General features: G+C 46.1%; 1 protein-coding gene across 1 annotated transcript; it reads right to left on the minus strand.

Annotated features, from left to right (window-relative positions):
* Nucleotides 1-36,501: 36,501 nt before the first annotated feature.
* LOC137570343 (interleukin-17A-like) lies at nt 36,502-52,818 on the minus strand. Its single transcript, XM_068278992.1, has 4 exons — nt 52,701-52,818; nt 44,650-44,732; nt 38,292-38,467; nt 36,502-36,862 (listed from the first exon to the last, which is right to left on the minus strand). The coding sequence occupies exons 2-4, from the start codon at nt 44,674-44,676 to the stop codon at nt 36,631-36,633; spliced, it is 435 nt and encodes a 144-aa protein (XP_068135093.1). The 5' UTR covers nt 44,677-44,732; nt 52,701-52,818; the 3' UTR covers nt 36,502-36,630.
* Between the last annotated feature and the right edge of the window lie 8,393 nt (nt 52,819-61,211).

The following is a 61,211-nucleotide window of genomic DNA, read 5'->3' on the forward strand; positions in this document are numbered from 1 at the left end:
AATAATCGTAATACAGCAATCTTTCACCAGAAAATAATCGCTATGTGGGGAGCAGTCACCAGAAAATAATCGCTATGTGGAGAGCAGTCACCAGAAAATAATTGCTATGTGGGGAGCAGTCACCAGAAAATAATCGCTATGTGGGAGCAGTCACCAGATAATAATCTCTATGTCATGTGGGGAGCAGTCACCAGAAAATAAACCTGTAAAATAAGAAAAAAATCACTCACCTGGCCGGCCCCTGACGATCCTCCTGCAGCGGCAGCCAGTGTGAATCTCCCGCGCTGACAGGCAGAGAGCAGGGCTACGGCAAGATGGCGCCCGAAACCCTGGACTGGAGACACAAATAGTCTCCAGTGCAGGGCTTCGGCAGCCATCTTGCCGTAGCCCTGCTCAGCCTCCGGGAGGCAGTCCCCACAGCTTCACCCGGACTTTCATAAAAACCGGCCGGACACCCCGGACAGGTCGGAAAAAGAGGACCTGTCCGGGGAAAAGAGGACACCTACGCCTGGTCACCCTAGCCAGGGGGAACCAAGGATGCTGCGCAGAGCCGCAGACAAGCAGTGCCAGGGAGCTCAGCAGGAGGACAATTAGGATCCGGCGGCGAGTCACGCTTGCGGGGGGCGGAGTTAGAGGTGGCGCCGCCGCCGGGCACAAGAGAATTAGAGGACCCGGGCCGTGCGGCTGCTGCTATGAAGAGGGGGCTGGCCAGGCTAGAGGAGGAGGAAAACGGTGGGACCAGAGCTGGCCAGCGTCATGCCTATTGGCTGGGGGAGAGCATAGAGGCGGCATCAGCGGCGGAGCTCGTGGTTCATTATGTAAACAAACCACGGGCTCCAAGTTGTCACACACGGTGTGTAGTAGCGGCGAATCTTCCCCCCGCGGCGGCGCTTCCCCCCATCTTGCCGCTCCAAGCCGTTGCCTGGATTGCCTTACGCTAGGAGCGCCCCTGCCAGTAATATTCCTGGTTTCAGCATCAGCAACACTCCCTATATCTATATAATGCTATATATCAGCCTTTCTCAACCTTTTTACCTTGGAGGAACCTTGTAAATAACTATTGGATCTCAAGGAACCCCTGCAAACAATTTTTTGGTCTCGAGGAACCCCGACATTTATTTTTCAGGAGGCATAGTCTTTAAATAGGTTAGGCTGCTAATTTCACTATATCCTATTACACTGCCACTCATTATACTGTCTCCTGACCCCCCAATTTAGTGCTTCTTGTTACATTACCACCTATTATAGTGTGCTCTATTATACTTCCCGATGGGGTAAAATGCCAAGGAATCCCTGCAGAGTCCTCAAGGAACCCTGGTTGAGAAAGCCTGCTATATATTGATATGTAACCCCGCCGTCCCAGTGATGCTTAGCCTAGGCTGCTTAGCTACGGGGAATTCTCACCTCCCCAGAGCATTCTGGGAAACCAGGTATATTTTCTTTAGAACCCTCAGTAACCGAACATTCCGCAGAACTCCACCTGAAGTAGTTGTATTCATTACATTCTTTTCACTAGAGTTCTTCTTTAAGTTTATGGTTTTAAAAGCAATGTGAGCAGAAATGATGGAGAATGAAGTTACATCACTTCCAGCCTCTCCAGCCACCTCCTTCCCTCAGTGAGGGGCGGGTAGTCATGTGAAGAGGAGCTGACGAAGCATTTTCATTGGTTGCGGTTTCTACCAACCTTCAAGGCAACCACAACTTTATTTAATGTGGCCGAGCAGAGACGAGGCACTGAAGCCGTGCATTTGCATGGTTCTAGAATGGAAAATAAGATCTTAATTCTTCCTGCTGTAAATGTTACACCACATGCAGCATACAGTCAGTTTCCTAGAACTATCTCTGCAGTATGGAACTTTCTAAGAAAACTTTTTCTAAGCTCTCAAAGCAGCCTTTGCCCTACATCCATCCATTAACTGTCCTTAAAAGACTCTGTCATGAAAATCTGAACATTTTAAATATATTTAAACATATACAATTAATAAGTATGTTATTTTCAGAGTAAAATGAGCCATAAATTACTTTTCTCCTATGTTGCTGTCACAGTAGGTAGTAGAAATCGGACAGATCCGACAGGTTTTGGACTAGCCCATCTCCTCATGGAGGGTTCACAAGGATTTTTTTATTTTCAAAATGCACTTAATGGCAGTTGCTCCGTCCAACTGCCAAAATAGTGTGCAGTGAGCAGGGAGGCTGGCCAGCATCTTTGTATAAATCTTTTTCAGGGAGTGTCTTTATTAAGAATAAAGGCCATGCTGAGTGTCACAGGAGCCCACAGTGGCTGACCGCACTTAGCCTTCTAAACGGTGCCAGCGCACAGATCGTGCGAACTCTGGTCGCAGTCAATGCGCAGGAACCGTTAAGAATTAGCCGCAGACAACTCAGAAGGGAGCCTGTGAGACACGGGTAATTACAACGTCACCTACTGGTTCAGAGTAAACTGCCACCACCGCCGTTACTATGGGACCGTGGGGCCCACTAACTGACTGACTAATCCTGCGAATAAAACGGTTAAACACACGATATTCTGTCTAGCCAACAACAAACAAACAGTAGCGTATCTTCAGAGACCCGGGATCATTTCTGTGTGTGCTGATAAGCAGGGTAGCGAAACAGTGAATGACTTGGGGAAAGTCATTTATTCACGCAATATAAATAATTAATATATACAGACAATTTATTAAAAATCACAATTATTAAGACAGTAATAGCCAGTATGAAAAATAAAAGAAGGGAGAAAAATACTTAGTTCCTGGAAAGATGTCCTTATTGTGGGAAGAATCATAAAGTTCTTGGTTTCAAAGTCCAGAGTTCAGACCAGGTGGATGCCAGCATATCCTCAAGCTGGCATCTGATGAGTGCAAGATGGTTCAGTGTGGAGGACCCTGAGTTTGGGTCCTCAGCCATTCTTATGCCCCTGCTTCAGTAGGAGGGAGTGAGGGCGGGGAGCTATACACCTCCTTCAAAGATGAGATGAGCCCTCCTCTTGTACTGGGGCTAGAAATCATATCTACCCATATATGGGCTCTATCTCACAGAACCGTACAGGTCAGGGCAGATTTACTAATATTTTCAGATCTGCCTCGATGTACCCAGCAGTCTGATACCAAACATGAGGGGTGGGACCCCTGTGGTACCATTAGGGCACTGTTGGACTGCCTAACGGGCAGTCTTTACCTCAGAAGGTTCTGAAATGTTCTCAGAACCAACGCCAGGCAGGGCCCTACCTGCTCTGTTAGTTTGGAGGGTCTGCCAGCCTGGCAACACAGAAAATATGATACATATAGCAATTTATGGAATATGAGAGACCCCTGGGATTTATACCAGGTCATTCCCAGGCAAAGGTTCTTTGAAGTTGGCAGCAGCAAGCCACATGTCGGCTCCCTGCTGGGAAAAGGAGTCGGAGTGTCTGAGTTTCCTCACTCTAAATTGGTTCTGTCATGGTGTTTGTCACCTTATACCTGATGGATGGGCCATCAGCACAGCTTGAAGCCAGGGACTCTCTGGGCCCAGGCTCATTAGCATATCAAAAGAGCCATCCTGCAGTTAAGGTGATGCTATTCCTCTGCTAAGAAAGGACTGCAGACCTCCTACACAATAAATCCAGATTCTATCGATTTGAAGCGCAATCGACGCAGAGAATCGAGTGCGATCGCTTTTCTTCACGGGCGGTTACAGGACGCGCCTGCGGCCCCGCAACCGTCCGTGACAGCCCTCCCTGGGGAGAAGGCAGATAGACATTCATCAGCAAGATGTGTGTCGTTGCCGCTAACCTGCGAGATCTGATCTAGTTCCCCGTTGGCGCTCTGGGGTCGGCTGCCCGCTGCGGGTCGGCCAACCTGGCTGACGGGTCTCGGGTTGCCGGTGCGGCGGGAAAACCTATTGGAGCCTGTGGCTCGGTTCCCCTGGACCGGTCGCAGTCTGCTACCCTCAGGGTTGACCCGACATGGACCGTTCTGGACAGGGTGTTTGCGCCACTGCAGTCGGACGTGGTGTCTGCCGGGACTGCTGACAACGGGCAGTGGGTTGGTTAGGTCAACAGCCAGCCCACGCAGGGTTCCCCTGCCAAGTGGCTGTGGACCCAAGGGAACCCCGCGGGAATCCCTGGACCTTCCCAGCTCCTGACAGACGGCACATGCCCTGCAGTAGTTCGCTACATCCCTGTTCATCCGGGGCCAATAATACTGTTTCCGAATACCGGCAAGTGTCTTGCGGACACCCGAGTGCCCTGTCAGAGGATTACCATGTGCGGATTTCAGCACATGTCCCCTGAACGCACTCGGGACCACAAGCCATTTGGTATTCGCGTGTGATCTACCGGTAGGGGGCTGTACAGACTCACTGTACAGTCTCCCACCTTCCCAGTACACCTTGAAAGCGGCCCCGTCTGCGAGGGGCTCAGCGGCTTGCTGCCGGAGCACCTCCAGGTTTGGGTCACTTTGTAGTGCGGCTGAGAATACGGCGCTGTCAGTTTCAGCCAACTGGCTCATGTCACACGAGGCCAGCGGCTGAAAGGTCTCATCCCTGCGGTCAGAGGAGGGGGAGGAGGCCGGAACCCCCTCCACCTGTTCTGAGCTCGGGTTCCGAGCAGTGCAGCTGCGCGGTATGGCTAGCACAGGTACACTGTCAGAATGGCACATATTGGCATTACCTACATCATTGTCACAAGCCTTTATAACAGTAACAGGAACATTTTCATCACAGACAGTTTGTACAGTAAACTCAGGTACAGTTACAGCATCATCACAACAGACAGTCTGTACATCAAACTCAGGTGCCTTTGAAGCAGGCACTATTGAACCGGGTACCCTTGAACTGGGCACATTTAACCCACCTCCCCCTGGTGCTCCCCCAAGTGTATAAAGTACCTGGTGGTGGGTGGAGAGTCCGTCTCCTTCCGTGAGCGACAAGGCGGTCGTGGCAGGTTCATAGTAGGACACAAGCTTGCCCAAATCAGTCCCTAGCAACACAGGGACTGGGAGATCCTTCATAACCCCAACAACCCTTTCGTGGACCCCTCCCACTCCCCAATCCAGCTTCACTCTGGCGTGGGCTATGTGGAAAAGGGTGCCCTCTACTCCAGTAAGGGCAAGGGATCGGCTGGAGCTGATGCTCTCCTTTGGCACAAGATGTGAGTGAACTAACGTGATGTCAGCTCCGGTGTCTCGAAATCCGGTGACAACTTTGCCGTTCACTCTAACAAGTTGCTGCTGGTCGGTTCGGTCGCGGATGTCCTTTCCGTGGGCAAACAGGACAAAATAGGATGATCCAGGCTGTGGTTCGCTGGCGGGCTGCCTCTGCTGTGGGTGAGGTGCAGGTGATGCAGATGATCCAGGTGCTGGTGGTGTCTGTCTCCGCTCCGGACAGTCGAATTTCATGTGTCCGGGCTGGCGGCAGTAGTGACAGGTGACCTCTCCAGGCGCTGCAGGCCTGGGTGCAGCAGCTGCGCTGGGTGGCCTCTGTGGCGGACGGCTCACAGGGGCAGGAGGGTCTGCCGAGGTATTGGGCTGACCTCCTCTCCAGCTGGATGGGACAGTTCTGCGGGGATCAGCCACCCGGGTAGTTGCAAAAGTCTCAGCAAGGTCTGCAGCGACAGTGGCTGAAGCCGGCCTGCGTTCTAACACAAACTGTCGTACATCAGCAGGGCAAATGTTCAGAAATTGTTCCAGGACTATCAAGTCCTCCAAGACATCATAAGACCCTTTGGTGAGGCCTAGTGTCCACTGGCGGAGTGTGGTGAGCAAGCTGCTGGCCACATCTCGGTACGAATCAGAAGGCTTTTTCTGCCAGGCCCTGAACTTTTTCCGATAGGCTTCTGGCGTCAGCTGGTACTTAGTAATGATAGCGTCTTTTATAGCAGCATAATCATTATCCTTCTCCGCAGGCAATTCTGCGAAGGCATCAAGCGCTTTGTAGCGCAGCAAAGGTGTCAGATGTCTGGCCCACTGGTCTTGGGACAGACGATACTGACAGCATGCTTTTTCAAAAGATCGCAAAAACAAGTCAATGTCTGTGTCTTCTCAATATTAGCAAATTTAAATTTTGCACTTACGGGTGGTGCAGCTCCTTCAGCAGGGAGGCTGGGCGGTGAACTCCGGCTGGCCTGTTGAACCTTTGCCAAGTTTAGCTCATGCTGTCGTTGGCGCTCCCGTTCTCGCTCAGCGGCATCCCTCTCTGCGTGGCGTTCTGCAGATTGGCGCTCCCGTTCCTCTCGTGCTTCCATGTACTGCATGTACTTGTCCAGGTCAGTGTCCATCAGCTTTTGTAATGCCTGCTGCATTAGCGGATCAGTACAAACAGACAGTCCAGTACTGGCCGGTTCCGGGCGAGTACTTTCAGAACCTCTAAGATTGGGGACCACACTGACAGTCTCTGGCGTAATTGTTGCAACAGGGCCCGCAGGATGCTCAACCTCTGTACGCCTAAGATCTTCAGCCTCTGGTTCCCCTTGATTGTCAGATGGGCTGGTATCCACCTCAGCGGACACTCCCGGCTCCCGCAGTTGCTGGGCATCCCATCTGGACAAGTCTGCTATCAGGTCCCGTTTTGTCTTGCGGAGGATGCCAATGCCCCTCTCTTCGCAAAGATTTTCCAGGTCTGCTAGGCACATGTTCTGGTAGTTCCCGGACATTTCCATGCCAAATAAAATAAAACTTTGGGGAAGGGGTACTGGCTACACAGTCTCTCTGTATATATAAAAAATATATTGCCTTCCAGCTACACCAACGAATTAGTTCGTTTCTCGATAGCGCTAGCGCTATCGCAGATACTTTCAGCACAACACAGGTCCCAACCGCTGCCTAACACTGTCACAGGAGCCCTCAGTGGCTGACCGCACTTAGCCTTCTAAACGGTGCCAGCGCACAGATCGTGCGAACTCTGGTCGCAGTCAATGCGCAGGAACCGTTAAGAATTAGCCGCAGACAACTCAGAAGGGAGCCTGTGAGACACGGGTAATTACAACGTCACCTACTGGTTCAGAGTAAACTGCCACCACCGCGGTTACTATGGGACCGTGGGGCCCACTAACTGACTGACTAATCCTGCGAATAAAACGGTTAAACACACGATATTCTGTCTAGCCAACAACAAACAAACAGTAGCGTATCTTCAGAGACCCGGGATCATTTCTGTGTGTGCTGATAAGCAGGGTAGCGAAACAGTGAATGACTTGGGGAAAGTCGTTTATTCACGCAATATAAATAATTAATATATACAGACAATTTATTAAAAATCACAATTATTAAGACAGTAATAGCCAGTATGAAAAATAAAAGAAGGGAGAAAAATACTTAGTTCCTGGAAAGATGTCCTTATTGTGGGAAGAATCATAAAGTTCTTGGTTTCAAAGTCCAGAGTTCAGACCAGGTGGATGCCAGCATATCCTCAAGCTGGCATCTGATGAGTGCAAGATGGTTCAGTGTGGAGGACCCTGAGTTTGGGTCCTCAGCCATTCTTATGCCCCTGCTTCAGTAGGAGGGAGTGAGGGCGGGGAGCTATACACCTCCTTCAAAGATGAGATGAGCCCTCCTCTTGTACTGGGGCTAGAAATCATATCTACCCATATATGGGCTCTATCTCACAGAACCGTACAGGTCAGGGCAGATTTACTAATATTTTCAGATCTGCCTCGATGTACCCAGCAGTCTGATACCAAACATGAGGGGTGGGACCCCTGTGGTACCATTAGGGCACTGTTGGACTGCCTAACGGGCAGTCTTTACCTCAGAAGGTTCTGAAATGTTCTCAGAACCAACGCCAGGCAGGGCCCTACCTGCTCTGTTAGTTTGGAGGGTCTGCCAGCCTGGCAACACAGAAAATATGATACATATAGCAATTTATGGAATATGAGAGACCCCTGGGATTTATACCAGGTCATTCCCAGGCAAAGGTTCTTTGAAGTTGGCAGCAGCAAGCCACATGTCGGCTCCCTGCTGGGAAAAGGAGTCGGAGTGTCTGAGTTTCCTCACTCTAAATTGGTTCTGTCATGGTGTTTGTCACCTTATACCTGATGGATGGGCCATCAGCACAGCTTGAAGCCAGGGACTCTCTGGGCCCAGGCTCATTAGCATATCAAAAGAGCCATCCTGCAGTTAAGGTGATGCTATTCCTCTGCTAAGAAAGGACTGCAGACCTCCTACACAATAAATCCAGATTCTATCGATTTGAAGCGCAATCGACGCAGAGAATCGAGTGCGATCGCTTTTCTTCACGGGCGGTTACAGGACGCGCCTGCGGCCCCGCAACCGTCCGTGACACTGAGAATCCCCTATGGAGAGATGGGCTAGCCCAAAACCTGTTGGTAATGTCAGATTTCTACTACCTACTGTAAGTGACAGCAACATAGGAGAAAAGTAATTTATGGCTCATTTTACTCTGGAAGAAACGTACTTCTTATTTGTATGTGTTTTAAATTTTAAGATTTTCGCAACAGTTCCTCTTTAAAGTGTACTCGAGGCGGAATGTCTATGAATATTTGGACACGGAGGCATGTTAGTGATATAATCACATACCTCTGTGTCCTTTCCCTACCGTTGCTGGGTCCCCCTGGCCACTGCATCCCCCCTCCCCCCAAATTTTTTTTTACAGACATAGCAAATGTTAATATTTGCACTGCAGAAGGGGCCTCCTTTGCCTGACAGGGACTCCGGCAGAACGCCCTCTCACGCTCCAAGAACGCCCCTTCACCGCCTCTTCCTTGCCCTCCGTTCCTGCACTGTAAGAAAAAAAAAAGTGCACAAGAGGAGCTACTGAGCATGCTCAAAGCTCAGGCCCTCTCGTGCATTGTAGTCGGCATGTGTCGGGACCCGCGAAGTACTTCCGGGGCGATCTTGGATTTTTTTTTTCATTTTCACCTGGCAGACAAACGGAGCAGCAGAGAAGAGCGTGAAGTGGCGCGTTGGGATCTGAAAGATGAGCTGCATCAGATTGTATGTTTTGTTTTAGTTTTTTTCTTTTTTTTACAGCGACGCCTCAGGTTCGCTTTAAAGGGAACCTGGAGTATGTACAAAAAAAAAAAAAAAAAGAGTTTCACTTACCTGGGGCCTCTGCCAACCCCATGCCGCTGTCCTGTGTCCGCGCCATCTATGAACGATCCTCCAGTCCCCTGCCGTGGCTCACTTTCATTTTCGCCGACTTACAAGTCGACGTCCACTTCGCCTACAAGGCCCTGGCTGTGCACGTCTTCATACAATCTCCTGTCGCTGGGAGCGTCATGCACAGACGCAGTACGAGAAAATCTCTACTGTGCCTGTGCAGGACGGGAGCACAAGCGAGAATGCACGTGGCCAGGACCCTGCAGGTGCTGTGGACGGCGACGGAAGAAACCTAAAGTGAGCTGCGGCGTTTAACCAGAGAATCATTTGGTAACGGCACGGGCAAAGGACAGCTGCAGGGGGCTAGCAGAAGCCCCAGGTAAGTGAAACTCTTTCTTTTTTTACATACTTGAGGTTTCCTTTAATGGGAAACTCTGCTTTTGCCATTACGGGTGCATATTATGTCGGCGCCGCTCAGTTCGGCGCGGGGAGAGCCGACTGACAGCTCTTCCTGCTGCTGCTAAACTCCGAGGCGGCGTTAAATACTATTCCCCCTCCGAGTTGTAGTAACCTGAAGGGAGATGTAATTTGGGGTCTGGCAGCCGCCAGAGCCCTGAATTACCGCTATGCGGGGCGCGCATCATTGTCGCAACTCAGAGGGAGATGTAATTTGGGGTCTGGCAGCCACCAGAGCCCTGAATTACCGCTATGCGGGGCGCGCATCATTGTCGCAACTCAGAGGGAGATGTAATTTGGGGTCTGGCAGCCGCCAGAGCCCTGAATTACCGCTATGCGGGGCGCGCATCATAGCATTGCTGCTATGACGGCGCCCAGTTTCGGCGCTCGGCTCTCAGAGTCCCTGTTTGGAGTACAATTGGTGTGAGACTGTCCAGCAAATTTTATGCATACCAGAGAAGAGTGAAAGGTGTGTGCTTTTAACCACTCTTCACCTGACTTATATACTGGCTGCCTCAAGTCTATTGACTAATTGAAACTGACTCTCATATAATTAAAATGGCAAAGCGCTTGCATGCTGCATTCACCTACCAGAATATGCAGGATCTAAGGCTACCTCCTTGCTATTCCTGCAGGAGTTGGCCCACGCAAATACTTTGCATCTCAACAGGGGCACCGCATGTAGGCCTCCTTGTTCCCCCCAAAAATGAGGGGCAGCGCAAACACCCTTATAAAGCAACCAGTGCCCGGGAGTGCCGTAACTGCCCCTCGGGGGGGGGGCAAGAACACATGGACGGTACACCCCCCAGACGCAGCCTACACCTAGGGAGGACCATCCATGCTGCCAGGGGCGTAACTAGGCCCCACCGGGCCCCCCTGCAGAAATTCTGAGCGCCCCCCCCCCGGCCCGCTCTGGGCCGTTTTGGGGGGCTGGAGGGGTCGCAGCATGAGGGGAAAGCCATGGCCACATTCGGCGGGGAGGGGGGACGTTCCCCCGCTCCCTCACCTCGGGGCTCTCCCTTCTGCACTCCCCTCCAGCTTAAAATGTAACATTCAAAGAAAGCCTAAATGGTGGCGGAAAAAAATAAGATGTAGATCAATTCAGTGTGATAAGTAGTGATAAAGTTATAGGCGAATGAATGGGAGGTGAAAGTTGCTCGGATGCATAAGGTGAACAACACTGTTGGCTGAAGTGTTTAATGGTTGTGTGTTAGGCTTTTATGATGGGTAAGCATCAGCAAATTTACACTGTTATACAATATGTATAGTGATTACTTAACATTGTACCAAAGTGTTATATCTTCAGTGTTGTCCCATGAAAAGATATAAAACATTTTTACAAAAATGTGAGAGATGTACTCACTTTTGTGACATAGTTTACATACTGTATGTATGAAACAACCAATGCAAATTTAGAAAACAAAAAGGGCTACCTGTAGGTCCAGGGTAGTGTTGGGCGAACAGTGTTCGCCACTGTTCGGGTTCTGCAGAACATCACCCTGTTCGGGTGATGTTCGAGTTCGGCCGAACACCTGACGGTGCTCGGCCAAACCGTTCGGCCATATGGCCGAACTAAGAGCGCATGGCCGAACGTTCCCCGAACGTTCGGCTAGCGCTGTGATTGGCCGAACGGGTCACGTGGTTCGGACCCGAACGCGCTCTGATTGGCCGAACTGTCACGTGGTTCGGGTAAATAAATACCGAACCACGTCATATCTCCGCCATTTGTCTGTGGGTTTAGCTTTGGGTAGGCAGACAGGGTAGTTCGCGCTCCAGCCACGCTAGCCAGGGTCCCCCCTGTCATTGTGTCACTGCTGGGAACAGTAGTACACCGCTTGCTCAGCCACACTATATAGCATTCTGTTTACTGCCACTCTGTGTACCTCGCTCAGCCACACTATATAGCATTCTGTTTACTGCCACTCTGTGTCTGCTGGGAATAGTAGTACACCGCTTGCTCAGCCACACTATATAGCATTCTGTTTACTGCCACTCTGTGTACCTCGCTCAGCCACACTATATAGCATTCTGTTTACTGCCACTCTGTGTCTGCTGGGAATAGTGGTACACCGCTCGCTCAGCCACACTATATAGCATTCTGTTCACTGTTCTGTGTCTGCTTGGAATAGTGGTACACCGCTCGCTCAGCCACACTATATAGCATTCTGTTTACTGTTCTGTGTCTGCTGGGAATAGTGGTACACCGCTCGCTCAGCCACACTATATAGCATTCTGTTTACTGTTCTGTGTCTGCTGGGAATAGTGGTACACCGCTCGCTCATCCACACTATATAGCATTCTGTTCACTGTTCTGTGTCTGCTGGGAATAGTGGTACACCGCTCGCTCAGCCACACTATATAGCATTCTGTTCACTGTTCTGTGTCTGCTGGGAATAGTGGTACACCGCTCGCTCAGCCACACTATATAGCATTCTGTTTACTGTTCTGTGTCTGCTGGGAATAGTGGTACACCGCTCGCTCATCCACACTATATAGCATTCTGTTCACTGTTCTGTGTCTGCTGGGAATAGTGGTACACCGCTCGCTCAGCCACACTATATAGCATTCTGTTCACTGTTCTGTGTCTGCTGGGAATAGTGGTACACCGCTCGCTCAGCCACACTATATAGCATTCTGTTCACTGTTCTGTGTCTGCTGGGAATAGTGGTACACCGCTCGCTCAGCCACACTATATAGCATTCTGTTTACTGTTCTGTGTCTGCTGGGAATAGTGGTACACCGCTCGCTCAGCCACACTATATAGCATTCTGTTTACTGTTCTGTGTCTGCTGGGAATAGTGGTACACCGCTCGCTCAGCCACACTATATAGCATTCTGTTTACTGTTCTGTGTCTGCTGGGAACAGTAGTACACCGCTCGCTCAGCCAGAGTATATAGCATTGTGTTTACTGCCACTCTGTGTACACCGCTCAGCCAGACTATATACCATTGTTTACTGACACTCTGTGTACACCGCTCAGCCAGACTATATACCATTGTTTACTGACACTCTGTGTACACCGCTCAGCCAGACTATATACCATTGTTTACTGCCACTCTGATTCTGCTGGGAACAGTAGTACACCGCTCGCTCAGCCAGACTATATACCATTGTTTACTGACACTCTGTGTACACCGCTCAGCCAGACTATATACCATTGTTTACTGACACTCTGATTCTGCTGGGAACAGTAGTACACCGCTCGCTCAGCCAGACTATATACCATTGTTTACTGACACTATATAGCAGACTATATAGCATTGTGTGTACACCGCTCAGCCAGACTATATACCATTGTTTACTGACACTCTGTGTACACCGCTCAGCCAGACTATATACCATTGTTTACTGCCACTCTGATTCTGCTGGGAACAGTAGTACACCGCTCGCTCAGCCAGACTATATACCATTGTTTACTGACACTCTGTGTACACCGCTCAGCCAGACTATATACCATTGTTTACTGCCACTCTGATTCTGCTGGGAACAGTAGTACACCGCTCGCTCAGCCAGACTATATAGCATTGTGTTTACTGCCACTCTGTGTACACCGCTCAGCCACACTATATAGCATTGCGTACTCTGCCAGTCAGTGTGTATATTGCTGGGATCAGTAATACTCCACTCACCGTCAACCACTATATGAGCTCAACATGAGTTCCCCAGAGACCTCCGCTGTGAGCAGCACTCCCAACAACAGCAACAGCCAACGCCCCACGCAAGCTATAACATCCACCCCAGCAGCCAGTGGTCAGCAGCAGCCCTCCCCGGAGGAGAACGTTGTGTCCATCAGTCCGTCGCCAGAGCGATTAATGAGGGCTGCCATTGAGGAGATGATGGGGCCTGATGTGGAGGAGGAGGTCTGGCTCAGGCCAGCATCCCAAGTTAATGTTGAGGACGATGAGGGGTCTGTGTCTGGGGATGTTGGGGTGGCAGAGGTGGTGGGTGGGTCAGACTCAGGAGAAGAGTTGTATGATGAGGATGATGATCGGGACCATCTGTATGTGCCTCAGAGTCCGACCCCGGAAAACATGTTGTATCGTGTGTTTAGGTACTAAAATCTGCGTTCCCTCCCAGTAGTGTTGGGCGAACAGTGTTTGCCACTGTTCGGGTTCTGCAGAACATCACCCTGTTCGGGGTGACTATATAGCAGACTATATAGCATTGTGTTTAATGCCACTCTGTGTACACGGCTCAGCCACACTATATAGCATTGTGTTTACTTCCACTCTGTGTCTGCTGGGAACAGTAGTACACCGCTCACCCGCCACTGTATAGCATTGTGCTCTGTGTCACTGCTGACAATAGTGGTACACCGCTCACCCACCACTGTATAGCATTTCTGTACTGCCACTGTACTGCTGCCAGTCAGCGTGTACTTTAAGGATAAGTGAAATGAGGAAGAAATCCGGTGAAAGAGGGAGGGGCAAGGGAAGAGGTGTTTCCCCTGACGGTTCACGTACAGGCCACAGGGGAGCACCCAAGAAAACCCACTCAATACTGCCCATGTTGTCCAGGACAACAACCCTCACAGATCCAAAAGAACAGGACCAGATAATTACTTGGATGACCTCTCAAGCGTCCAGCAGTGGGTTAAGCAGCACCAGCACATCACGCACGAGGTCCGAGTCCTCAGCCAGTTAAAGTCTGGGCTTTCTTTGAAGACTGCACTGAGGATGTTACCATGGCGATTTGCAAGGTGTGCAAGACCCGCCTGAGCAGGGGGAAAAGTATTAACAACCTCTCCACCACCAGCATGAGCCGCCACATTCTATCCAAACATCCCACTCTGTGGGCAAACGCGGCAGGACAGGGTACCACCAGCAACACTGCCTCCCTTGGGTTCACCAGACTCACCACCAGACCCGCCTCAGCAGCAGCAGTAGCCCAGCCATTGCGTGGTTCACAACATTCACAAACATCAGACGATGCTGACACTGTCACTTTCCGGACTAGTGCTCTTGAGGTCTCCCAGTGTTCATCAAACACAACAACCAACAGCCCTTCGGTGTGCAGCGCTACGGTTGAGTTGTCTGTCTCTGAGATGTTTGAGCACAAGAGGAAATTGCCAGCAAATGACCCCCGGGCCGTGGCAGTAACAGCCAGCCAGCATAGCCAAGCTTCTGGCCTGCGAAATGCTGCCATATCGAGTGGTGGAGACAAACAGCTTCAAGGGAATGATGTCAGTGGCCATCCCACGTTACGTGGTTCCCAGCCGCTACCACTTTGCGCGCTCTGCAGTGCCTGAGTTGCATGAGCACGTGGTCAGCTAAATAACCCGAAGCTTGAAGAATGCCGTTGCCTGCAAGGTTCACCTCACCACTGACACCTGGACGAGTGCGTTCGGCCAGGGTCGATACATCTCCCTTACCGCGCACTGGGTGAACCTTGTGGAGCCTGGCAGCGATTCCTCACCTGCTACGGCGCGGGTGTTGCCCACGCCGCAAACAGCTGGATAACAACAGCAGCACCTACCTCTCTGACTCCTTCTCCTCCAACGCATCTCAAAGCTGTACCTCATCCGGAAATGCTAACCCAGCACCAGCAGCAGTAGGATCGTGGAAGCAGTGCAGCACAGCTGTTGGCATGCGTCAGCAAGCGTTGCTGAAGCTGATCTGCCTTGGGGATAAGCAGCACACAGGGGAGGAAATTTGGAGGGGAATAAAGGAACAGACGGATTTGTGGCTGGCACCGCTGGACCTGAAACCGGGCATGAAGCTAGACACCTGGCACGAACTGGCAATGTACGCAATAGAGGTGCTGGCTTGCCCGGCAGCCAGCGTTATGTCGGAACGCTGTTTCAGTGCTGCCGGAGGCATCATCACAGATCGGCGTATCCGCCTCTCCACAGAAAATGCAGACCGTCTGACTCAAATTAAAATGAATCAATCCTGGATTGGAAACGACTACGCAACACTCCTGGACCCCAACCAAGTAACATGACCGATGAACATCTGGGATGGTTTAGCGTTTCCGGTCCCTGTTTATTGAACCTCTCATCTGTATTACATTTATGACTGCATGGCGGCAAAAAGCATTGCTGCTATATCCGCACGCTTTTTGTCCTCATGCAAGGCCTGGGTTGTTGTGTCTCACAAAGCGTGGCCTTCTCCTCCTGCGCCTCCTCCTGTTCCATCACGTGTGCTGCTGCTGCTGCTGCTGCTGCTGGGTTACCGTTGCCGGTCCCTGTTTATGGAACCTCTTATCTTTATTACATTTATGACTACATGGCGGTACAAAGCATGCTATCCGCACGCTTTTTGTCCTCATGCAAGGCCTGGGTTGTTGTGTCTCACAAAGCGTGGCCTTCTCCTCCTGCGCCTCCTCCTGTTCCATCGCGTGTGCTGCTGCTGCTGCTGCTGCTGCTGCTGCTGCTGGGTTACCGTTGCCGGTCCCTGTTTATGGAACCTCTTATCTTTATTACATTTATGACTACATGGCGGTACAAAGCATGCTATCCGCACGCTTTTTGTCCTCATGCAAGGCCTGGGTTGTTGTGTCTCACAAAGCGTGGCCTTCTCCTCCTGCGCCTCCTCCTGTTCCATCACGTGTGCTGCTGCTGGGTTAGCGTTGCCGCGTGGTCCCTGTTTATTGAACCACTTATCTTTATTACATTTATGACTGCATGGTGGTACAAAGCATGCTATCCGCACGCTTCTTGTCCTCATGCAAGGCCTGGGTTGTTGTGTCTCAAAGCGTGGCCTTCTCCTCCTGCGCCACCCTCCTCCTGTTCCATCACGTGTGCTGCTGCTGGGTTAGCATTACCGGTCCCTTTTCCTGGAACCTCTTATATGTATTACATTTATGACTGCATGCCGACAAAAAGCATGTTACCTGTGCAAAGAAAACAGACATTTCCCGCATTTAAAAGACAGTTTTCCCTTTGAAACTTTAAAATCGATTTTCTCAAAAACTATAAGCTCTTTTTGCTAATTTTTTTTTTCCTCTTGTACCCACTCCCAAGGTGCACATACCCTGTAAATTTGGGGTATGTAGCATGTAAGGAGGCTTTACAAACCACAAAAGTTCGGGTCCCCATTGACTTCCATTATGTTCGGAGTTCGGGTCGAACACCCGAACATCGCGGCCATGTTCGGCCTGTTCGGCCCGAACCCGAACATCTAGATGTTCGCCCAACACTAGTCCAGGGAGAGAGGGAGCGGTTTGCCAAGGCTTCCTGCATGGTGAGAGAAGTCTGGCCCATACTCTTCATGTTTAGCCTGATCCTTACACTTGGCAGGAAGGTTGGTTCCCAGGATACGGGGCAGGTCTTCTTGGAGGCAGGGAGCAACATGGAGCCGGGCACTGCCAACTGCAGCTAACACAGAAACACAAACACCAGCTTTCTGTACAATACTACTCACATTTATTTATTTATTGTATTTATAAAGCTCCAACATATTACGCAGCGCTGAACATTAATTTAGGTTACAGACAATATTTAGGGGTGACATACAGCAATATGACAATACAGGAATACAAGAAAACCAGATCACACAGCACAGTATGAGTACAAGGTAATGCTTAGTCAGTCACTGGATGGAGCATGGAGATTAGGCAAGTCGAGTTCACTCAGATGCATAGCATGGGTTCACAGTAATGGAGGTGCAAGATCAGGTAGGACACAAAAGGAGGAGGACCCACCTCGAAGGCTTACAATCTAGAAGGTGAGGTAGGGACATGAAAGGTAGGGGACCAGAGTCCAGCTGCGGGTTTAGAGCACTTGTGAGGGATAGTAGGCCAGGCTGAAAAGGTGAGTTTTGAGGGCCTTCTTTAAGATGTTGAAGGAGGGGGCTGCCCTAATGGGTGAAGGTAGGGAGTTCCATAGTGTTGGAGCAGCTCTTGAGAAGTCCTGGAGGCGTGCATGGGACTGGGTGATGCGGGGGGCGGTTAGGCGAAGTTCATTGGAAGAGCGGAGTGAGCGGCTAGGTGTGTACCTCCGAGTAAGATAGGAAATGTAGGTTAGAAAGGTTTTGTGGACAGATTTGTAGGTCAGACACAGTATCTTGAATCTTATTCTGGACTGGATATGAAGCCAGTGGAGGGATTCACAGAGGGGAGCCGCCATGGTGGAGCGATGGGAGCAGTGGATAATTCTGGCTGCCGCATTCATTACGGACTGCAGCGGGGCTAATCGGGTCATTGGGAGACCAGACAGAAGGGCATTGCAGTAGTCAAGGTGGGAAATTATGAGGGCATGGATGAGGAATTAACATACGCTCAAAATTGATAAAATAACAAACTCCATGCTTCATGTACACACTCAGTAGAAGTGAGCTCCAATTTCGCAGATCGTTATCTTGCATCAAAGTTTGCAGTTATGTTGCGAAATTGTAATGCAACACTTTTGACCGATTCTTCATTAATTTCACACATAATTAGCCATAATTATGTTCCATGAAAATGCGATATTTGATTGCCGTACACTTGTATTTATACAGAGTTCCGAGTTCAGTATACACTTTTAAAAAAAATGGAAAGTGTGGGGTCCCAAGCCTCTTTAACCCCTTGTCCCCCATGCAGGCTGGTATAGCTAGAATACAGAGCCCAGACTGTGTGGGGCTCTGCACCCTGATCTACACCAGCCCACATGGTTCATGATGTGGGGGGGCTCTGGACGCGGGGGGACGGCAAAGCCTCCCCAGTCCCCTGCTCCCAAAAAGCCCTTACCATGTCCATCCCAACCTCTGGTGCCCTGCATAAAATAAGTATACAGAAATTGAAACGTGGTATCTATTATAGTGTACTGCAGCAAAATGTAATTTTACTGAAATAAAAAAACAAAACAAAACATTTTCTGTGGATGTTTTAAAATCAACTTTCTCAAAAACTACAAGGTCTTTTTGGAAATCATTTTTTTTTAAATTTTCTTCCACTGCTCCCCCAACCACTATGGTTTCTGCGATCATTTTTTTCCCTGCAATTTACACATAAAATCTTTATAACTGCCGTATTTGTAATTTTTTGTAACATGCAAAATTTATGAATGGATTATGTGAAATTAATTCAGTTTCTAAATCATAATTCTGTTGTAATGTTAATTAACAATTTGCATATTACGAACATCACCAACAGTCAATCACTGCTGCTATCAGAGGGCTGTACTGGGTAATCTAATTTTAACGGGACCCTGAGCTCCTTTTAAAAATGGAATTTGCACTTACCTGCGGCTTCCTCCAGCCCACCGTAGCCCGTGAGGTTCCTGACCCCCGGCGTCCTCCTAGCTCCTCTTCTGATCCCGCTGGTGGCTCCATTAATTGGCCACTTCGGCCTGAAGTCACCCGTGTGAGTCCCCATGTGCTACGTGTCAACATGCCAGCCGGCTACGCGCCGCCACATTTGGTCTTAGAGAATCACGCATACGCAGGACTCTCATGCTGGCTGGCGTGATGATGCGTAGCTGGCTGGCGTGATGACGCGTAGTGTGCGTGCAGGGACTCGTCGATTACCGTTGCCACCAATGGGAGGAAGAGAAACCGAGAGGACGCCGGGGGACCTGGCGGCCTACAGGGGGCTGGATGAAGCTCCAGGTTAGTGCAAATTCTGTTTTAACAGGAGCTCAGGGTCCTTTTAAAATTATCCATATATATTAATACATTTTTAAAAGTTAATAAGATTCAATTAGTGGAGCAGAAACCAAAATGGAGTCGATTCTGGGTCCCTTCTCATCTTCTGGTCACGCTCCTGGCAATGCACAGGCACTTTGTTTTACTGTAGCATGCAATGACCTTATGCTGGGCATAGACGGTTCGAGAATGCACCGGTATCGAGCCAGCGGCTCAATGCCGGTGCATCACCGCTCGTCCGCGCGTGCACGTGGATAGATTCCCGCTCGTCCGCGCGTGCACGTGGATAGATTCCCGCTCGTCCCCGCGGGCATTCTTTATCTTCCGCTTGATTCCCCGCTATTGTCCACCCACGGGGATCGAGCGGGGAATTTATCCGGCGGGTCATCGGACCTGTCTGATATTATCAATCGAGCCATCAGCGGCTCGATTGATAAGGACACAAACAAACCGTCTATGCCCAGCATTAGCCTCTCTGGTGGTTTGATTATATCCTGATTTTAGGATCTAAAAGCAGTACAATGTTTTCATGTGCTTTTAGACAGTAAGACCCTAAAAGCAGGAAAACAAAATACCACAGTAAGTTTTGCAGCACTGCTGCGCTTTACTCACCTCTCCGGGATCAAGCACTGCAGTTCTTCCTCCTGTCCTCCGGGTGGCGCTCTACCCCCATGGTGAGATTACAAACGTCTGCTATGCTCACGCTCTGCAAATACCTACCGGCGGCAACCCCCGATGCAGGCTCTGGATTACCGCCAAATTCATCTTTTTTCCACCCCAAGCCTGGCTCGGGGTTACCGCCAAGGAGATAGTCGCTCATACCTAGTCCAGATGCACTAGTACGTGGCACGAGCGTGGCCACAAGATGCCTATTCCACAAGCTCTTTTTGGTTTAGAGGGACCAAGCACCATAATGGTGGGCTACAGGAGGATCTGGTATGCCTCTGGACTATCCAGGGTCTTCCTATTACTGGAGGTAAGTAGCCAATCTTTTGTTTTATTTGTTTTCATTTCAGGTACACACATTGAGAAAGCCATATTGTGCTAAATAACTTTCTGTTACTTCCAATCAGGTTAAATCTGATTGGTAGCCTCCTTGTTGTGAATAAGCCGGTGTAACTCACCACAATAATGCTTAGTAGGTGCATCTCTGTTATTTTCTTGGACTTCTCTATTACTAGGTGTCTCCTTTCGCAAGTTTTCAGCTGTTGAAGGCAGAAGTAAGATTATTTATACAGTCTGTAGACCCTTCCTGGAATTTCCCAAAAACATTTCTCCTTTCTCTATCAATCCCACCATAGTAGTCTCAAGTAAAAAATAATATAACAATGACTAAATTAATTTTTGAAGTACTGTAAGCCATATCAAACTTCAACATGACGTGAATTGGGTCACAGATTTGCATTGGGCCAATGCCAAAAGTCATAATTAGGTCGTAACATTACCTTTTACTTATATGAACCTTGTTGTGGGGGATCTGCGGCGACATTGGGCTCATTTCTGTGGCCATCAAAGGAAAATTCTGTTACACCGGTTCCCGTAATATACAGTACAATGTGATGGTTCAGCAGTTTGCATAACTAAAAGGAAAAAAAAACTTCTCATACATCCTCAACTTTAAAGAGACTCTGAAGCGAGAATAAATCTCGCTTCAGAGCTCATAGTTAGCAGGGGCATGTGTGCCCCTGCTAAACCGCCACTATCGCGCCGCTAAACGGGAGTCCCTTCACCCCCAAACCCACCCCCGCAACACTTGGTCGTGGAATTGGTCGTTCCTGGAGGCAGGGCTAACGGCTGCAGCCCTGCCTCCAGTCGCGTCTATCAGCGGCGCATCGCCGCCTCTCCCCGCCCCTCTCAGTGAAGGAAGACTGAGAGGGGCGGGGGAGAGGCGGAGATACGCGCTGACAGACGCGCGTGGGGCAGGGCTGCGGCAGTTAGCCCTGCACCCAACTAGGAAGAGGGGATGCGCTGCACGGAGGGGGATTTGGGGGTGAAGGGACCCCCGTTTAGCGGCGCGATAGCGGCGGTTTAGCAGGGGCACACATGCCCCTGCTATCTATGAGGTCTGAAGCGAGATTTATTCTCGCTTCAGACTCTCTTTAAAGAGACTCCGTAACAAAAATTGCATTCTGTTTTTTATCATCCTACAAGTTCCAAAAGCTATTCTAATGTGTTCTGGCTTACTGCAGCACTTTGTACTATCAAAGTCTCTGTAATAAATCAACTTATCTCTCTCTTGTCAGACTTGTCAGCCTGTGTCTGGAAGGCTGCCAAGTTCTTCAGTGTTGTGGTTCTGCTATGAACTCCCCCTTCCAGGCCCCTCTATGCACACTGCCTGTGTATTATTTAGATTAGTGCAGCTTCTCTCTTCTCTCTTATCTTTTACAAGCTGGATAAATCGTCCTCTGAGCTGGCTGGGCTTTCACATAGTGAGGAATTACAGACAAGGGCAAAGCTGTTTACAGGAAGAAAAGAGCAGCCTAAAACGTCAGTGGAAGATAGCTGCAGGGGGGAAAGAAACACACAAATGATCTCTTGAGATTCAAAAGGAAGGCTGTATACAGCCTGCTTGTGTATGGATGTATTTTCTATGTGTGGACATACTGTACCTGCCGCAGCCCCCCTCCCCCAGTCTTCGCCGCTGTGTGCTCCTCACTCCTTCCCACTTTTCGCCCCCCCCCCCCCACGCCCCCCCCCCCCCCCCCCCCGTCCCAGGTTGGACCCACAAAAATATGGTCACTCTACTTTAAAGAACAAATTTAACACACACGCACACACACACACACACACACACACACACCACACACACACACACACGCACACACACACACCACACATACACATACACACACACGCATACACACACACACACACACCCACACACACACACATACACACACACACACACTTACATTAGCAATAAAAAGTATGTGAACCCTTTGCAATTATATGCATTTCTGCACAAATTGGTCATAAAATGTGATCTGATCTTCATCTAAGTCACAACAATAGACAATCACAGTCTGCTTAAACTAATACCACACAAATCATTAAATCTTTCCATATTTTTATTGAAAACACCATGTAAACATTCACAGTGCAGTGGAAAAGGTATGTGAACCCCTAGACTAATGACATCTCCAAGAGGTAATTGGAGTGACATTTTAGCCAACTGGAGTACAATCAATGAGATGAGATTGGACGTGTTGGTTACAGCTGCCCTGCCCTATAAAAAACACCCACCAGTTTTGGGTTTGCTTTTCCCAAGAAGCATTACCTGATGTGAATGATGCCTCACACAAAAGAGCTCTCAGAAGACCTACGATTAAGAATTGTTGACTTGCATAAAGCTGGAAAAGGTTATACAAGCATCTTCAAAAGCCTTGCTGTTTATCAGTCCATTGTTAGACAAATTGTCTATAAATGGAGAAAGTTCCGCACTGATGCTACTCTCCCTAGGAGTGGTCATCCTGTAAAGATGACTGCAAGAGCACAGCACAGAATGCTCAATGAGGTGAAGAAGAATCCTAGAGTGTCAGCTAAAGGTTTACAAAAGTCTCTGGCATATGCTAACATCCCTGTTAGCGAATCTATGATACGTAAAACACTAAACAAAAATGGAGTTCATGGGAGGATACCACAGAGGAAGCCACTGCTGTCCAAAAAAAACATTGCTGCACGTTTAAAGTTTGCAAAAGAGCACCTGTATGTTCCACAGCAGTACTGGCAAAATATTCAGTGGACAGATGAAAACAAAGTTGAGTTGTTTGAAAGAAACACACAACACTATGGGCTCGATAACTGCTATGATAGCAGTTATCACGCTTTTGTGAATCGACCCCCATGTGTGCAGAAAATGAGGCACAGCACACCAACATCAAAACCTCATCCCAAATGTGAAGTACGGTGGTGGGGGTATCATGGTTTGGGGCTGGTTTGCTGCATCAGGGCCTGGGCGGATTGCTATCATTGAAGAAAAAATTAATTCCCAAGTGTATCAAGACATTTTTCAAGAGAACTTAAGGCCATCTGTCCTCCAGCTGAAGCTCAGCAGAAGATGGGTGTTGCAACAGGACAACGAACCAAAGCATAGAAGTAAATCAACAACAGAATGGCTTAAACATAAGAAAATACGCCTTCTGGAATGGCCCAGTCAGAGTCCTGACCTCAATCCGATTGAGATGCTGTGGCATGACCTCAAGAAAGCGATTTACACCAGACATCCCAAGAATATTGCGGAACTGAAATAGCTCTATAAAGAGGAATGGTCAAAAATTATGCCTGACCGTTGTGCACATCTGATCTGCAACTACAGGAAACATTCGGTTGAATTTTTGCTGCCAAAGGAGCTTCAACCATTTATTAAATCCAAGGTTCACATACAATTTCCACCTGCACTGTGAATGTTTACATGGTGTGTTCAAGAAAAACATTATTTGTGTGGTACTAGTTTAAGCAGACTGTGATTGTCTATTGTCGTGACTTAGATGAAGATCAGATCACATTTTATGACCAATTTGCACAGAAATCCATATAATTCTAAAGGGGCTATATACTTTTTATTGCTACCCTCTCATATATTGTTTCCCGTATAGGAAGAGTTAAGAAACTTCAGTTGTTATGTATGCAAAAGAGCTTCTCTGAGCTTCATGACTAAATTGGTCACTGATTTCTGAAGCACTATACATCAAAGAAACAGTGACAGACAGCTTCACATAAGGTTCAGTGAGAAGAGAAGTTCAAAGGGTCGTTAGCTCTGCAAACCACACTCTATATTTTAAACTATAAGACAGCAAAACGGCAATCTAATTGAGAAAAGGTAAAGATTTCTTGTGGGAAAGGGGGTATCAGATACAGATTAGAATGAAGTGCAATGCTCCTTGGTTTAGGTTACTCTTTAAAGTGAGACAGAAGCAAAAAAAAAAATATGATCTAATGAATTGGTTGTGTAGTACGGATAATTAATAGAACATTAGTAACAAAGAAAATAGTGTCATATTTTTATTTTCAGGTATTTAGCTTTTTTATAACATTGCATTTATAACATTGGATCATCCTATATAATAAAGCCTAACTGTTCCTGCGTCAACCTGTCCCTGCGTCCATGCGTTTGCGCTACTGTGCCTGTGCAGCACGGACAGCGTTGGGACAGGAGGACAGTGCCAGGGAGCCGGACGGGCATGTGCCGTAATTACAAATCAAGTTAATTTTACGGTAAGGAATCCTGAGGATCAACACCATGTTAGGCATTTAGCTATTGAACCGACCCCCAGACACAGCCGCTGACCCGGGGACATCTGCAGGCCACCCATCTTATAACCATCACACATAGAAAAACAATTGACTTCAGGTATTCACCAAGGCTGGATTTATATTTTTTGTGCCCCTAGGCCAACTTTCTTGTTGCCACCCTTCCTTGTGCCCCAGCGCCCCTCCCATTCCATGGGCAGCCTCTTCATGCCTATGAAACATCCATGCACAGCATCCCCTATCTTTCGTGTACAGCTCCCTTGTGCAACACCTCGCCTCTTCTATGTGTTGGCTCGCCATTTGCAACCTTTCTTTTTAACGTGCAGCCTCTTTCTCCATGTGCAAAAACCCCTCTTCAATATCCAGCCGTCCCCTTGGGCTGCAGCCGCCCAAGGCCTGGGCCTTTGTGGGCTTCCCAGAAATCCAGCCCTGGCATTCACACCAGGGCAAATCCTCACCCATGGCAGTTAAGACCTTACCCCACCAGGTGTAATGACAAAATATGTACCAACCACATACCCCAAACTGCCAACCACATAACACGTAGGGAGGAAAGGCAGAAGCTTCTTCCTAAGTCTAGAACAGTTGGTAAAACAGAGGCACCAGATGAGGATAAAATAGATAAAAACATTTTTAAAAGGAGATAGTGGTGGACTTACCTCCCACAAATGGACTCAAAAGTTGATTGAAACTGAAAAATAGGTTTAGTTAAGAAAACTCTGATATATTGCAACGCGTTTCACGGGCAATATCCCGCTTCATCAGGCAGTACTGGGAGCTTAACAAAAGTCCAGCCAGATATGAGCCCCTCCTTCCTACGTCTAGCTCATGCAAAAACCTCCCTGTAGGCCCAAACTCCTCCCCTTCTTATAGGGACCTAGATTGTATTTATATGGGTGATTAATATACAGGCTTTAGTTCCACTTGAGATAAAAGGAATATCCTGTGACTTGAAATAGTTCAGGAATACACATAAACTGTTTTTACCAATCTTCTCTCAAGTTTTTGTTGAAATTCCCCTAATCAAGTTACCATAACATATGAATCTCTGCAGTGGCATAACAATAGGGGATGCAGAGGTAGTGACCGCACCTGGGCCCCTGGACCTGAGGGTCCCTCCCTCAACCACACTATTAGCTCTCTAAAGGTCCTGTGCTGGTAATTATCACCTCTATATGTGCTTTGAATGCAGTAATCATTAACAAGCTGATCTTCTCCTCCTGCTTAAAACTCTCTGTGACGGCCCATTCACACTTAAGCGTTTTGCCGGCGATTTCGGCAAAACGCGCAAACGCTAGCTCTTTTGAAAGCGCTAGTCTAATTAAACCTTATGGGCCCATTCTTATTTAGGCGATTTGCGCTAATCGCCGCAAATTGCCCAAAAATGCGAAACGCAAACACGTAGCCTGCAACATTTTCAGGCGATTTCCCGGCGATCACGTTTCAGTGCTATAGAAGCACTAAACGCGATTGCGGAGAAATTGCTGCACTGTTCAGTGATTTTTCCGCGTGAAATCGCGGAAAAATCACTCCAGCAAAACGCCGGCAAAAATCGTCGGCGTTTTGCGTTTCTAGGTGTGAATGGGCCCTCACTGCTGTTTTGGGCAGATTTTGGTGCTCCATATCAATTGCTTTAGACAGGCCCAATGTAAAACTTGCACTGAAGCCTCTAGCTACTTATCTATGCCATTGGATCTCTCGCTCTTTGTCTTATTTACTCTGTTTTCCGGTATTCTGTCATCATAGCTGGGGTAATGTCTTCTTTAATTGTGTTCTCTATTTCCTCTCATCCTGATACTGCTCTGCTCCTTTTTTAGCTGTTCCATTTATGCTCTCCTCTGTAGTAGTTACATGTTTACTTACTTTCTGCCTTCTTCACTCACAGGTGTCCCTCTGATCCTTACTGTCCCTTGCTGTGTCGGTTATATTTATTTTTACCCACAATCCTGCTTCTCAGCTGTCCTGTCACTCGGTTTCATCCAGTCTCTGTGCTGCGCCTCCTCTCTCTTCTTTTTATGTTCCCTCCTGTCTGTTGCGTTCGCTTTACACAGTTTTCGTTGATAATTAGTGATGACCGTGATCTGCTCATTACAATTACGCAAAATTTCACTTGAATTTTTGCAATTACATAATTATGATTTGGGCATTCAACTGATTTAGTGTAATCCATCCATAATTTTCACAATTTTGGTGTCATTTCATACCAACTTATAGTGGTTAATACATGCAATCGTCACAGTGGCCAAATGGGTATGCATATTAAGGAGAAGGGTGGGAACAAGACAAGAATAAAGAAGTTTTCAAAATGATCTTGTAGTTTTCTGAGAAAATCGATGCAAAGGTAAAATGGTTTTTAAAAACAGTTAAAAGAAAACATTTTTCCTTTGCATTTCTAAAATTGATTTAAAAAAACAAACAAAAACAAACTACAATGTGTTTTTGAAAAATGTTTTTTTTTGTCTTGTTTCCACACTTCTTAAATTGAACCCCCAGACTAAAAATCTACTGAGCAGCACTGAAAAGGCTTGGTGTTTCTTTAACAGTTTCACAGCATCAGAGCTTTGTTTCTCTTATCCAAACCTCATTTTTGGCTGCACAGAAGCTAAGCTCCGCCCCATCACAAAAACCTGCCTGGACATTTTTCCCCTGATACTGTGCAAAGCATGATGTTGTTGTTCTCGTTGCCTAGCAACTGGGAGGGTTGATCAGGACACAGGACAGTTGGAACTGCGTCTCATGCTCCCTGTCACCTCCTTTCAACCAAAAAGATGGCTGCCCTCATGTAAGCACAAACATTTGCCTGTTCTTTTAAAACAGGGTGAGTAAGAGATTATATTACCTATCTATTTTAATTAACATAATTAATGTAACTTAATGACAGTACGTTTGTTTAGGCTGGAGTTCCTCTTCAATATACATAGCCATTTTGGTGATGATAGTGTGTATGGGGCACTAAAGTCGGCATGAAATTAAACTAAATGTACACGGAATTGCCACGTTACAGTTCCTTATTAAGTTTACAAAAGAATTAATTACAACATTAATTATGATTTTACCCAAAATTTCACTTTGCGAATTACGATTATGCAAAACTTATGCTCATCATTATCGATAATACGATTCTCCACTTTTCAATCCTGTCTGTTCCTTTCCTGTCAGCTTCTTACTCTTTCTCTCCCTTCATGACTGTGCCATTACCTCACAACTTCCTCCCCCTCAACTGAAACTCCGCACACCACTCTCCTCCAATCACACAAGGAAACTGGACTGCCCAGAGGAAACCCACACAGGCCCGACGAGAACATACAAACTCCACGCAGATAGCACCCTGGCTGGGATTAGAACTGGGGACCTGATGCTGCAAGGCAAGATTCCTGTGTTCGAGAGAATTCGCTGCCAGGAGATTTGGGAGCAGGATACAGCCGGTATGGCTTATCCTGCTGCTGCACAAGTCCTGGTGGCGTTAATTACTATTCCCCCTCCAGGTCCACGTGGATGGTGGGGAATAATGTAATTCTGCTTCCAGCTATTACAGTGTTTTAAAAGTAACTTCAGCTCCGTCTTCTGACGGCGCCGATGTTACTCACTGTGCACTGCTATAGCTGTAATTCCTATTACGGCCTATGGTGGCGCCGGCTGCGCCCAAATCTCCTGTGCTGTTATTACAGCGCTTGAGATTGCTAACCACTATGCCACCACATTAGATTATGACTATGTCAGGGATTAGATTGTGAGCTCCTCTGAGGACAGTCAGTGACATGACTATGTACTCTGTAATGTGCTGCAGCAGATGTCAGTCCTATATAAATACATAATAATAATATGGTAGGACATTAGGCTATGACTATGGTAGGATTAGATTGTGAGCTCCTCTGAGGACAGTCAGTGACATGACTATGTACTCTGTAAAGTGCTGCAGCAGATGTCAGTGCTGTATAAACACATAACAATTACATAGTTAGATAGCTAGTTTGGTTGAAAATAGACATTTGTCCATCAAGCTCAACCAGGAAATAATTACTGTATATTCCTGCGTATAAGACTACTTTTTAACCCTTGAAAATCTTCTGAAAAGTTGGGGGTCGTCTTATACGCCGGGTGTCATTGATGCCGGGTGATACGCCCTATCCTGTTACCGCCTCTCAGATCTCCCTGCTGAGGGAGCGCAATCTATTCTTCTATACCGCTCTGATAAACAGGTAGACAAGGAGAGCTGACCAGTCTACTTAAAGTGAACCTCCGGACTAAAAATCGACTCAGCAGCACTGAAAAGGCTTGGTGTTTCTTTAACAGTTTCACAACATCAGAACTTTGTTTCTCTTATACAAGCCTCATTTTTAGCTGCACAGAAGAAAACTGCCCGGGCTTTTTTCCCCTGATGCTGTGCAAAGCATGATGGGATTTCTGATGTTGTTGTTCTCATTCTGCTGTTTTGGTGCAATTTTTTTTTGTTTACATTTTGAATTTGACATTTGAAGCCTAGTGTGTGCAGCTGGGAGGGGTAATCAGGACACAGCACAGTTGGAACTGTGTCTCCTGCTCCTTCACCTCCTTTCAACCAAAAAGATGGCTACCCCCATGACGAAGATGGCAGCCCCTGTGAATCACAAACATTTGCCTGTTCTTTTAAAACTGGGTGGGTAAGAGATTATATTACCTATCTATTCTAATTAACATAACCAATGTAACTTGATGACAGTATGTTTGTTTAGGCTGAAGTTCCCCTTTAAGGAGAGTTGACCAATGCAACAAGTCAATTGACTATATACTGTTATATACTGGGTAACACATACAGTACAGCACCAGTAACTGTTCATACACAGCACCAGTACATGATTTTTTTTATTTTAATTTAGTGTGCGTTGGAAGAGGGGTAGTCTTATACAGCGAGTATATCCCAAACTCTATATTTTAACTGGAAAAGTTGGGGGGTCGTCTTATACGCCCAGTCGTCTTATACGTCCGAATATACGGTAAATTAGTAAACATTGGGTACATCGGGTCCTGCACCTTCAACTATCCAAGTTGATCCAGGGGAAGGCAAAAAAAACAAAAACAAAACAAAAAAAACAGAACCCTAACAAGACTTGGTCCAATTAATCCTTAAGGGGAAAAAATCTTTCCCGAAGTGCAGTCAGATACAAATGGGAATTGCCTAGTGATTATAGTTTGGAAATTGGGTAAATCACAGAGGCACTGGCAGTAGCTAGAGGGAGTGCAGAGAAACACAGGTAAAAAGGACACTGTAGACAGCCTGGTAAAACTGGCAGCATGGTCGCACAGTAGGTTGGCTCTCTCACCTTGCAGGGCTGGGTCCCTGGTTTCACTTCAAATCCCAGCCAGGGCACTCTCTGCAGGACTTCTCCCCGTTTCTGTTTGGGTTTCCTTTGGACACTCAGATTTCCTCCTGCATCTCTTTCTGCTGCAGTACACAGTGAATTTACACACTAAGCTGGGGTAGTGCAGGAAGAGGGGGTGCAACAAAATGCGACTGTAATGGAGGGTTGTTTGTATGTCTGGGACTCCCTGTATTATGCATCCACCTTATATTCCACATGGTTCATATTTTTTAGTATATGCATGTGTGAGGGGTTTTTGTTTGAGAGGGGGTGGGGGTGACACAGGACTTCTTGCCTGGAGTGCAGGCTCGTATTTACCTCACAGGATCCTATAGCCACAGATGTCCTGGCACTCTAGAATTTGCCTTCCATGGAAGTACAAACCCCCACCAAACTGCACTGCATGTGTGCTGGCTGGCCCAGCTGTCACTTCTTCCCTACTTCCCTTGCCCGTCATAGGTAGCTACAGGTGCCCCTTAGTATTAGGTAGCCAGGAGTACCCTCAATATTAAGTAGTTAGAGGTGCCCTTACATATTAGGTAGCTAGGGGAAGTCCTCAGTATTAGGAAGCTAGAGGTTCCCCTGACTGAAGGGAGATCTCATCTGTGGAATGCTGAGAGCAGAGTAAGTAACCTCTCATTTACACTCTCATCAGGACTCTGCATAAAGAGGGAGGGAGGGACTAGGGGAGGAGAGTGAGCCCCCTTCCCATCATCAGGCGCCTGTAGGCACATGCCTACAGTGCCTTCTGGTAAATCCGGCCCTGCTGGAGTGAGAAAAATGCTAGAAACGTCCCTGTATAAAATACAGTCTTCCGATAAAGTTTAGAATTGTCTATTTTAAATTGTTTATTTTAAGTGGTGCTGTTCTAGTTTGGTCCCATCATCTTTTTGGACTACGTTTATTGCGTGACAGTGGCAGGACTGGGGGGGGGGGGGACATAAGTATTGGTATTTAAATGTCATGAGCTATGGTGCCCTTTGGGATTTCCTCCCCCCTCCCACCCGTCTATATCTGCGCAGCACAATATTGAATCGCTCCCACCTAAAGCCACAAGCCGGGCATTATTATTATTATTATTTTAGTATTTATATAGCGCCGACATATTACGCAGCGCTGTACAGTGTATATATATATCTTGTCACTAACTGTCCCTCAAAGGAGCTCACAATCTAATCCCTACCATTGCCATATGTCTATATTATGTAGTGTAAGTACTGTAGTCTAGGGCCAATTTTTTAGGGGGAGCCAATTAACTTATCCGTATGTTTTTGGAATGTGGGAGGAAACCGGAGTGCCCGGAGGAAACCCACGCAGACACGGAGAGAACATACAAACTCTTTGCAGATAGTGCCCTGGCTGGGATTCGAACCAGGGACCCAGCGCTGCAAGGCGAGAGAGCTAACCACTACGCCACCGTGCTGCCCATTGCACTCATACAGGGGCAGGACAGGCAGGGTGACACCGTGTGACACTGGCAGGATGTGACCACATGACTGAGCTGTGCGGAGCCATCTGACCCACTTAAAGGCACTTTTGGTAAAAAAAACTTTCTAGATAAGACTGTGCTGGTAAATGTATACCTCCTGCATGTGTTGTTGTACACCCCCCCTCCCTCCCCCGCAGGCCCACCCCAATGCAAACACAGAAAATATACTATCTAGCTAGCTACCTAGCTAGTGATCATGAACTCGTAATCTGCTAATTACGATTAAACAAACTTTTTAAAAAATTTAGCAATTACGGCTACCCGTAATTTACGATTTGGAAATTCAATTGATGATGTGTAATTTTGCTCCAACTTTAGCGGTAAATAGCAAAGCCCCCCATACATGCTATTGTCACCAAAATTGCTACATACTGTACGTTAAAGCAGAATATAACCCAGCATTTCAACTTTGCTCTAAAACATTATTTACAGCATATTATATGCAACCAGCATTTTTTTTTTTACTAGACCAGCATTGGAAGGGTTACACACAGAGCTTTAAAGTTCCGTGGAGAGATATGCAGACGCATCCGAAGTTTAGATAGATACATTTAAGTAAACACAATGTAACAAGGGGTGAATGTTACACACTCTCTGGCTGTCCTCCAGCTCCTGCACAGTCAGAGAGAGTGAGTCACATTCCACACTTGTTACATTGTGTTTACTTAAATGTATCTATCTAAACTTCGGATTCGTCTGCATTTCTATCCACGGAACTTTAAAGCTCTGTATGTAACCCTTCCAATGCTGGTCTAGTAAAAAAAAAAAATGCTGGTTGCGTATAATATGCTGTAAATAATGTTTTAGAGCAAAGTTGAAATGCAGGGTTATATTCCGCTTTAAGAGGAATATTGGGAATGAGTAAAAAATAAAAATTTCAAAAAGATTTTATTTTTTGAGAAAATTGATTTTGAAATTCAAGGGAAAAATGTTTTTTAAACTTGGCAAAATGTCATTTTACAGAGTTTACCTTTTTTTTTCCCCTTGAATTGATTTTCTCAAAAACTAGAAGGATTTTTTGTTACTTGTTCCCACTGTTCTCCTCATCATGCCTTGCAATTTTGGCGACGATAGCATGTATGGAGGATTTGCTATTAACCACTTTGCTGTTAACACTACATGAAAGTACGCAGAATTATACATAATTGCAAAATTACAATTCCTGATTATGGTTGCAAATTAAAGGGGCACTATGGCAAATTAAGTGTTTTTCAGTTACTGTAATAAATGATTTCTGCAAGATAAGCAAGGCTTAACATAGTGAAATTGGCTGGGCAAAACAAATCTGTTTACAGATATGACCGACTTCAAAAGTAAGAATCTTGTCAGTTGAGTTACTGACGCCACTGTCCATTCTCATGCAGAGGACAACTGTAGCAGTTAATCTTCTGGCCGGTATTTGTCACTCCCTCCCTCTCTTGTATTGTCTGCACGATCTGATGAAGGAAAACCTCCATGCAGGGCGTAGCAATCGCCATAGCAGCCGTAGCAACTGCTATGGGGTCTTGGAGAAGAGGGGGCCCAGGTGGTACTTGATATGTTCATGTTCACTATGAACTTTGCTTAGTTTCTGCACTCTCTGACTTTGTTTCACTGCTAATGGACTATACACAGTGAGCATTGCATGAAAATGTAAATTGCACAATTAACTCATATTCATAGGGTAGGGGCAGATGGCATTGCTCAAGATTGCCTAGATGACGGTACCATGAACATTTTGCAATGGGGTCCTATAATCTCTAGCTACACCACTGCCTCGGTGGTCCCAAAACAATTGTGAATTACAGTGTTGACTTATGCCGTGTTGAATAAATACTTCAGCATTTACTAAATGGTGTGCAAACCAACCCAGGACTTTTTCTATTGTTTTGAGGGTGTTGCTTGACACACAGGCTATGCACCCACCCAAGCAACGGTAAGGTCTGCCACTCCCGTCCCGACCTACAGCTACATTCTACTGATACATGGGGATGGTCTGAAGTGGCTCCTAAGGGTTGGCCACTGTGTTAGGACCCTGTTGTGTTTGGCTTCCCTACTCCACCTTCCAGGAGGATGTCGCCACTGTGTAACTTCTTCCTTGTAACGATTGGTGTCAGCAAGAAACAGATTTCTGATTATGTGGTGATCTGCAGTATCACCAACAATACAGATGCTATACCTGATTATATAGTGATCTGCAGAATCACCAATAATGCAAGTATAGTAAACAGACAAGTGTGATAGCGTTAATACACAGTGGTGTTTTGGTGCAACAGTAAGTACTGACAGATTTGGCAATACCTCACCAGAGGAGCTGGTGGGCACTGTCAGTACAGTGAATACCTCACCAGTGACTAGGGCTCACTGGTGAGTAGAGTGGACAGACTAATCGAGTTGGCAACAGACAGGCAGATACAGTACAGAATCGGAAGGCTGAGAGGAAACGGTAAACAGGCAGAGTAAGATCAGATGGGCTAAGGTACAGATCACTGAGCAGAAGAATAGTCAAAAGGAGCCTAGAGTCATACACAGATAATCAAACAATCAACAATGAATTATAAGTATAGCTATCAAAGGGTCTGAGCGCTAACACGTAGTATTCTCAACAGCAGACAAGTTGCGAGTGACAGAGCGAGGCTTATGAAGCAGAGGAGACCCCCTCCGGCACGCCTACCCCTATCAGCCAATGAGGAGCGGCGAGTATCACCTCTGACGTCAGCCGACCGGCCGGTTAGCTGACGCGCCTCCTCCCCGCATAAAGGTCCTGTCTGTGTGTGCGCGCACGCGATAATGCGACCCTATGTGTGGCTGACAGACCCGTCCTCGGTGTGCTAGACGCCCGAGGTACGGGTAGACTGCTAGGCAGGGAGGTGGAGGCAGCTGCGGTGGTAGCGCTGTTCACCGCAGCTGCCTCTCCAACATTCATTACATTCTCACTTTTCTCATCTACCACCTCTTTTTGTTGGTGCACTTAAAGGGATACTGTAGGGTGGTCGGGGGAAAATGAGCTGAACTTACCCGGGGCTTCTAATGGTCCCCCGCAGACATCCTGTGTTGGCGCAGCCACTCCCCAATGCTCCGGCCCCGCCTCCGGTTCACTTCTGGAATTTCTGACTTTAAAGCCAGAAAACCACTCCGGCGGCGTTGCCATGTCCTCGATCCCGCTGATGTCACCAGGAGCGTACTGCGCAGGCCCAGTATGGTCTGTGTCTGCGCAGTACACTCCTGGTGACATCAGCGGGAGTGAGGACACGGTAACGCAGGCGCAGTGGTTTTCTGACTTTAAAGTCAGAAATTCCAGAAGTGAACCGGAGGCGGGGCCGGAGCATTGGGGAGTGGCTGCACCAACACAGGATGTCTGCGGGGGACCATTAGAAGCCCGGGTAAGTTCAGCTCATTTTTCCCCGACCCCCCTACAGTATCCCTTTAAGTTTACAGCCCCTGTGTGGAGGTGGTAACTCTAATTCTACATGCTTACACTCCCATCTTAAAACACGGCTTAACCCTACCCTGTTTTTCGTCACTTGCTTGGTTCTCCTTTTGCTCCTGAGAAAAAAAGAGTTGGACATCGGTGCTTGGTATGCCTTTTTCCTCTACCTCTGGCTGCTTTGAGTCCTCTGTACACAGCCCCAGCAACAAATGCTGAAGAGTTGTGCAAACAGCTCATTGTTGACTTTTTTGGAGTGAATGAAGGATTTGGCATGGAAGTAGAGGCACCCTGTTCATCGCTCATTGCAAACGGAGTGCTCTGTGCCTAATAATGAGAGAAGGAGGTGCTGTCACATGACCATGTTGCATGCAGCACCTAAAATCAAAAAAATCTGACCTTGGACTAACGTCAAAATTTCAGACAGGAAGAGGCAGGCTTTCTGTAACATTCCCTCCTATCCCCACCCATAAGAGAAGTGAATGGGGCGGGAAGGGGGAGGGTGATAGGCGGGAACATCACCACAAGCCTGCCTCTTCCTGTCTGAAATTAGAAATGAGTCAAAAATCTAATTTTTCAGTGTAAAGTGTAAATTACAGAGACAGACAGGAATGAGCAGATGAACAGACAACGGAGATATGTGGATCCAGCATGAACACACCTCTGTACTTACCTTAGGCAGCTCTGCCTCAGGTCAAGAGCGTTAAATGGACCCGTACTCCCTCTACTCCACTTCCTGGAGCCAATAAACAATCTAGCTAATTGACAGTGGATGATCATTGTTGAGATGCCTGGCTTAAGGTGTGTATTGTCTTAAAAATGTCTGGGTAAGGATGATAAAAGAGAATTATGATACTGATTATCATTGGTGTTGAAAGCCACCTTTGAGATGGTGGACATCATTTTTTACACCACTTCATACCTGTTCCTTGGCTGGTGTAAATGGATCACCTTGCAGAAGGAGAAAAAGGACCACCGAGAGCCAAAAATAGTGTAGTGCATTCAAAAAAGCAATTGGTAGTAGTAAGGTGTATAAGAGTTTATACTTACAAATGTGGGTTACTACAAAGGCAACCACTGTATAGGCGGGTGGGGATGTTATGGCCTGACCCCACTCAGGTTAAGAAGTCGCTCTCTGGGTAACACCCCACCACCAGGGTGGACTTGGCAATATGAAGAGAAGCTTGAACAGATGTGCCAGAATAGAGTAAAAACGTTTAAAAACTGTTTAAAAAGGGTGGCAGTGGGGGGCTTTCCTCCCCAACAAGTAAAACACAGACTGTGATAATTAAAGTTCAACAAAGATACCATTTATTTAAGTACTCCACAATGCTTAAGTACTCCCCAATGCATTGTGCAGTACTTAAAGAGACTCTGAAGAGAGTCTAAATCCACGTTTTTAACTATTTATGTGAAGCACTGTAGCCAGTGCTAAAACGCTGCATCCCTGCGGCAAAACGAGGGGTTTATACCCCCAAATTCCCTATGCAAAATCCACGACTTTCTTGGTGGTGGATTTTGCTGCCCATGGAGGCAGAGCTTTGAGCTGCAGCTCTGCCTCCATGTGCGTCAATCTGCCCGCGAATCTTCGCCTCTCCCCGCCCCTCTCAGGGAAGGAAGATTGAGAGGCGCCCCAGAGAGAGGCGCCGATCAGTGGGGATTGACGCATGAAGAGGCAGAGCTACAGCCCTAAGCTCTTCCTCAAGCAGGAATTGCTCCCTGCACTTAGCACAGGGTATTTGGGGGGGTATAAACTCCTCGTTTTGCCGCAGGGATACAGCGTTTTAGCACTAGCTATACTGCTTAACATAAATGTGTGCCTCCGAATGGATAGATATTAATCAACCAAGTCCAGGTTTCATGATGACTAATGATCTTCAAAATGATCATCTCCAGATCAGAAGGGCCTATCATCTGTTTAATGGTTTATTATAGAACTCAGTGAATGCCAGACGGAGGTAGATTGTGGATTTTTATTTTTTTTACTCATACATGAACTGTACACGAGTATATATTATCATATGGAATGAAGGTATCGTGGTCGGATGGAGAATTCTGTGTGGGAATACAGAAGACTTCGTCAGGCCATTAGAGAGGGCGGATATTAGGCCTAACGCAAGTGCAGCCAACGGTCACCAGCTGTGTCTCCAGGTAGAAGCTCTGGTTGGGATGTATCTCTCGCCGAAGGACCATCATCTCATACCGGATGGGCACAGAAATCAAGCTGGAGACTTCCTTTCCCTCTGCATCCAGACACCACTGGTGACTACATTCCGCCACAGAGATGTTGGAAGGATATCTGTTTAGATCTTGATCCGTTCTAGGGAGAAAAACAAGGGAAACCTTGTTGTTGTTTTTGGGTGCTATCATATAATTATCATCACCACTACCATAATCACCATCCTCATCATCACTATCTTCATGCCCTTAACCTCAGCTAAAAACACCATCTTCATCATCACCACCATCACTATCAACACCATCCTCATTATCTCTACCACTGCCAAAACCAACATCTTCATCATCAACACCAATCACAATCTTCATCATCCCATTACCTCCACCATCATGATCCCCGTTATTATCATCACCACCATCACTATCAACACCATCCTCAATATCGCTACCACTGCCAAAATCAACATCTTCATCATCAACACCAATCACCATCTTCATCATCCCATTACCTCCGCCACCATGATCAACAGTATCATCACCACCATCACTATCATCAGCATTACCACCACCACCATGATCTCCATTATCATCACCATGCTCATTAACTCTACCACTGCCAAAATCATCATCTCCATCATCATCACCACCACCATCACCATTATCTCTTCTAGAGCCAAAATCACCATCTTCATCATCCTATTACACCACCACCATGATCAACACTATCATCACCATCATCACTATCATTAGCATTACCACCACCACCATGATCCCCATTATCATCATCACCATCACCATTATCTCTACCACTGCCAAAATCACCATCTTCACCGTCATCACCACTAACATCAGCATCCTCATCATCATTATTACCTCCACCACCGTGATCACCATTACCATTGTCATCATCATTACCACCACCTCCACCATGACCACCATTATCATCATCATCACCACCACCATTATCATCTAAACTCATCAATTATAGCGCAAGGAAAAACGAGTGTGGCTATACTGTCAATGTAAGTTTACCGGCTGGACAGATTTACAAGTGCCGTCTGTTAAATTTCCACTTTCACTACCATAAAAATAGGCCATTTGGCTGTGTATCTGCAATACAGCGGCTGTTTTCTGTACCATCAGCATAGCCCATATTTCTGCAGAATGCTCCATAACAGGGCCTATGTTTGCTGAACTGGAGTTAGTGGCTATATTTTTCAAATAATGTAACATGGTGGATGAGCTATGTACAGTATCTACAATAAAACTCCAACCCCCCCCCCCCCCACCACCACCACCACCACCAGCCCTTTAACCTATAAAAGTAATTATGGCATTTCCTATACCGCTGCCTGACTTTACAGTAGTTTGGGCTAAAATTAGTATAACAGCGATCAGCTAAACAATCAAGATTCTTCTGCAACTTTCTCTACACTCAACTATCTTTTCGCTGGAGATAGATAATGGAGATAGTCATCAAATACACTTCTAAGAAGAAAAAAAAGAAGAACATCCATCCATATATGTACAAATAAAGCAACCAATTAAGAAAATGAAGAAAAATGCAGTACCTGTAGGTCCAGGGAGAGAGGGAGCGGCGTGCCAGGGATTCATGCATGGTGTGAGAAATCTGGTCAATCCTGGTCATGTTCAGACTGATCTGTACACTCGATGGTGAGTCTGTCCCCCTCGGGAAGGGCAAGATCCTGCCAGAGACAGTGAGCAGCATGGAGGCCGCCACTAAGAACTGCAGCAAACACAGAAGCACAAACACCAGCTCACTGCATAATACTGAATAATACCACTCACATTAAAGTATACTCTATAGTGACAAATACAAGCTCCACGCTTCATCTACACAATCAGGAGTATTGAGACTTAATTTTGCAGGATCATAATCTCGCATCAAAATTTGCAATTATAATACGAAATCCTAATGCAATATTTTTGCAATTTGTAATTCATGCATGTAACTTTAAAGCGGAACTGTAGATACGCATCAAACACACTGTTTCACTTACCCCAGCAGCTGTCCTGTCCCGCGCAGGTCCTCCACGAGCCTCCGTTCTCCCGCCGCCAGCTACTTTCGGTTTCGCCGCCGGGCCACTGTGCCTGCGTGCAGAGCCGGGACAAAGTCCTGCAGCACCCAAGGCTGAGACACGTAACTGCGCCCCCCATCCATCCCACCCCAGCCATCACACACTGTTTGATATTAGACTAAGAGGCTCCCCAGGGCCCCCAAGCCCCTCAACACCTTAATCTCTAGTTATCTGGCTTGCAGTCAGTACCATGTTTCCCCTTTTCTTATTTCTCTCTGCTTCAAACACAATAGGGAAATGATAGCTGAGTGAGTTGTGCGCCCCCTCCTACACTGCGCCCTGAGGCTGGAGCCTCTCTCGCCTCTGCCTTGGCCCGGCTCTGCCTTTTTGCATTCCCCTCTGCAATAGCGCTATTGCAGAGGGGAACGCGAAGAAAATATACGCTTGGCAGGGTTGCACTTGCCTCGACTTACAAGTCGAGGAACGGAATGGAGCGGTGTCGGGAGAACGGAGTCTTGTGGAGGACCGACGCGGGACAGGACGGCTGCTGGGGCTTGGGAACAAGTTAAAACATTTTTTATCAAAAAAAATCTTGTAACTTTTGAGAAAAATGGGCTTAAAAAAGTAATGCTTTTTATTTTTTTGATATTTAGATTTTTATTTACCGGTATGCCTATAAAATTTCATACATAAAAAAATGACCACAATTCAAGTTATATATAAACTCCATCCGACTTACAAATACAGTGGTTTACAATGGCCATTATATACTATAAATTGCACTATACAAAACAGCCTATTTTCTATTCGCAATAATTCCTTCCTTCTCCGCTATTTTGATTCTAATACTTTATCTCTCTAATTACACTTTGAAGACAAAGAAAAAGAACAAAACAAAAAAAAAAGACAAGTCACTTGTTATTCCCTGTCTTATCCTTCCGAGGTGGTGTATCCATTTCCCATGTTCCATAAGCTAAGAATGAATTATCTTTATTCATCTATCTGCCAGGGAGAGTAGACTAAATATTGAATACATCATATAGATAAAATAGGTTAACTATTCTTTTCATTCTTACTTCTAGGAAGAAAAAAATTCTGCGTATCTTTCATTTTCCTTAAACTCTAGCCACCTTCTCCATTTTACATAATATTTATCTGCCTTGTTCATTTTCAGGAAATGTAATTCTATAAATGTCGACAGTCTATTTACTACCTCACGCCACTCCTTTATTGTAGGAACTGTTTGCGACTTCCAATATCTGGGTACTAAGCTCTTAGCTGCATTGAGTAATGAAGGTATAATTGATTTTTTTTATAGCTCTTTACCCCTTTTTTAATACCGTGTAATAAGATAACCCAAGAGTCCCTCACGTTTTTCCCAGAATTACTTCCATCGCCTCAAGAATAGCATCCCAGAAAGCTGTAATTTTTGGGCAAATCCACCATATATGAAAGTGTGTTCCAATACCCCCACAGCCTCTCCAACATTCATCCGAACTTTCCGAATATATCTTATGTATTGTAACGATTGTGGAATCGTCTCCGTGGTCAGCGCACCAGACGTGCGCTGACACGGCGGATTTCCTCCACAAGCGTATTATTGCGGACACCCAGGCTAGGTGCTATGCACCCGCAGAGGGCAATTCCCACCGGCAGATGGCGCTGTGGAGTGCAGGCGAACACAGCCGCTGCACAGCCACAGATGCCAGACGGAAATTGTACAGATCCAGGACAAGGTACGATCAGGCAGGGCTGGATAGCCCACAGGGAACATAGCAAAGGGGCAGAACCAATGTGTGCCCACCAAATTAGTCGCCACCCAGCGACGGCGAACACACAACGGCGGAAACGAAGTAGGAAACGCAATCGCAAGAATGGCGATTGCCAATAGCGACACAAGACTGAGCAGGACAGAGCACAAGGGTAGCAAAGGCACAGCAAATAATACAAAGAGAAAGATAAAGAAAATAACAAACGCTAGCTGAACGCGAACACCGCACTCATTCGCAACAGTGCACGCGTTCGTGCGCGGTCTCCGCGTGTTACGCACAACAGAGACAAGCATGCCTAACTAACCAAAGACAGACAAACACGAAACAGAGAACGCGAGCGCTTGCTTAACGGTTACCTCACTGAGCCTACAGCAAGCGTTCGAATCAGACAAGACAGACACACGTGAAACAGGAACTGGGCAGAAAGGATCCACCGCTCTACCGTCAGAGCAAGTGTGATCCAAGCAGAAACACAGATCAGAAAGATCCACAGCCGCTACCGCTAGCGGTTAGTGCGATTCAGGAAGACAGAGTAGCAGAACAGAAGGATCCACAGCGCTAGCGAAAAGTGGCTAGCGCGATCCCAGGAGACAGAACAGAAGGATCCACAGCGCTAGCGAAAAGTGGCTAGCGCGATCCCAGGAGACAGAACAGAAGGATCCACAGCGCTAGCGAAAAGTGGCTAGCGCGATCCCAGGAGACAGAACAGAAGGATCCACAGCGCTAGCGAAAGTGGCTAGCACGATCCAGAGAGAGAAAACAGAAGGATCCACAGCGCTAGCGAAAAGTGGCTAGCGCGATCCCAGGAGACAGAACAGAAGGATCCACAGCGCTAGCGAAAAGTGGCTAGCGCGATCCCAGGAGACAGAACAGAAGAGCCTACCAGTAGCAACCGCTGCTCTGGTTAGCACCCCACAGACAGACAGAACAGGCAATACAAATAATACAATCCTAACTAAACTAGGGAATCTGCCTAGCGCAGTCCCACGAATTACTCTAGACTAATCTTCAATGAGAAGTAGCATGGCTGACACTCACAAGGAGTGTAAACTACAAACCCTGAAGGAATGACCAGCAAAGGACTGTGGGTAATCCCAACCTTTATACTGCCAGTCATCACAGGAGGCAGGTAGGGGATTTGCATAACGAATGTATGCAAATTCCTCAGCAGGCACAAGCTGCAAAACTGACAGAAGCTCTTCTTTCCAGAGTCCTGCAGCATGCAAACCTACACAATGGTCAGAAAGCTGCCTGCCTGCACAGGCAGCTGAGCAAATCATCACATGTATCTTGTCCGGGGTCATATACCATCGAGTAAGCAACTTAAAGTTAGTTTCTTGGATAGGTGATCCAAAAGAGGATGTTAGTGCTAATCCTAAGGCTGCAGTCTTTTGCCTATCTGAGCCAGGTATCCCCATTTCTCTCTCCCATTCCACCATATATTTAGGGTTATCTAGGTACACAGAATTTATTAACAGTCTATATAATACAGAAATACCATGTTTAATTTTGATTTTACTATTAACCAAGATTTCAAATTTATAACTTTGATTCGTCGTCCTTATTGGCCCGGCCACAGGGGCTACGAAGTGAGCCAACTGCCTCCATCTCCAAAAATCCATCGGAAATTCCCCTCGCTCATGGTGGAGAATATACCATGTACCAAAACTCTTCTTCTCTAAGGCGGGGGGGAGGGGGGGGAAGATATGGCATTTGAATGAGAGAGAGGAACGGTGAAGTAGTATCATCCATACCAAATATTTTTTCTACTCCATTCCAAATTCTAAGCGTATCATTTGAGTATATAGAGTGCACTGTATTTGGCAGCCTCCACTTCATAGGAGCCCAAGGCAAATCTTTCAATGGGAATCCACATAGTGTTCCCTCAATTCCCATCCACTTCTTATTGTCCCCCGATTGGGTCCATTCTATAATTCTAATTCTCTGCAAATGGATAGCATAAGAATACAGTCTCAAATCGGGAAATGCCAGCCCACCTCTCTCTTTCATTCTGTATATAATTTTCCTTCCCAATCTAGCTATTTTTCCTTGCCAAATACACTTATGGAAAGTTGATTCTATTTGTTTAAAAAAGAGGGGTATTTTTATCGGAATAGTTTGCATGACATACAATAACCTTGGTAATACGTTCATTTTAATAACGTTTATTTTCCCCATCCACGTTATATGAGAAAATGACCAATCCATAAGATCTTTCTGGATCTGTGTCAGCAGTGGGGGGAAATTAAGGGTAAACATATCTCTTTCGACCGCAGATATATGGTTTTTAACCACTTCCAAACCACAGGTTTTTATCCTTCAAAGCCATACTGCATAATATAGTAAGACGTCCTTTTGTCAAAATAGTGGCCCTTAACAATAATATTAATGATCAAATTAATTATCTAATAACCAGGAGTCCAGAACTGTCACTTTATTAGGCTAAAGCCTCAGCATTTAGCTGTGGCATTGGAATGTTTCCCTTCTGGTGCGTGGCCACGCCTATGTTTAGTTACTAACATTCACAGAAACTCTTAGGCCAGTTTTACACTTATTCTTTGCGTTGCGGTGGGAGTGAGATGCTCTTGCAGCATCTCACCGCAAAGCAAAAAATGACAAACATATGACCCTGCGGCAGAGTGGGCTGGCAGGGTCACATGCTTAGACCCTGCGGCAGAGTGGGCTGGCAGGGTCACATGCTTAGACCCTGCGGCAGAGTGGGCTGGCAGGGTCACATGTGACCCTGCATATGACCCTGCGGCAGAGTGGGCCGGCAGGGTCACATGCTTAGACCCGGTAACACAAGCTTTTGGAAACAGAACCAGCCATACGGTTCCATGGTCTATTCAGCTGAATGGACATTAAAAAAATGCTGCAGGCCCTAAGTTCCTGGACCGTTTCACTCAGTGGAACAGAAACGGAATAGAGCCCACTGTTCCAGCCCTGTATACCCTTCCTGTCTCTGACTACGCTCTTGGCCGTTAATGAGCGATTTGTTTTACTGGCACCGACCTTACTCGCTCATGCCTAATCTAGATATTCTAGTACAAGATAGGAGCTTTTGTTGAATAGGTTTAGAGCAGGGATGCCAAACTGAATCACGTGAGGGTCCAAAATCTAGCCACATAAGGAGGTCTGCATCCCAGAATGGAGCCTTATGCTAATTTTGTGGGGTAGTCCTGTCCTGTGGGTTGTTGCTGCATGCTGGCTCAAACTGGCAATGTTTCAACCAGAAACGTTGTCACCGGTGTGCTGCTCTCAATGGGAAGGCAGTGTGCTGTTTTTCTACTGCTTACAATGATACACATTTAAAGCTCTTGAGGGCCACATAAAATAGAATTGAGGGCCGCATTTGGCCAGGTGGTCTTGAGTTAGAAACCTGTGTGGTTTAGAGGGACTGAGGGCTAGAATGGTGGGCTGCAGGAGGACCCAGGAAACCTCTGGACTATCCAGAGCCTTCTCATTACTAACCAATTTTTTGTTTTTGCTTCAGTTACACCTTAAAGAGACTCTGAAGTCTCTTAAAAATCCTCTTTTTATTACAAAATCATGTTTAACATTATTGCCCTACCTAAACCGCTGCTGTAATCTCACTAAATCCCCCCAAAACTGCCCGGGGCGCAATCTGGGCAGCGCTTCCGTGAGAGGCAGAGCTATGAGCCGCAGCTCTGCCTCTCAGCGCGTCTATCAGCCTGGATCGCCGCCTCTCCCCCACCCCTCTCCGTCTTCCTTCACTGAGAGGGGCGGGGGAGAGGCGGAGATACGCGCTGATAGACACGAATGGAGACAGAGCTGCGGCTGAAAGCTCTGCCTCCAACAGCAGCAAAATCCACGACTTTCTTGTCGTGGATTTTGCGGGGGAGAGGGAGGGGGGAGTTAGGTGGGATTTAGTGAGATTACAGCCGCAGGGATGCGACGGTTTAGGTAGGGCAATAATGTTAAACACAATTTTGTAATAAAAAGAGGATTTTTAAGAGACTTCAGTGTCTCTTTAAGAAGGCAACATTGTGCTAAAAAAAAAAAAAAACTTTATGTGACCAGATGACAAAAAACAAAACAACACATTGAAATCTGAATAGTAGCTAGAGTCTGCTTGTGACTAAGCCTATGAAACTCACCGCGAGAGTAATGCTTGGTAGATGCATCTCTGGTATCTTCTTGGACTTGTCACTTGCTAGGTGTCTCCTACGAATGTTCTCAGCTGCAGAAGAAGATAATTTATACAGTCTGTAGACCCTTCCTGGGATTTCCCAAAAACATACCTCCTTTTTCTTTGAATCCCACGAAAGTCGTACCACGGAAAAAAAGAATATAATAATGACTGAGTTAATTCTCGATGTAAACCGTATCAAACCTCAGCATGACGTGAATTGGGTCATGGATTTGCATTTGGCCAATGCCACAAGTCATAATTAGGTCGTAACGTTGCCTTTTACCTATATGAACCTTATTGTGGGGGATCTGCGGCGACATTGGGCTCATTGCCAAGGACATCAAAGGAAAATTCTGTTACATCGGTTCCCGTAATATACAGTACAATGTGATAGTTCAGCAGTTTAAAAAACCAAAAGGGAAAAACTCCTCATACTTCCTCAACGTCATAGAACAAATGTACCATATAAACACCTACTTTACATGTATTTTCCATTAATTGATCATTTTGTCTTTAGTCATGTTGATCATAAAGAGTAATGTCAGGTTTTATGAAATTTTTGTGTGATTTTTGCAATTACGATTCTCATCGTAATTATGATTTTGTGGGTAATCTTGATTTTGCATAACTTTATGTAATTTTTAGCACAAATACAAAAGTCTAGGAGACATAAGGAAAAAAATGTACCCATATGAAAATAACACATTTGTGCATAAATGCATAGTTACATAGTTTGGTTGAAAAAAGACATCTGTCCATCATGTCCCATCAGGAGGAATAAATAAATAGTAAAGATTTGGTACCTTTCTCTCCTGCGCACATCCCACTTGATCCAAGGGAAGGCAAAACCCCTTACAAGGCTTAAATTCATTTCCGATTCCATGTGGCAGTCAGATAAAATCTGTGGATCAACTCTGCTGGGAATTTCCTAGCCTTATATGTCCCTCAGTGCAAGGAAAGCACCCAAACCCATTTTAAAAACAGGTATAGAAATTGCCATAACTACTTTCTGTGGCATTATGTGCACGGGAACATGGCTGATGCATGCTGGGAGTGGGTGTGTTTTGGGATGCCATGGGCGTGTTGTAGACATCCCTTTGCAACTGATGCCTCCGCTTCACGGTTACAGCAATCGGTTGGTGGATGGGGCAGATCACAACGGCAAAATTTAGACACAGAGGTTTGTGCCTCTCTGTTAAACAGAAATATGTGTTTATTTATTGGTCTACTAATTGCTTCAGGTACACTTTAACCAGCCCAGTTAAAACTATGCCACACTTGTGGCTGTTTAAGCTTTAATGCCTTCAGCTCCTGAGCACAGGACACAATAGCAAATCCACGCCAGCACGGATCTCCCCTGTCTAAGGTTCCAAACATCAGTCAGGAGCCGTTTTCATTGGCTCCTGACAACCTGATCACTGTAAGCCAATCACCCTCTGGTCCTTAAAGGGACTGATTTCAGACCACACTTTGGTCAGAAATCAGTTAAATTTGTTGGTGACATCTATACTGCTGACAAGCTGCACCACTGTGAAATCTTTATGTACCGTGTGTTCTGAAGTAAACAGAGACAACACCTCATCTCCCACAGTGCTTTGGGGTAGAAGCAGTGGCATAGCAATAGGAGATGCAGAGGTTTCATCCACACCAGGGCTCCTGGACCAGAGGAGCCCACTAGGGACCCTCCTTCATCCATCTTATTGGCTTTTAATTGGTGCTATTCTGGTAATGAACACCTCAGTGTAAAACTCGCACCGGGACCCCAAGCTTCTTAGTTGCACCACGGGGCAAAAGGTTGTGTGACATCATATCCTAGGCTGAGCTTCATACACAGCAATATGTAAAGATATGTTTCTGATGCTGAAACCAGGAAAATTCACGTAAAAATGGGTATCCTTAATAATGTATTACATTAAGCTATATGTCATTATGGTTCCTCTTTCAAGAGGATCTGTAAGGTTAAAAAATTCCCCCGGTGGGTACTCACCTCAGGAGGGGGAAGGCTCTGGATCCTATCGAGGCTTCCCCCGCCCTCCTGTCTCCCACGGTGGTCTTGCTGCAGCCCACTGAACGGCAGAGATGTAAATATTTACCTTCCCGGCTCCAGCGCAGACACAGTAGCAGCTCTCGGCTCCAAAATAGGCAGAAATAGCCAATCCCAGTTGAGTCCACTCTACTGCAAGTCTCCTGCGCAGTAGAGCGGACCTGACTGAGATCGGCTATTTCCGCCTATTTCCGAGCGGAGAGCCACAACAACGCCACCCGCTGGAACAGGGAAAGGTAAATATTGCACAGCCTGACAAATTGTCGGCTGTGCATTCAGTGGGCCGCAGCGAGACCGCCGTGGGATGGAAGAGGACTGGGAAGCCTCGATAGGATCCAGAGCCTTCCCCCTACCGAGGTGAGTACCCCCCCATGGGAACTTTTTTTTCATTACAGAGTCTCTTTAAGTGACAAAAATATCTGAGCTATGAATGTGAATGGTTCTCTCCTCCCAGTAGAGTCAATGTACCAAGGAAAAAAACAACAAACAGCAATGAACGTGTTAAGCCCTTCAGTCTGGTCACACTGTGTGAGTCAGAGGAAGTCAGTTATCTACATTCTCGCACTTCCTTATGTGGGGCGGGGAAGTCTCTTTGTCTCCACACAGGAGAAGGTGGAAGTGGGGATTCTGCGGTGAGTTCCTCGAAAGGCTGCTAAGTAACGATAGTGGATTCCACAGAACCTCAGTGAATTCCCTCTTCCCTTTGTCTATGGAGCACTCTATAACAACGTGTAACTGAGGGATATGGGACACCACTGGAGAAACCAAGCGCATTGTCTATGGTTTTCAAGTTTCCTGTTCACAAATAGAAAGACGGGATCCACTTTCCCTGACCAAGAGAGAACAAATACTGAAACCAAGGATATAACAGCTGCTGTCAAAGAATTTCACTGTTATAGGACCCCAGTGTGTGAGTAGGCCAAAATCGCTGTGATCTAACTACAGATGTGTATCTAGGGATTTTAGCATCTAGGGACAAAGACAGCTTTTGAACCCCCCCGCCCCCCGGACAGTCTTGCTAAAAAACATAGGCGTGGCCACGCACCAGAATGTGAACGTGGTCATGATTGGAGACAAATGTACAAATGCTGTTTAGATAGCCACACATGCCCCCTACCCCCTTTAGATAGCCAAATGTGCACCTTCCCCCCATTCAGATAGCCAGATGTGCCCCCATTTAGATGGCCAGATGTGTAATAACAGCAAAAGACTCATCGGTTTCAACATTCCGGCAATGATGTAATCTCTCCTCTGCAACACAACCAGTGTCTAGTGATGATCAGCTAATTACGATTACGCAAAATTTCGCGTAAATTTTCACAATTACGCCTGTACGTAATTACGATTTGTAAATTCAATTTACTTCGTAAAATTTTGCGTAATTTTCCTGTAATTTCATGCTGACTTTGGCAGTGAATAGCCCCCATACATGCTACTGACACTAAAATTGCTACATATGTTAAGGGGAATAGTGGGAATTTTCCAAAAAGACTTTGTAGTTTTTGAGAAAATCGATTTTAAAAATGCAAAGAAAAAATTATTTTTCAACTGCATTTTCAAAATCGATTTTCTCAAAAATTACAAGATCTTTTAAAAAATTTATATTTTTTTGACTTGTACCCACTAATCTCCTTAACATATGTATCAATTTTGGTAACAATGTATGGAGGCTTTGCTATTAACCGTTAAAGTCGGCAGAAAATGAAGCGAAATAACTAGAGTTGGGCCGAACGGTTCGCCTGCGAACGGTTCCATGCGAACTTCCGTGGTTCGCGTTCGCGTCCCGCAGGTGAACCTTTGCGGAAGTTCGGTTCGCCCCATAATGCACCATGGAGGGTCAACTTTGACCCTCTACATCACAGTCAGCAGGCCCAGTGTAGCCAATTAGGCTACACTAGCCCCTGGAGCCCCACCCCCCTTATATAAGGCAGGCAGCGGCGGCCATTACGGTCACTCGTGTGCCTGCATTAGTGAGAGTAGGGCGAGCTGCTGCAGACTGTCTCTCATAGGGAAAGATTAGTTAGGCTTAGCTTGTTCCTGGCTGCATACCTGTTCTGTTCAGTGAGACCACTGCATACCTGTTCAGTGAACCTGCCACTGCATACCTGTTCTGTGAACCCACCACTGCATACCTGTTCTGTGAACCCACCACTGCATACCTGTTCTGTGAACCCACCACTGCATACCTGTTCAGTGAACCTGCCACTACATACCTGTTCAGTGAACCCACCACTGCATACCTGTTCTGTGAACCCACCACTGCATACCTGTTCAGTGAACCTGCCACTGCATACCTGTTCTGTGAACCCACCACTGCATACCTGTTCTGTGAACCCACCACTGCATACCTGTTCTGTGAACCCACCACTGCATACCTGTTCAGTGAACCTGCCACTGCATACCTGTTCTGTGAACCCACCACTGCATACCTGTTCAGTGAACCTGCCACTGCATACCTGTTCTGTGAACCCACCACTGCATACCTGTTCTGTGAACCCACCACTGCATACCTGTTCTGTGAACCCACCACTGCATACCTGTTCAGTGAACCTGCCACTGCATACCTGTTCAGTGAACTTGCCACTGCATACCTGTTCTGTGAACTCACCACTGCATACCTGTTCTGTGAACCCACCACTGCATACCTGTTCTGTGAACCCACCACTGCATACCTGTTCAGTGAACCTGCCACTGCATACCTGTTCAGTGAACCTGCCACTGCATACCTGTTCTGTGAACCCACCACTGCATACCTGTTCTGTGAACCCACCACTGCATACCTGTTCAGTGAACCTGCCACTGCATACCTGTACTGCTCAGTGAACTCGCCACTGCCTACCTGTTGTGTTCAGTGAACCCGCCACTGCATACCTGTTCAGTGAACCTGCCACTGCATACCTGTTCTGTGAACCCACCACTGCATACCTGTTCTGTGAACCCACCACTGCATACCTGTTCTGTGAACCCACCACTGCATACCTGTTCAGTGAACCTGCCACTGCATACCTGTACTGCTCAGTGAACCCGCCACTGCATACCTGTTGTGTTCAGTGAACCCGCCACTGTATACCTGTTCTGTGAACCCACCACTGCATACCTGTTCTGTGAACCCACCACTGCATACTTGTTCAGTGAACCCGCCACTGTATTCCTGTTCAGTGAACCCGCCACTGCCGTCACTACACAAACAGCTGTTTGCGGTGCGTTACACGGTGAGTTTGGTGTGTCAGTGTGAAGCAGTACCTTAATTACACTACCTGATTGATGTATACACATGCAAGATGTTTTAAAGCACTTTAGGCCTGTCATTTAGCATTCAATGTGATTTCTGCCCTTAAAACGCTGCTTTGCGTCAAATCCAGATTTTTCCCGGGGACTTTTGGCGTGTATCCCACTCCGCCATGCCCCCCTCCAGGTGTTAGACCCCTTGAAACATCTTTTCCATCACTTTTGTGGCCAGCATATTTTTTTTTTCAAAGTTCGCATCCCCATTGAAGTCTATTGCGGTTCGCGAACTTTAACGCGAACCGAACCTTCCGCGGAAGTTCGCGAACCCGGTTCGCGAACCTAAAATCGGAGGTTCGGCCCAACTCTAGAAATAACTCGAAAATTATGAAATATTACTATTAAATACAAATTTAATTATGATTTTTCTCTGAAATTTGGCATTACGATGCATAATTGTGAATTTCGATGCAAAATTTTGGCCCACCACTGCCATTGTCCTCTCCTTGGTAAGAGTAGCGTCGCTTGTCACATGATGCTGCTGTTACCAAGGAGAGGACTCTGGGCGTGCTGCAGAGTGCAGAGGAGAGATGATGACATCCAGAGGCGGGACAAGGTCCTCCAGCATCCAAGGCTGAGACACCAAAGTGCGCCCCTCCATCCCTGCCACCCCAGCTGTCACACACTGATTACTATTAGACTAAGAGGTGCCACAGGGCCCACAACCTCCCCAACACCTTAATATCTAGTTATCTGGCTTGCAGTCACTGCCATGTATCCCCTTTTCCTATTTCTTTCTGCTTCAAACACAATTAGGAATGACAGCTTAATGAATTGTGCGCCCCCTCCTACACTGCGCCCTGAGGCTGGAGCCTCTCCAGCCTATGCCTCGGCCCGGCCCTGATGACATCACCGGGATGTTGATGCTGGTGTGTCGTCTGCTGTTATTAATGTTTTTGCCCTCCTCTGCACAGGAAGGGAGGGAGATGAATGTGAGCACTTCGGATGGCCAGCGAGCCATCTTGCACACACATGGGGGTGTGGCAGTCATGCTGAGGGCCCTCACAGTGCTGCACCCAGGGACATATGTCCCCCACTTGCCCCCCTATAGCTACGCCTCTGCTCTTTATTGATCTTTTTTGCATGTTTCTCCACTAGGTACAAACAATCATTAACCCTCTGTATTCAAACACTACAAGCTGGAACACTACTCGAATGCAAGTTGTACTCGATACACTAATGGAGGACATCAGCTTCCAAAATGGATTGCCTGCAAAAACATTTGCACTAAACCCTTTCACCAGCGTTGAGGGTTCCTTTTGTGGAAAGGGTCCCTACTCTACCCACACCCAGAGCCGGATTAAGACCATGTAGGGCCCCAAGCATGGACAGCTCTCTTTAACTCACACCACAGGTTTTCAATTATATTCAGGTCTAGGGACTGAGATGGCCATTCCAGGACGTTGTACTTGTTCCACTGCATGAATGCCTTAGTGGATTTTGAGCAGTGTTTAGGGTCGTTGTCTTGTTGAAAGATCCAGCCCTGGCACAGCTTCAGCTTTGTCACTGATTCCTGGACATTGATCTCCAGAATCTGCTGATACCGAGTGGAATCCATGCGTCCCTCAACTTTCTCCTGAGTTTTCTCCTAGGTGATATTTTCACACCTTGTCCACAAAACAACAGAATAGCCTTATAAGCCACCAGCAAGCAAGAAAATACTCCAAATACTTATTTTTTCAATTGCAGAGCGCTGAAAAGTTATTTTAAAGAGAAGATGAAAAATGATCTCCTAGGAGAAAACTTAGGGGGAAAGTGAATTGCATATGGGCACGGGTCTATAATCGACAAAACGGCCCATGTACAATTCACTTTTTCTTCTAAGTTTTCTCCTAGGTAATATTTTTTTTTATCTTTTATTCTTAAAATAAGTTTTCAGCATTTTGCAATTAAAAAAATACCAAACGTAATAGAAAAAGTACTATCAAAAAATTTGTGTGTTTTTTTTTTCTTTTGCTTGCTAGAGGTTTAACCTTTTAAGGACCACAGTGTTAAACCCCCCTAGTGACCAGGCCATTTTTAACAAAATAGGCCACTGCAGCTTTAGGGTTCGCTGCAGGGCCGTACAACACGACACACAAGTAATCCTCCCCCCTTTTCTTGTTCTGTTGGCGGGGTCTGATCACTCTCCCAAAGTTTATTTATTTTTAAATAAATATTTATTTGATTATTTTTTATTACATTTTCCTATTTTTTTCTTTATTTTTTAAATCCCCCCCCCCGCCAGCCAATCAGCGTCATCGGCTGCCATTGGCACCAGCCTACGACAGCGGATCACTTCCCTGCCTACCTGTTGGTACTTTTTCCATTGCAAAGTGCTAACAAGTGTTTTTAAATCAAAGATGAAGCATTATCTCCTAGGAGAAAACTCAGGTGAAAAAGTGAATTGCATACGGGCCAATGTGTTTTCATGTGATTAACCACACAGGAATGAGTCACAAGTGTTTAGCGTTTCAGCAAGGTATGGTGAGAGATTAGACAACCTGTCCTGCAGACCACAAAGCACTGACTGCTCACCATCTGCTGAATGTTCTTAATGTTAGCATTATTTGTTTTCGTTTATTATAGCTAGTGTTGATAATAGACTTACTAACACAAAAATCCCTGCTAACATTTGAGTTTCAGTTCACAGTGTTCTTATATATAAATAAAGAAAAAAAGGTAGTAGTGGGTGAAAAAATACTTACCTGCTGCACTGTTTTTAAAGATTTTCAGCTTCTCCCTGGCACTCTACAGATGCCTGCTCACTCCCATTCAGTTTTATCCATTCTGAGTAGTGGGTAGAGGAATAACAGTCAGCTGAAGCCACACCTCCCTGCAGCTGGTCATTGCTGTCAGTCTATTGTAAAGAGGCGTGGTCTCAGAATGACTGGGAGGGAGAGGCAGGCAGCTAGTAGACACTGAAGAGGAAATGAAGACTGGTTGCAGCAGGTATACTGTAGTCACTTTCTGATATGCATTTTTTTTTTTTTACAATTTTTTGAATTCATAATTTATGTAAAATAATGTTTTATGAAATACAATTTAGAAAAAAACACTGGGCTTAAACTGCTTCCCAACCGCCTAGCGCTAGGTGTTGGGAAGCTGAAAGCCCCAGGACCGCATAACGCTAATTGGCGTCAAGTCCTGGGGCGGAGTTTTGCAGGAAATCACACGCGCTGGTGCACGTGCATCTCCGCTTGAATGGCGGAGCTCTGCTCCATCAGCAGTCTCGCAGCTAGGAGACTGTTAGACAGCGAAATTTACATTGCACAGTGCTGCAATCTACGGTTCCCCTGGGGAGGCTTAAAAGCGATCGCTGTCATGGGCTGGTGGGGGGAGGGAGGGGCGGGGAAAAATAAATAAAAAAAATACACATTTTTAATTACAAAAAATATACAAATAAATTAATTTAAAAAAACCACTGTCTCCAGCAGCGATCAGAGCCCACCAAAGAGGGGGTCATTCATTTGTGTGCACTGTTGTGTGGCTCTGCAGCAAGCCATTAAAGCTGCAGGGGGGGGGGGGACTGTGGTCCTCAACTGGTTAAATTAAATAACAAGACTATGTCCTAAGCGGACCAAGTAGGGGAATTTCCCTCACTGTATCATTGGTGTTCCCTGGAAAGTGCAATGAGGGGCAGGAATAGAGAGCTGACCAGAATTTTAACTTTTCCCCACTTTTTTTTTAAAGGCCTTATTGTACGTATTCTAAATGTTTGATGATGTAACCTGCTGCTGCAATCCCTGCTTCAGAAACACACCCACTTCCTCTCAGCACAGGAAGTAGGAGGAGTTCTCCATGAAAGGGAGGCAGAAAGAACATCTCAAATGAGGTCCAGACTCCTTTTAGCACTATTTAAGTTAAATTATTTTTCTTGAAACTGTGCTTTAAATGTACTTGCTTCATTCATTAGAATATATATCTTACTAATATTATAAATGTGAAAGCTTGGATGTTTGGATGTTTGGATGTTTTCTACTCAATCACACAACAATGGCTGAAAGCATATGAATGAAATTTGGCACACACATAGTACATTACCTGGAATACCATATAGGATATGTTTTATCCCCATAACCAAAAAGTGGGTGGAGACAGATACAAATTTCACTGGGAAAATGTAAACTGCAGCCATTCTTACACTGTTAATGGCAGGGTTCTCAAACTTTGCACAGTTAGTCAGTGGGTGACTGGAGTTCAAATTCAGAAAAGGGGGTGGAGCACAAACAGCCAATCAGATTTGTTTAATTTCAATGCAAATTATTGATGCCAAAGATCGCAAAGCTCACAAACTTGGTCATTGAGTAATTGTGTGTTAGGGTTAGAAAAAGTGGGCGCAGCCAAATACATGCCCGGGTAATGCCGGGTCATGAGTGGGCAGAGACAAATACAAATTTCACTGGGAAAATGTAAACTGCAGCCATTCTTATGCTGGGCATACACGGTGAGATAATGCGACGGAATCGAGCCAGCGTGCGCACGGATTGATTCCCGCTCGTCCCTGCAGGCACTTCCTTATCAGCGCTTCATTTTTGCCCATTGTCCGCCCGCGGGGATCGAGCCAGGAATCGATCCGCCGCGGTGATCGGACACGTCGGAAATTATCAATCGAGCTATCAGCGGCTCGATTGATAGGAAAATACACCGCCGTGTATGCCCTGCAGTACACTGTTAGTGGTAGGGTTCTCAAACTTTGCACAGTTAGTCACTGGGTGACCGGCGATTAATATTCAGAAAAGTGGGTGGAGCCTACAAAAACCAATCAAAATTCACCTATTGATTTTCAAGGGGAATATTAAAATTGCTGCCATTCTTGCACTGTTAGTGGCACAGGCCTCAAACCTGGTCCAGTTGGTCATTGGTTGACTGGGGTTCAAATTCAGAAAAGAGGGTGGAGCCACAAACAGCCAATCAGATTTGTTTCATGTCAATATAAATGATTGATGCCAAAGACTCACAAACTAGGTCATTGAGCAATTGAGTGATTGTGTGTTAATTAAGGTTAGGAAAAGTGGGCAGAGCCAACACCAGCTAAATACATAATCGGGCAATACCGGGTCATCAGTGGGCGGAGACAACACCAGCTAAATACATGTGTGTGTGTGTGTGTGTGTGTGTGTGTGTGTGTGTGTGTGTGTGTGTGTGTGTGTGTGTGTGTGTGTGTGTGTGTGTGTGTGTGTGTGTGTGTGTGTGTGTGTGTGTGTGTGTGTGTGTGTGTGTGTGTGTGTATTTTTTATTATTATTACTAGTTATTAGGTATATATGAAATATTGCAATATGTGTTTTAATTTTGTAGAGCTCTACCTGCTGGTCTGGCACGTTTTGTTAGCAAAAAAAGATTCTCCCTTTACCACTATATAAAATGTCATGTTGCAGACGTCCCCTGACTTGATGACTCATAATATTGCCACTACAGACCTATATTTGCTACTCAGCAAACCAGATTTTTTTACATGTCAAACTAGGCTGTCAAAGTTTCCAAGAAGTAAACATTCATTCGCAATTTCCCAATAAAACAAATACGTAATCTACCCAAAAAATTGAAATAAAAAACCCCTATTTTTAGAGTCCTGGTTTTGTCTTCCATTTTTAATACATATAATTGTAAATTGGCATGAAATAGCAATGCACAATGTCTTGTGCACTGCATCTCTCTGCTTTCTGGAGTGGATATATAAAGTACCTGGCTAGCTCCTGTAATTCGTTTTTACATATACACAATTTCTCACGCACCTCACCTCTCCTCTTGAATCCCCTTTCAAAACACGTTTGTCACTCTCCGACCTTTGAAATCGTTAACTTCCCCCTCAAAACTATTTTATTAGACAAACATATGCTGTAACTAGTGATGATCGAACACCTAAGTGTTCGGCATCGGGAAGGTTCGGGTGACGTCATTCAGCCCGCCTGCCCCCTCCCGCCACCAGGGGGTGCCGGTCCTCCCGAGAGACCCGGCCGGCCTTTACACCCCCTCCCTCCGCTGTATCATGGCGCTGGTGTGTGTGTGTATGTGTGTGTGTATGTGCCGCGATCACTCGAAAACGGTTTGACCGATTTGAACGAAACTTGGTATACAGATCCCTTACTACCTGGGATGATAGGTTCTGGGGGTCTCGCGGCCCTCCTGCACACCTGGGCGGAGCTACAAACAGCAAATCAGATTTCACCCATTCAAGTCAATGGAAAAAATGTAAAAGGCTGCCATTCACAGTAATCAAGCCAGAGTCCCCACACTTGGCACAGTTGGTCACTTTGTGACCGAGGTTACAAATCCAGGAAAAGCGGGCGGAGCATAAAACAGCCAATCAAAATTCAGCCATTCATTTCAAATGGGAAAATGTAAACTGCAGCCATTCTTACACTGTTAATCGCAGGGTTCTCAAACTTGCCACACTTGGTCACTGGGTGAATAAGATTAAGATTTAGGAAAGCGGGTGGAGCCTACAACAGCCAATCAAAATTCACCTATTGCGTTTAAAGGGGAATATTTAAACTGCTGCCATTCTTACACTGTTTATGGCAGAGGCTTCAGACTTGCTGCAGTCAGTCATTAGGTGACTGGGGTCCAAATTCACTAAAGGGGCAGGACCAAAAATAGCCAATTAGATTTCTTTGCTGGATAAACTGCTTCCATTCACATTTTTGATGCCAGGAACCTGAAAGCTCACAAAATTGGTCATTGAGTGACTGTGTGACAAGGTTACACAAAGTGGGCGGAGCCAAAAATAGATTTCACAGGGAAAATATAAACTGCAGCCATTCTTACACAGTTAATGGCAGGGTTGTCAAACTTTGCACAGTTGGTCATTGGGTGAATGAGCTTAAGATTTTGGAAAGTGGGTGCAGCCTACAACAGCCAATCAAAATTCAACTTTTGATTTTCAAAGGGAATATTTAAACTGCTACCATTCCTATACTGTTAATAGCAGATGCCTGAACCCTGGTACAGTTGGTCACTGGGTGACTGGGGTTCAAATTTAGAAAGGGGCGGAGCCACAAACAGACAATCACATATACAAAGTATTGATACCAAGGACCCCAAAGCTGATAAACTTGGTAATTGAGTGACTATATGTCAAGTTTACAAAAAGTGGGTGGTGCCAGAAATTTAATTTTTTACATGGCAGGGTTCCCAAACTTGACACAATTGGCCACTGGGTGCCTGGGATTATTATTCAGAAATGTGGGTGGAGCCTACAACAGCCAATCAAAATTCACCTATTGATTTTCATGAGGATTTTCATTGCTACCATTCTTACACTGTTAATGGCAGAGGCCTCAAACCTGATACAGTCAGAAATTAGGTGACTGGGGACCAAATTCACTAAAGGGGGTGGAGCCACAAACAGCCAATCCTATTTGTTACATTGATTTCAGCCATTCTGTTATTGGCAGGGTTCTCAAACTTGACACAGTTGGCCACTGGGTGACTAGGATTAATATTCAGGAAAGTGGGTGGAGTGTACAGCAGCCAATCAAAATTCATCTTTTGATTTTCAAGGGGAATATTAACATTACTGCCATTCTTGCACTGTTAATGGCACAGATTATTATACAGATAAGTGGGTGAAGCCTAAAAAAAGCCAATCAGAATTCACCAGTTGATTTTCAAGGGGAATATTAAAATTGCTGCCATTCTTGCACTGTTAATGGCACAAGCCTCAAACATGATACAGTTGGTCATTGGGTCACTGGGGTTCAAATTCTGAAAAGGGGGTAGAGCAGGCATGGGCAAACTTGGCCCTCCAGCTGTTGAGGAACTACAAGTCCCACAATGCATTGCAGGAGTCTGACAGCCACAGTCATGACTCATAAAGGCAAATGCATCGTGGGATTTGTAGTTCCTTAACAGCTGCAGGGCCAAGTTTGCCCGTGCCTGGGATAGAGCCACAAACAGCCAATCAGATGTGTTTCATTTCACTGGGAAAATACAAATTATTGATGCCAAGGACCCAAAGCTCACAAACATGGTCATTGAGTGACTGTGTGTCTAGGTTACAAAAAGTGGCTGGAGCCAAAACCAAATTTCACTGGGAAAATGTAAACTGCAGCCCTTCTTCACTGTTAATGGCAGGGATCTCAAACTTTCCCAAGATGGTCACTGGGTGACTGAGATTAATATGCAAGGAAATGGGTGTAGCCTATAATAGCCAATTACAATTCACCTGTTGATTTTCAAGGGGAATATTTAAATTGCTGCCATTTTTACACTGGTAATAGCAGATGCCTCAAACCTGCTATAGTTGGTTATTGTTGGAGAGGGGTGGGGCCACAAACAGCCAATCTGATTTGTGTAATTTCTATGGGAATATACAAATTATTGATGCCAAAGACCCCTAAGCTCACAAACTTGGTCATTGAGTGTTCGGGCATTAGGGATAGAAAAAGTGGGTGGAGCCAAAACCTGTCAAATACATACACGGGCAGGCAGTTCCAGGCCATTAATGGGCGGAGACAAAAATTTCACTGGGAAAATGTATACTGCAGCCATTCTTACACTGTTAATGGCAGGGTTCTCAAACTTTGCACAGTTGGTCACTGGGTGACCTACAAAAATGAATCAAACTTCACCTATTGCTTCTCAAGGGGAATATTTAATTGCTGCCATTCTTGCACTGTTAATGGCACAGGCCTAAACCTTGGTACAGTTGGTCATTGGGTGACTGGGGTTCAAATTCAGAAAAGGGGGTGGAGCCACAAACAGCCAATCACATTTTTTTTTATTTCAATGCAAATTATTGATTCCAAAGACCGCAAAGCTCACAAACTTGGTCATTGAGTAATTGTGTGTTAGGGTTAGAAAAAGTGGGTGGAGCCAACACTAGCCAAATACATTCCCGGGCAACGCCAGGCAATCAGCTAGTATAACCTAAAACTCACTGGCCCATAAGCAATTCACTTTTTCCCCTGCGTTCTCTTAGATAATTTTTAATCTTCTAGAATAACTTTTCAGCACTTTGCAACTGAGAAAGTACCAAAAAGTGGATGGAGAAGGACTATCAAAACTATTTTAAGTATTTTCTTTCTTGCTGGTGATTTAAAGGGAAGGTTCAAGCAAAAAAAAAAATGAGTTTTACTTACCTGGGGCTTCTACCAGCCTCATGTAGCCATCCTGTGCCCTTGTAGTCACTCACTGCTGCTCCAGTCCCCCGCTGGCAGCTTTCTGACCTCGGAGGTCAGGGCCACATTGCATACATTTTTACGCATTCCAGCTAGTGCAGGAACAAAAATTTACGTGTTGCACCACTAACACGTAAAAATGTATGTGTTAATGTTCCTGCACTAGCGGGAATGTGTAAAAATGTACGCAATTCGGCCCTGACCTCCGAGGTCAGAAAGCTCCCAGCGGGGGACTGGAGCAGCAGTGAGTGACTACAAGGGCACAGGATGGCTACATGAGGCTGGTAGAAGCCCCAGGTAAGTAAAACTCATTTTTTTTTTGCTTGAACCTTCCCTTTAAAAGGCATTTTATTGATAAGTTTGAAAATATCATTTAGGAGAAAACTTAGGAGAAAAAGGTAATTGCATATGGGCCACAGACTCTAGATATACATATTGTTTACTACATATTGGGCCTGATGCAAGTGTCAGACTCGCCAGAGCTAAAGAACAAGTGACACCCATGCTAACCTAGAAATAAAAAACACATATATAAGTAGATAAATACTACTGCTACTTACATAACAGATGTGTTGCACTGTCCATATTAAGATTCCTGTGAATTGTATAAAGGAAAAGCAGAGAATCCAGTTCTAGGCAGTTTCCATCTTTGTTACCTTTGACCTCCTGACATCGTTTCCTCCCTCACTCTTTTTTTCCTCTTGCTAATAGTGTAATCGTTACCCGCCCTCCTCCCAGAGTCTTCATACACTCCCACTGAGGTCTATACTAGGAAGTGCACTGTCTTATGTCATTAGAAGGAGGGGGAACTGAAGAGGAGGAATATATTATAAATAAAAAGACCCCCAGCATGCAACTGTTTGGCAATGGCAATCAAAGAGCCAGTGCTCCTAAGGTACTGTATGTGATAACTCCAAACCATAACAGCAGAAAAAGTTTTGAATGCAGGATTAGCATCTTTATCACTTAATACACTCAGACCAGTTGCTGTTGAAACTTGATTTTTATGGTGACAACAATGACAATCCCGCTTTAAACAATAACATTGACTGATTCATTTGCACTTAGCCCTAGGCAAGGTGTTCAAAAATTTGCTTGGGCGAGCTCTTTACACTCTACCCTATTGCACCACTTCTCATGCTGCCTGGAAGCGATGCCTGCATCGCTTGTCTAAACGCGATAACACGCGTCTTCTGCCACTGCATCTGGGAGCCCCAGAGCTCCCCATTGGTGGGTCGGTGCAAAGCTGAAACTCCTCCCCCATCTGAGCCTGGCACCCCTGGCCTTGAGCAATTTACCCCACAGCACCAACAAACATCCGCTGCCAGTGTTGCTTGTGAATTTTCCCCAAGGGCATTTTCCCACTGAAAATGCCATTTCTGTTTTCAAGATTTTTGTTCACGAAAATAAGCTAACATTTTTGCGTTTTCATTTTCGAGTTTTTTCATGTAAATACTCTAAAATGTTAATATTTTCACCTAATGGTCGCCAACTTTCGAGGTTTATAGCAAAGTCCCCTTCCCAGCTACAATCACCAAATTTGCAGGGAATGTTAAGGAGAACAGTGGGTAAAAAGAAAAAAAAAAGAGGAAACTTTTTTCTCAAAAAGACCTTATAGTTTTTGAGAAAATTGACTTTAAATTCACGGTAAAAAAAAAAGTACACGTTTAAATGCGATAAATGACCGATAATGTATCAACCTAATGGTAGTGGCAGTTGGCTGATGGTGTAATGGTTAAGGGCTCTGCCTCTGACACAGGAGACCAGGGTTCGAATCTCGGCTCTGCCTGTTCAGTAAGCCAGCACTAATTCAGTAGGAGACCTTTGGCAAGTCTCCCTTACACTGCTACTGCCAATAGAGCGCGCCCTAGTGGCTGCTGCTCTGCTCTGGCGCTTTGAGTCCGCAAGGAGAAAAGCGCAATATAAATGTTATTTGTCTTGTCTTGTCTAGTGTAAATTTACGTATATCAAAAGAAAGAGCAATGAATTACATGTGACAGGGTTTCCATTGCATACGGACCCCCTGGAAACCCCATGGAAGTGGCAACCCTTTGGCCAGGGATCGCTATACAGATGCAATATGGCCGTATAAAGAT

The sequence above is a fragment of the Hyperolius riggenbachi genome, chromosome 4, assembly GCF_040937935.1.
Source record: "Hyperolius riggenbachi isolate aHypRig1 chromosome 4, aHypRig1.pri, whole genome shotgun sequence".
Classification (NCBI taxonomy): domain Eukaryota; kingdom Metazoa; phylum Chordata; class Amphibia; order Anura; family Hyperoliidae; genus Hyperolius; species Hyperolius riggenbachi.

What these genes read in the sequence shown, in the direction of transcription:
- LOC137570343 (XM_068278992.1), bottom strand. Translation starts at nt 44,676, where the DNA reads ATGCATCTACCAAGCATTACTCTCGCG. An exon ending in TACCAAGCATTACTCTCGCG is followed by an intron (nt 38,468 to 44,649) that starts GTGAGTTTCATA and finishes TGTTTGCTGCAG; the next exon opens with TTCTTAGTGGCGGCCTCCAT. An exon ending in CTCTCTCCCTGGACCTACAG is followed by an intron (nt 36,863 to 38,291) that starts GTACTGCATTTT and finishes TTTTCTCCCTAG; the next exon opens with AACGGATCAAGATCTAAACA.